General features: G+C 32.6%; 4 protein-coding genes across 4 annotated transcripts; 2 read left to right on the forward strand and 2 right to left on the reverse strand.

Moving 5' to 3' along the window:
- Positions 1-7,534: 7,534 nt before the first annotated feature.
- Positions 7,535-13,093, forward strand: LOC133810258 (zeaxanthin epoxidase, chloroplastic). The gene is made up of 16 exons (XM_062246031.1): positions 7,535-8,272; positions 8,507-8,669; positions 8,849-8,923; positions 9,608-9,708; positions 9,825-9,940; positions 10,145-10,356; positions 10,489-10,580; positions 10,673-10,787; positions 11,160-11,263; positions 11,376-11,421; positions 11,561-11,625; positions 11,744-11,833; positions 11,958-12,012; positions 12,148-12,236; positions 12,349-12,436; positions 12,804-13,093. The coding sequence occupies exons 1-16, from the start codon at positions 7,749-7,751 to the stop codon at positions 12,882-12,884; spliced, it is 2,016 nt and encodes a 671-aa protein (XP_062102015.1). The 5' UTR covers positions 7,535-7,748; the 3' UTR covers positions 12,885-13,093.
- Positions 13,094-27,399: 14,306 nt separating this feature from the next.
- On the forward strand, positions 27,400-28,358 carry LOC133778929 (uncharacterized). The gene is made up of 2 exons (XM_062218942.1): positions 27,400-28,031; positions 28,119-28,358. The coding sequence occupies exons 1-2, from the start codon at positions 27,535-27,537 to the stop codon at positions 28,255-28,257; spliced, it is 636 nt and encodes a 211-aa protein (XP_062074926.1). The 5' UTR covers positions 27,400-27,534; the 3' UTR covers positions 28,258-28,358.
- A 5,889-nt stretch (positions 28,359-34,247) lies between these two features.
- On the reverse strand, positions 34,248-35,875 carry LOC133810263 (uncharacterized). The gene has a single exon (XM_062246035.1). It carries the CDS (start codon positions 35,698-35,700, stop codon positions 34,486-34,488), a length of 1,215 nt encoding a protein of 404 aa, XP_062102019.1. The 5' UTR covers positions 35,701-35,875; the 3' UTR covers positions 34,248-34,485.
- A 7,935-nt stretch (positions 35,876-43,810) lies between these two features.
- On the reverse strand, positions 43,811-48,076 carry LOC133810279 (uncharacterized). Its single transcript, XM_062246039.1, has 13 exons — positions 47,741-48,076; positions 47,274-47,312; positions 47,022-47,170; positions 46,734-46,809; positions 46,290-46,596; positions 46,090-46,199; positions 45,932-45,979; positions 45,629-45,832; positions 45,304-45,408; positions 45,007-45,140; positions 44,644-44,782; positions 44,125-44,256; positions 43,811-44,036 (listed from the first exon to the last, which is right to left on the reverse strand). The coding sequence occupies exons 1-13, from the start codon at positions 47,935-47,937 to the stop codon at positions 44,012-44,014; spliced, it is 1,665 nt and encodes a 554-aa protein (XP_062102023.1). The 5' UTR covers positions 47,938-48,076; the 3' UTR covers positions 43,811-44,011.
- Between the last annotated feature and the right edge of the window lie 24,013 nt (positions 48,077-72,089).

Genomic DNA, 72,089 nt, shown 5'->3' on the forward strand with positions numbered 1-72,089 from the left:
AATAAAATATGTTTTGGTGGTGTATTTTATAATACACTTTCTCTATAATATTTAACTAAAACTCACAAAAATATCTTCCACCAGCTCCTTTATACATATATTTATAATAGCTATGCACAAACTCCAATTAATCCATATCTACATTTACATAACATTTAGATATCCTTTATATAATATTTTAATATTATTATTTTTCTTTATAAGCTTTCTCTCTCCCATTTAGTATATATATTTATTATTTTGTTTTTCTTTTTCAATTATTTTATTTTACTTTAATTAATAAAATATGTTTAAAGATATAATATTTAAATGGTGTAGATAAATATATAGAGAAGCTGATGTATGATATAATGTAAAACTTATATGTAAAATAGAAAAATGTGTGTTTTGGGAAGGTATTTTAAAAAATGGAGTAGAGCATCTATTGTGAGTGCTCTCCCTCCTATATATCTAAGTCATAATTATTTCTCCTTTAGTTATATTTTTGCCCAAATATCACCATTTTTTTTCACCCATGCAGAAGTATAAATATATATATAGGCGAATTCTTCAGTCCCTTACAGGATTCAGTCCTTCAGTGTGGGGTCCAGTTTTTCGCCAATTGTCCAAATTTTATAGGAGTAAGTATTTTTTTCACATTTGTTTTTGACTTGCAATGACCGGTTGTGTGGACCGGTTGGAAAGTTGCTGGTGATGTGGGTATAAAAAGTAGGGGCAAAAAAGTAATTCTTTGTCAAAAAATATATACAGTTGAGGACTTGATCGTAAACTTAATATGAATTTGGGAGATATTTACGATTTTGGTAATGTAAGCATTGTGCTTCCGCCAAGTGATTTATATGTTATGTTGAGTGAGACGCAACAATAACCACGTAAGTAAAATTAATATATATTTTGTAGTTGTTTTATAAGATTTTTTAAAAAAATTTCCTTGGAGAAATTTCATTTATTCAATATTGGGATAAATGAATCACTAACTCAATTAGGTATGGAAAAATGTTATTTAGATGGTTGATTAATTAGGAGAGTCAGTACTTGCTTGCTTACTTGATTGTTGAGGAATAAATGAAACATCTTGATGGACTGTAGGTCAGACTTAAGGAGAGTGTTCTGGATGTTGGACGCATTGTATCTCCTCTCCCATTCGTTCCGCTCGGTGGCCAGCCTGACATTGTCATGCACAATTCGGTTAATGTATTGCATTTGCTCAAGATGATTGTCATCAAACAACGGGAAGTTAATGATGTTATTCATTGGGAAAGGTGTGGAGTCCATTTTAGAGAGAAAAAGAGGATAGACAAGTATACATGTAGGGTGGTGGAGATTGAATTGAGGTCAACACGATCCCTACACACATATATATACATATAGAAAACACAAGCATGGAGGAGTGGATTAAGTAAGTGTAAGGTGAGGTCTTCCAGTAAATGGTGGAGTTGTTAATGCACTGTCACTTATCAAAAATAGGGTTGCACATCAGTCAAAATTACATAAAGTATGCTATTATTATAAACATAAGGAAGCAGTCACGTATTACGTGGGAAGAATTAGAATTTGCGTTTCAGCACGTCATGGTCACGTGAGTTGTGAGTGGTATTACGTGGGAGGACCTTTGGGAGCACGGTACCTGAGAAAAATAAGAATGGAGACGGAATTGACTTCCATTTTGACGTTTTTTTTACATGTATTTTGACTTTCATTTTGACGGAATTGCTATTATAATTTCCTCCAAACAAAAATTCAAACATGAGGTGGTCACCATTATATATGATCGGGCACTGAATACTCGAGTGCATCATTACAAAAAAAATGAAGCCAAACAAAATTTGTTGCCTAAATAGCTAATGCCCAAAACATATTGAGTAAATGTGCTATAAGAACTTACTCGAAGAACTCGACATAAAGATGCAGGGATTTATGCTTTACATCAGAAAAGTGGGCACTTGGTCCTTCAAACTCACGGCAAACAACATCGCATGTAGAATCAAACACCTCCAAACCACGCCGGAAAAAATTATCAAGCTCAATCGAAATCCCCACTACTCTAAACAAAAATATCTACCCCGAATTTATCAGGGAGAAGAATGGACTAGATGGGTGGGAATTTTCCTTCCAAACAGTTATTGTTTAGGTTCGGAGGGACTTTTCCTTTTGAAAGGAGAAGAATGGCCTAAACGGGCGAAAACACGAATAAAAAAAAAATGTGACCGGTTACTAAGGGGTGACTAAGGGCATAACGATACTTTGACACCCAATAAACTCAGCAACTAAATCTGACCATCTATTTTCTAAAACAATAAATCCAAAGGCTCAAAATCAACACAGGACTAAGTCCTTCAAAACAAACTGAGAGATGGAAGAATTCCCCATACATATCTCTTCTATGTAATAAGTGTGTAGATAACGGAAATTCTTGGTTTTAACGGTTTTTTATTTTTTTAATGTTAACTTTAACGGAATATTCTTATATTTAACAGAATATTCTTATATTTAACGGTAGTTTGTAAACACTTAAACTTAAATAAAATAAAATAAAAAAATAAAAAATAAAAATAGGATATTTTTGAGATATTTTACAATGATAATTATTTAAAAATAATAAATAATTAAACAAATTAAAATGGGATATTTTTAAGATATTTTACAATGATAATTATTTAAAAATAATAAATAATTAAACAAATTAAAATACGATATTTTTGAGATATTTTACAATGATAATTATTTAAAATAATAAAATTATACGTTTTATAACTTAAATAAAATTTAATTAAACTTAAACTCACTTATTAGAATAATATCATATTAAACATATAATATAATCTACTATGAATTAGCAACAAATTTTTTTTTAAAATTAGCAAGAAACTTAAATTTAAAATTCATGTATAATATTTAATATTACATTAAACATATAATATATAATCTCTTGTTGTCACTCCCAAATTCAAAATCTATAACAAATATAATTTAATTTAAACTCACTTATTAGAATAATATCATATTAAACATATAATATAATCTACTATGAATTAGCAACAAATTATATATATTTTTTAAATTAGCAAGAAACTTAAATTTAAAATCTACGTATAATATTTAATATTACATTAAACATATAATATATAACAAATATAAACTTAAACAAAAATAAATAAATTATTTAATTAAAATAGGATATTTATTTAAAATTTATATGATATTAATATAAATTTAATAAAAATAATTAATAAATTCTATAAATAAAACTAAACAAACGTACATATATTATATATTGCAGGTTGCTTTTATCTAGTGTATATATATATATGTGTGTGTGGAGAGAAGGAAATAAAAAACACGCACAAAGTCAAAGTCAATGAAAATTTTATTTTCCTAAATTTCTTGTGGAAGGATATATATCTAGGGGTCTAAATAATTTTTGAAAAGACAGTGAGATTCTATTGGACACCATGCTATACTTTATATTTGATTATATTTTATTTTCTCTTAAAAAGAATAAACGTAGCTAACAATAACATTAATATAAAAAAGAATAAATAATATTTTTGTTCCTGAATTTTTGTCACTATCAGATTGTACCCCTTAAAATATACAATATGTTAAAATTTCTTATTGAACTATTGATACTATCAAATTGTGCCCCTGTTACGAATTGCATAAAATAATTAGCATTTTCGCCCCCAAATTTTAACAACCACCAAATTGTGTCCCTTTTAATTATAAAATTTTTAAAACCTATTTTTCTATTAGTTCTTAAAAAAATTAAGAAAAAATATTTAAAAAATTCAATAAAAGACTAAAATTATTTAAAATTCCTTTTAAATACATTTAAGTTTAAAAGTATTTTTTAAAAGAAAAATTAAATTGTTACAAATTAAAAAAAAATCATATTCTCTTTTTCTTTATTAAGGGGCTGATTGGTTCGCGATTGGAAAAATATATTTTCAAAAAGTGTAATCTGAAATAAAAATATGAATTTATAGTCTGAAAATATGTTTTTTCAAATGTGATTGGTTCAGTACCTGAAAATTATTTTTGAGTTTTAAAAAATTGAATATGTGATTGGTAGGGAATCTGAAAATATAAAAAAAAAAAAAAGTGATAGATTTGTAGGATTTTAGGATACTATAATTTGGAATCAGAGAAAACATGATTTTCTTATTTTTAATTTTAGAATACAAAATTAGAATACTGATTTGAATTTTATTTTCAAAACCATCTTACCAATCAGTTTTTCTTATAGGTCCCACTATTTTTAAGTTTTAAAAAAAATAAAATAGATTCAGAAACTATACCAATCAAACCCTAAAATATTATAATGTACTAATTTTAAAAGAAATATATACAACTTAATTAATTAAAAATATTTGGCAAAAATGAAAGAATAGAAAGTAATTAGAAAAATATATTAAGAAATAATAAAGAAGAAAAAGGGAATTATGTTTTTTTTTTCAAGTGTAATAATTTAGTTTTTCTTTTAAAAAATATTTTCAAACTTAAATGTATTTAAAATGAATTTTAAATAATTTTAGTCTTTTATTGAATTTTTTTAATAATTTTTCTTAAACTTTTTAAGATCTAATAGAAAAATAGATTTTTAAATTTTTATAATTAAATGAGCTACAATTTAGTAGTGGTTAAAGTTTGGGGGTAAAAATACTAATTATTTTATGTAAATCGTAATAGGGGGCACGATCTGATAGTACAATAGTTCATGAAGAAATTTTAACTGATCGTATATTTTAAGAGCACAATTTAATAGTGTCAAAAATTTATGAACAAAAATATTATTTATTCGAATAAAAATATCGAATTGATAGAGATTTTATCCAAAGAAAAAAAAAATTGGAAATTGGAAAAGAGAAAACAAAATAAGAAAATATCTATTAGCATTTTGCAGTGATAGGCTGTGGCTTCCTCTGTCTTCAATGGTGTTACGTGGACCTTCCATCAACTCAAAACTTGTTCTAAAAATTGAAATTAAAATAATTATTGACTTTTTCTTTTTTGCATACCATATATTCTGGCAGATGTTATATATATATTTATTCATATATAAATAAATAATTGAGCAAATTATGATTATTTTGTTTTGTATCATTAATGGTTTGAATTCTGTACTTTCTATTATTTGTTTTGTAAAAAAATTAAAAGATACTCGTATATTTGATTTTAATCAAAATTTTATTAATTAAAATCATAAATAATTTATTAAATTAATAATTTAGAATAAAAATATAATTATTTTACTTAATAATCGGATTGTTATATTTAATTTTTTTTTAATCAAAATCAAATTTAATTATTTATTTTTTATAAAATATAAAATTCAAAAAATAATTTATTAAAATATAAAACAAAATACAAAGTCAAAAAGAATAAGTCCGAGTGGAATTATAAAAGTAAGTCTTTTTTTTTAAATTGCTACATAATTTTGTTTAAAATTATTTTCTTAAATTACAAAATATTTAAATATGATTTAATTTTATTTGATTAGGACAATAACAAAATAAGAAATATTTGTTCAACTCTGACGAAAAAATATAAAAGCTAACTTAATTACCAAATTATTGAATAGTCTAGTTATAGATCATAACAGTAGCAAATCTAACTTATAAAACTCCCATAAAAAGATCTAATTCATTAAATGAAAACTTACATTATTAAAATTTGGCAAAAAGATCTAATCAGTTGAGAAAAATAAATGAAAATAAATCTAATATTTTTTTGGACCATCTTTAAGCTCTCTAGATGACTATCCATGCTTCTTACTCTTATTTTCTCTTTCCAAACACGGCCTTAATGTGGGGCCATGACCAGATTTTTATATTCGCATGTCATTTTTGTTTCAATTATTAGTTTTAAATGAAAAAAAAGGATTGGACCAAATAGCTTTGAGTTGGGACAAGCTATCCATAATAGATCCACGTACACCACTAACTGCCACGTGTACAAAACCAATTCACCTGAGTCAATGTGTTGTGGTGTGGTGGTCCAGCCTCATTGGTTGTTCTAATAAAAATACCTTAGTGGAAATCTCCTCCACCACCACCACCACCACCACCACCACCACCACCCACCATCTTATACTGCCGACCTACCTAAATGAGTGCTATTTTGTTTTTATATTTTAATTATTACATAAGGGAAATATATATTGTTTTTAATGAGTTTATATCAGCAAACCTTCTTAAATTTTATGAAAAGCAATAATCAACACTCTATTTTGTATTAATTAAGTCTCCAACTTACTAAATATATATTACATAAGTTATTTATATTAGAAAATAATTTACACAATAAAACAATTTATAAACTAACTAATTACAAAAAAAATTAATTGGTTCATAAATTAATTTTTCCTGGATTATATATTGTTATTTGTTACACTATCTGAAAATTATTTTCTAATATTATATTTGATACACATTTAATAAGTTTGAGAACTTAAAGTGGTACCTAATAAAATCTAAATAATACTTTTCAAAAACATTGAAAAACCTGATATAATATTTTTTTTTTTAATTTTGGGAATTAGCATAATTATGAAGACAATTCTCTAAACCCATTTCCTTAAAATATTGTTTTGTTCCAAGTTGATGATTAGTTACAAAGTGGTCCAAGACAATTTTCTATATTTATGGGTAAAGGCTTCAACCTGATTGGAACAATTATAAATTGAGAGATCACTTGCATTGATTTAGCTTTCAAAAAACCATTTAAGTCAAGTGCGGTTTGGCACTCGAAATGCATCGTATCAAACTATAAAAAATCGTGACTAATAAAATTGTTTCTGGCGGTTGATTTTAAATGGTTCAGCCAGAGTTTCTAACTGTTTAAAACTAATTAAATCGGACGAGAATGGAAATGTTTTTAAAAATAAATATTTAGAAATGAGAGTGCAAGCGTTTGAACCCTTACTCTTAAATTAATACAAAGTCTATCTAAACAATTAAGTCAAGCAATTTAAATGTTTAAAAATATGTTTTTAGTAATGTATAATATATGTACAAATTTTCAAAACTAAAAATTAGAATTGTAAAAATAATGTAAATTTTTTTATTTTTCTCTTCATAAAATGACTTTGAATATTTTGTATGATTTTAAAAGTAAAGTTATTTTTAAATATAATTTTTTAATTAATTAGTTTATAATAAAAAAAAGTTTAAAATTTTAATATTTTAGTTATATGTTTATAATTGAATGATTTTTTATTTTTAATGGTAAAATGCATATTTTGTTTGGAAATTATAAATATGCTTATATTATATATTTAGTCGGAAAAAACAGAGTACACATGAATGAATTTAGAAATTATACCTAAAAAAACAAAATTGAACCAGAACCACAAAAAAGGCCGAAGTTCATTGCAATAGGAGGAGTAGTAGTCTGTCTGTCTTTAAAGATTTGATTTTTATTTTTTTTCCCAAACAAGGAATTTCATTTAGGACGCTGAGAGTTTGCCACATGGCGTAAGAATCTCCATGACTGGTGATTTTCTTTATTCATGGATTGGCTCCTAATCTTTATTACCCCACCATTCCATCTCCCTCTCCCTCTCCCTCTCATCAGCTCATCTCGCTCCTTGTTTCTCCCTCTAAAACTTTCTTTCCGTTGCTCAGAAAGGAAACCCAATTTTTTCTTCTTCTAAAGACACAAACTTTAGACCAAACCAAGTAGTATACAAGCGGCAGTAGCAGTAGTAGTCGTGGTGGAGTTGTTATACTGAGACGAAAAACTTCACCATGGCTTCCACTCTGTGTTCCAACGCCATGAGTCTTTCAACGACCGTTTTCTCAAGAACTCAGTTCCCAAATCTCTTTTCTAAAGACTTCCCACTTGAATTCTCACCTTCTAATCACTCAAACGACCAATTTAAAAGTAGATCAACAATTGGTCAAAAGAAGAGCTTTACTGAGTTGAAGGCTATGGTGGCTCAGGCTCCTCCCGCCGAGCTCGCCCCAGCTGAGACCGACGCGAAACGGAAGCCACCGGAGAAGAAACTTAAGCTACTAATCGCCGGAGGAGGGATCGGCGGATTGGTTCTTGCTTTGGCTGCTAAGAAGAAAGGCTTTGAGGTAATGGTGTTTGAGAGAGATTTGAGTGCTGTTAGGGGTGAGGGACAGTACAGAGGTCCAATTCAGATACAGAGTAATGCTTTGGCTGCTTTGGAAGCCATTGATTTGGATGTTGCTGATGAGGTTATGCGGGTCGGGTGTGTTACTGGTGACCGGATTAACGGGTTGGTTGATGGGGTTTCGGGTACTTGGTAAGCTCAATATATTATGTTCCTTCTAATCTTTTGTTAGGCTTTGAGTTTGAATCATCACTTTAGTTTAGTCCAACAAATAGATGAGAGTCAAATTGGTTGGCAGTTGATAAGAATATATGCATAAAAGTTTCTAATTTAATTGTTTCATTTTCTAAGCTTGTGATTTATATAATTTTACTGAATTTATGATCAAGGGACTAGCGAGATAGATAATGTTTAGTTGATCATCAGGTACGTCAAGTTTGATACATTCACTCCTGCAGCAGAACGAGGACTACCTGTAACTAGAGTTATAAGCCGAATGGCTTTGCAACAAATTCTGGCTCGTGCTGTTGGAGAAGAGATTATTATGAACGATAGTAACGTTGTTGATTTTGAGGACCATGGTGACAAGGTAGGTCTTGCTTTTTGTATCTTGTTTAATAGTAAGTACTATATTTGTAGCATAAGAAGAAAAACTTGTTTTTGGGTTTATGGTGGTTATAACTAGTGTTTTATTACCTGGTTCAATCTCTCATTTGGTTTTGACGTTTCATTCATTTGTGTCCTCTCTTGTCTATTTCACGAGTTTAGGTCACTGTAGTTCTTGAGAATGGACAACGTTTTGAAGGTGATCTTCTGGTTGGAGCTGATGGTATATGGTCAAAGGTATACTTCTGTCCTGAAAAATTTAACTGTTTTTACCTTACAACACTCAGTTATGTTGAGAAGTTGATTTTTTTTTTCTTCAAAATATTTTAGTACAAAGCAATTAATTAGAGAGAAAGACTCTTAGGATCGCCACATCAACCAAGTATGGAATTAGTTGGTGGTTTATAACCACTTGAACACCCTCCTCTCGTAAGCTAGTCTTTTGGAAATGAGTTCTATTCAATTGGTTATAACGAATGATATGAGCGCCAATACCCTTTAATGAGACCCACGTCGTAGAAGGGGTGACCTGGGGAAAGTACAAAGTAGACAGCTGTGGACATCGTCTCTAAGAGTGTATTGTTTGGATCCCACATCGACTAAGTATGGTATAAGTTTTATGACCACTTAGGCCTCTCATAGGTTAGTCTTTTGAGAGTGAGTTCTATCCAAGTGGTTGTAACAAAATTCACCGTATTCGTTTTTCTTTTGTTGTTTTATTTTTTCTGTTTTGTTATATTTAAAGACATCGCAAACACCATCATCACCCATTAGACCATAAGCAGCTATTGAGATCAAAATGGTGGGAGCTCATTTGAAATATTCTGCCACTAGAAACAATCTTGAAGGAGCTAATGGTTATAAATAGTTTCTTTCAAGTACAGTTTCTATTAAAAAACTTCCTTTGTTCCCATGTTGTAGGTCAGGAAGAACTTGTTTGGTCAAACAGAAGCTGTTTATTCAGGTTATACATGTTATACTGGTATTGCTGATTTTGTACCTGCTGACATCGATACTGTAGGGTATGCCTTCTTTCTTTAATCTTTAAACTGCATTTGTTCTTCTTCATTTTCTTATTTGTTCTTAGCTGAAACTTGTGTGGAGACTCAAACAGACGACCATACTTCTCATTGTGAAGGTACCGTGTATTCTTGGGACACAAGCAATACTTTGTTTCGTCGGATGTTGGAGCAGGGAAGATGCAGTGGTATGCTTTTTACGAGGAACCAGCCGGTGGTGTGGATAGCCCCAATGGTAAAAATATGATTGATTAAGAATGCTCCAAGTTTTGGGGTTTCTGCGCTATGAAATCTTAGCTTTCTTAGTTGAGAACTAAGTTGTGTGCACTATGATTTTTCAAGCCCTTAAGTGCTAAGTCTGGCATATTTCTATATGAGTATTTTCCTTAATAGAAGATTACAGACAGAGATTTCTCAACTCCAAAGCACTCTTTGGCAGGTAAAAAGGAAAGACTGCTTAAGATATTCGATGGCTGGTGTGAGAATGTGATAGATCTAATAGTTGCCACAGATGAAGATGTAATTCTTCGACGAGACATATATGATAGAACGCCTACTTTGACATGGGGAAAGGGGCGTGTGACCTTGCTCGGAGACTCTGTTCATGCTATGCAGCCAAATATGGGACAGGGTGGATGCATGGCCATCGAGGTATGTGTAGTTCTCTTGCTGATTTTAAACCCTTTAATCTCCTTAATAAACAATATGGTTTATGTTTTGAGTTGTATCAGATGACCAAGAGTTTGAAAACTTAATCTTTTGCCATTTACTTCATCATTGCAGGACAGTTATCAGCTTGCTTTGGAACTTGATAAAGCATGGGAAGAAAGCCAAAAAACAGGAATTCCTGTAGACGTTGCTTCTTCTCTCAAAAAGTAACGATCCATCTTTCTTATCAATTATGAATCACATATATTGAACAAGTAACTATTTTGGACTCATCACCATTTATTTATTTATTTTCCAGATATGAGAAGGCTAGAAGGTTGAGAGTTGCCATCATCCATGGAATGGCTAGAATGGCTGCATTAATGGCTTCAACATATAAAGCTTACTTGGGCGTAGGACTTGGTCCATTATCGGTACTTACGACGCTTTCTTAGCTGTGTGCTATGATTACAATAACAAAATTAATGAGATTTTACCACAAGCCGTTTGGTGTAGTGGCAGGGATGCCTAGAAAAGGCGTCCCCACTTCATAATAAGTGGGTACAAGTTCTGCACACACTGCAAGGTCTATCCCTATGTGGATAGAAACTCACAATGCAACATTTGAGGGGATCCAGCTCGGGTTCACATAGTTGATTTGTGATACTGGAGATGACCTCCGGGTTCTGCACTAAAGTGATCTCCTTCTTAAGTTAGCCAGAACAAAAAAAAACGAAAAGTAATGAGATTTTCTCTTCTTGTGTGATTGAATTTATATTAACAATAAGTAACTTGTTGTGCTGCAGTTTTTGACAAAGTTTAGGATACCACATCCCGGAAGAGTTGGTGGAAGATTTTTTATTGACATAGCTATGCCATTGATGTTAGATTGGGTTTTAGGTGGTAACAGGTAAAGCGCTAAAGATTCTGTTCTCTACATATTTTTCTTGTTTTATCATATTATTAACAATGTTTCCTATTTCTCTTTATTATTTAACATTATTTTTACTTCTATTTTTCAGCTCAAAACTCGAAGGAAGAGCACAAAGTTGCAGGCTCACAGATAAAGTATCTATCTAGCTACTTTGAGTCCCTAAAAAAAGCTCTTATTTTATTTTGTTTTACGTTACATTTTACTGTCATATTGAATACTAACAACGACATAAGATAAAATCAGTAAAAAATATTACGATTTTTTTTATTGTAGGCAAATGACCAGCTTCGTAAATGGTTTGAAGATGATGATGCATTAGAACGGGCCATGAATGGAGAGTACGTCTTTCATCAGTGCTATCGATTTTATTTTATTTTTTCTTTCTATATTTAACAAAACAAGCTATTTTTTAATTAATTTTTTCTAATGGTCACTTTTTTATTTTTCTTTTTTTAGGTGGTTTCTTTTACCCACCTCTGGAAACAATAGTGCCACATCACAACCAATTTGTTTAAACAGAGATGAGAACAAACACATCGTAATTGGGTACGTGCATGCCCTTCTTTAATCTCTAATTAACAACATAATGCAGCACTTAATATAAATATGTACATAGTTTAATTAGACTGATATATTAAATCATTAATCATCACAATCCAATTCATTTCAGAAACACACCAAGCGACGACGTTTCAGCAACATCCATTACACTTCCTTTAGAGCAGGTAATAATATATGCGTCTAAAATAGATGGATTCTTATGTCATTGTTTTTTTTTTCTTAATAACAAAATGATTAGTTTAATTCTATTTTGTGTTAGTAATTAGTTTGAGATGTATGTTTTTTATTAATTACCTCAGGTTTCAAAAACACATGCACGTATTGATTACAAGAATGGTGCATTTTTATTGACCGATTTGAGAAGCGAACATGGGACATGGGTCTCCGAGTAAGTATTCTAAGTCTTTGTTTATGTTTATTTTATTTGTCAATAAATAATTTCTTGGAATTTTCTGTACAAATATATATATATATATTTATATAATTTTCAAAATTTGCAGTAATGAGGGGAGACGTTACCGGATACCTCCAAATTTTCCAACTCGTATTCGACCGTCTGATGTTATTGAGTTTGGTTCAGACAAGAAGGTAAGTTCTAAGTAGTACATAATCCTATAATAACATCTTCCTCGATATTGTCGTATGATCTAAAACTGCATGTCGTTTGAGATATGTAACTATTTAGATTACATAGGTTTTAATCAATAGATATTTGTTCAATAGTTGCCCTTAGTTTAATTAATTATAAAAATATTTCATATATATGACAACTCAAGAATTCAATACGCAATGAATTTTTTTTTTTATCTAAAATGTAACTCATCTATGTATATTTATATAAATATAAAATTATCTCTGCTTAACCATTTTAACATAAATTAGTCATTTTTTATTAAAAAAACAATGTCTTTTTTTTTAAAAAAAATTTATTAGGCAAAAAAATGTTTATGTGCAGGCTTCATTTCGAGTGAAGGTATTTGGGTCTCCTCCAAAAGATGAACAGAAGAAAGAAAGTGAACTTGTTGAGACAGCTTGAAAAAATTGATTGTTGCAGTGATTCAAAAAATATATATATATTTCGATAGGAAATGAAATTGTACAGCATTAATTTATTCAGGGAAGTGAAGCTGGAACATAAACATACTTTTCATTCTTGAAAAAAAAAAAAAAAAATCCCTCGTATCTGTATGCATATATGTATGTATATGTACATCTCATTATTTCAAAATGTTCCACTTTAATGTTTTTCCTTCCCCTATATATAAATATAAATATATAGTTTTAATTATATTGTTTTTGTTTATATTTTACGTAAATATTGTTATCGATAACAATATTGGGGTTATTGATAACATATTGGAGGTTTTATATATTAGGGTGTGTTTGGAAATAACTGTGTAATACTTGGGTACATATCCGAGTAATTACGTGTTTGAATGTCAAATATTATTTACTTAAGAATTTTTATTGTCATGTTTGGCAAAATAATTAGTAATTACATAAAAAAAAAATTATGTAATAATATTATTTAAAATTGATAGTAATTAGTAATTGTACAGTGTAATTATATTCAATTTTTATGGGGTTATGAGAATTTAAGAGTGTAATAAGTAGAATTGATAATACATATCTGTGAGTGTAATTAAATTTAAGTGTATCTATGTTGCATTATTGACATTTATATTTGATAAGTAAAATAAGAAAATTAAGAAATAAAGTGATAATTCATCAAAGTTGAGTGAGTGACCAACTTCTTCATCCAGCTAAGGAACAAGAATTGAATTAAGAAGCCAGCTACCAAAAGAGTGTCTTGATTTTTGAACAAAAACAAGTGGCAGGTACTAACTACTACTAACTTATACCACTTATATATAATAATAAAACCCTCATTAATTTCAATCATCACCTACAATACAAATATTCATTCTCCTAGTGCTGTCACATTGCATATAATTAAGCTTTATTATTATATCAATAAACCCTTAGAGGAAGAACTTGGGGAGGTAGCTCAAGTAGTAATAAGAGTTCAGAACATTCCTGCTACCAAGCATCAATGGATTTGTATTAGCTATGCTTAAGTTTAGGACATTCCTAGATTATTAATCATAAATGCATACACAAAAGAGAATCATAGAACTAAGAACAAGTGCCTCTTTATTTTACTAGTCCATTTTTTATCACACTAATTATAATATATCTGTCACCTTATTTAAAATTAAAATTTATTAACGTAGAGTTCGAAATTTACAATTAGATTGGGTGAGATAATGAATATTGATAATCTGTAAATTAAAATAGAAAGTAATTGTAAAAATCTTAAGACACCATAGTAGTGTCAACCGAAGGGACTCTGACGATCGAATCAGTAAGTATGTCATTCCCGACACATAACGTTGATAACACTATGTAAATTTCAGTATCTGATAACATGCCTTTCAGTGTTAGTATTAGGGAATGTGCTAGGGCCATGCCATTGTAATTGAGCTTATGTTTGAGTTGATCACTATTCTTTTCAAGTATTGGGCCTAAGCTTAATTTTGGCCCTATACTTAATAAAGTTATGAGAAGTTTTTTTAAATATGGGATTTTAATAACAAATACATAAAAAAAAACATAATTAATATGATCTTTTAAATTGATTAACTTTTCTAACACAACTCAATGTAAGAAACTATGACTTATTTGTTAATTTATATATATATATATAAATAAAAGGAAAGGAGAAAAAAAAACTGTATTTTTGAGTCTATTGTTGCTTAGCAAGACAGCCACAGTAACTTTATCATGTTTGATCCAATTAATATATGTAAAATGACTATATAGCTAAATTATAGCTAAAGAGTTCTAAAAGAGTACCTACAACAATGCTTTATCTTTTAATTTTTTTTACCTTTGTCTAAGTGCATAGCTAGATTTATAATACATTATTCATCACGTAAACTTATTATATTAATTTACATATTTTCTCTCTCTCTCTCTAATTCTTTATATATATAACCATAAAATCATATATCTCTTCGATATAAAATGTGTTTAGATAACCGAAATTCTTGATTTTAATAATTTGTTTTGCTAACTTTAACGGAATATTCTAAATATTTAACGGAATATACTTTTAAAACTTATTAAAATAGATATTCATTAATTATATTAATATAATTCAAATTTAAATGTTGTAAAATATCATTATTATAATAATATATAATACAATTTTTTAAATATATATATAATACTAGATATTTAATAATTATATTAATAAAAATTTAAATGTTACAAAATATTATTATGATAATAATATATAATCCTATTTTTCTACTAATTATATTAATATGAATTCAAATATTATCATTTTAACAATATTTAATACTAGATATTTAATACTTCTATTAATATAAATTTAAATATTATAAAATATCATTATAATAATAAATATAATATATCATCTAAATTTTTATTAAAAAAATTATCATTTATGTTTAAAAATATATATATTTATTTTAAAAAATCATAAAGAATGTTTTGGTTTAATTTTTCATATAATATAGTTATGCTATTCTTTTGTATATAATATTGTTTATTTATTTAAAATTTATATGACAATAATATAAATTTAATAAAAATAATTGATAAATTCTATAAATAAAACTAGGCTTGCACGTTGTTTGTACCTAGAATATATATAGATTTCATCATTTTCTCTCTTTTTATCTTTCACTTTATATATATATATATATATATTAATATAAATAGGACAATTCTTCTATAGGGGCTTCACTTTAAGTCCTATTGGTAGGGCTCTCAGTGTTTCTCGACCCGTGAACAGTTTTCAGCACGACTTTTTTTTTTATGACCGTGTATATTGTAGCTATTTAGAGCATCCTGCAAATTTTCAAAAAATTTCGAATAGTTTACAGTACCGAAAAATAGGTTCAAACATGTTGTTTTCCACGCACATAAAAAAAAATTAGTCACGAGTGCAACAACATGATTGAAACTAGTTTTCGGTACTGTAAACTATTCGGAATTTTCTGAAAATTTGCAGAATGCTCTAAAAGCTACAATATACACTGTCATAAAAAAAAATAGCGCTGAAAACTGTTCACAGGTTGTAAACACTGAGAGTCCTACCAGTAGGGCTTAAAGTGAAGCCCCTATAAGAGAATTCTCATTTATATATATATAGTAGAAGAGTTTTATTTATATTTTATAATATTATCTATTTAATTTTTTAATAAGTTTTTATTTTTATTTTAGCACAATATTACATATACTTAATATAAAATATGACATACTTGTAAGTTGATTATATTTTTTATAATATTAATAATTAGAATAAAAAAATGTAGTTTGTCATTGGAAAATAAATAGACTGGTATTTTAAAGGATATTTTAGAGTATATAATGAGAGTGCTCTTAAGAGATTGTCCAATAAGTAGATTTATTTTGTACTGACCCCATTTATAAATGTATCTTCATATGCATATTTTAGTTGCAAAATAATGAATCACTACGATCGACTTTTTTTTTTTACAGAAGCCAAGGACCACATTGTTTTGAGTCGCAAATTTAATTTCAAGGCAAGACTAACTATGATTATTCAACCAAATACCAAATCCAATGTAATGATCGAATTATTGTATGCAAACCATAACATTAATGAATAATCAAAGCGTAATTATTTCACTTTTATGATCAAAACAATGCCATTTTAATTATTACAAACTTGATAGCTAATATTTTATGAGGGACCATTTGACTTATTGATCCTAATAAGGAAGAGTGGTTAGCCTCTTTAAACATATATAATTTAGGTGACTTTTGTTACTGCAACTAATTTCTTTGGTGGGGGACCCCAACTCATTCTAATTTTCTTCACTCTTTGATTGTTACACAACAATCAAGACTAGAGGATCATTATAATTCAAACATATATATTTATATACACATATATATATGTATGGCATGTTTTATTTAAGATAAAAGAAATAAATTCATTTTTTCCTACATTGTTAATTAATAGGGTCATTTACTTACAAAATTATATCTTTGTTAATGTCCAAAAATATAAAACAAATTATGATTTATGTCATCAAAAGATCTTTGTGGGTACTGATCTCCTTAATTGTTGGTGAGTTGCAAGTTAATTATTAAAATGACCACTAAACCCTAGCTTTTTACTAACCATCTTTCTCTTCATTACTTTATTTATTTTTCCTATAAAAAATGACTTCTTTCGGTGGGGTCATATTATATAGGATAGTTTTATTAGAGAGACTAGACTGTTAAGACACTCCTAAAACAAGAGGGGACCCAATATTGGAAACACATAAATATATTTAGCTTTCTCAACAGTGCTTATATATCACTTCAATTTTCTTGTCACCTTTTGTACTTCCAATCATATTTTTTTGATTTGGTTATATAACAAGAACCAAGATAAAGAAAATGAGCTATAATTAATGCATCTAACTTTCTCAACATTTTTCAGTTTGGAGAGCGTTTTTATTTTATTTTTTCCTTTCGGTGGTCAGGGTGTGTCAAAATGCATAGGTTTTAGATTAGAAGTAGCAAAGCAAGAGGGAGGGACCCAATGGTAATGACAAATGAGGATAGTTCCAAACAGTGACTCAAGACCCTTAGTTAGGTGTATGTACATGTCAATATCTCTGTTTTAAGACATATTATAACTATGCATGCATGTTAATAGTATATGTTTGGCTAAATATTACATCACAATAACTGTGCATTCTATATATACCTCATAGAATGATTGGTGAATATAACAAAATATATATATATACATATAAATATTTCGGTATGTAAAATAATATTATTTTGATAATTTTTTACAAAATATTCTGTCTTATAAACAAAGCATCGAGTGTGAGAATATTTTGTAAGAAATCATAAATATTTCTTTTATATAAAAAGTGTATATTTAATTATTTTTATAGTAATTTTATTATTTTTTTAACTTTAACATAATATTACAAATATTTAATGAAATATACTTTTAAAATTATTAAAAAATATGGTAGAATAAGTATATTTATATAAATTCAAATATTAATAATATTTCATACAAAACTAAAAATGTAATAATTATATTACTAAAAATTCAAATATAATAAAATATGATCATTATATATAATAAAAAATGAAATATTTAATAATTATATCAATATAAATTCAAATATTATAAAATATTATTGCTATAATAATATATAATACATAATATTCTAATTTTTATATAATTCCAATCAAATAAATATTTAGTAATTATATTAATATTAATTCAAATATTATAAAATATCATTATTATTATAATATTTAATGCATTATATATCCTATTTTTTATATAAAAAAATTATCATTTATATTTGAAAAAAAAATGTTATTTTTTTTATTACTTGATCTAACTTATATATATTCATATCAAATAATAACAATATTATAAATACATTATATATGTGTGTCGTGTATGTACAAAGAATATAATTGTATAACTACAAGAAATTAGAATAACATTTCTATTCTATCAAGACTAAACAAGTTTTTTCTACAATTATTGATGTATGCTTTGAATAATATCATGTATATTTTGTACATTGAATAAGGTAGTTTGTGATGTAAAATATTTTTTTTTTATATTTGTATCATTGATGTTCTTTTATAGAGTAATAATCATAAAATATAATAAAAATAATTAATAATTTTTTTAAATAAAATTAATCAAACGAGCATTTGCACGTTGGTTGCACCTATATATATATATAAATTAAAGTGGCAATGAAAGGAAAATATTGCCAACAACCCATACTTCATCATATAAGTGATGAACACAAATAAAGAGTTATTGATTAGAATTGAACATATGATTATCCAAGTATGTTGTAAAAATAATATTACTAATATATATATATATATATTTATATATGAAACTAGTGGGATATGATATTTCAAAAGAAAATTTTTATTTTAATAAAATAAAAAATAGGTATAATAAATCAATTAAAATTATATTAATTTATTAAACCAAGAGTTAAAATATCCTATTACAAAAATAATCTGACCACAATCAGATATTTATAAAGTTAATTTTTGTAACTTTTATCAAAAAAATGAATTATTATTATTCAATTTTTTAGAACAAATTACAAAGTCCAACGCCATCTCTAATTCTTGAGTTAATTAATATATAGAGTACAACATAAAAAATAGAGTAGAAATTATCTTCAACCCAACTCTAAAACTTCACGTCATTTTGGTGTGATCTAATGTATTGCACCAAATTTAGTGTAACTGTAGATTTAAGAGTTTTACACATATGTTCCCTTTATAACTTTTTCTATTTTTATTTTAACCTTACATTATTTTATTTGAAATAATATATCTTTTCAAGTTTAGAAATGATAAATATTTTTGGCGCTAAGGTTGGAGATGAACATTTAAATGGCCTAATATTTACACTATTTTAATATGAAAATAATACTCTAAGAATCTTAGACCTATAGGTTAGATATATATGAGTTAGTTTACTAAAACACATATAATTAATGGGATATGATATTATTGCTTTTTCAAAATAGTGCTCATTCAAGCCATAGACTTTTCGATGAGACTTATTGAGACTAAAGTTTTTCATGCAATAGTCAAATTAGCAACACTAGCTAGCTACTCGCACCAATTTTATCACAACCATGCATTATAATAAGATCATATATGAGTTTTTTTTTTTTTTTTTTTAAAAAAAAGGGGTCCATTCTCATGAAAACACAATCGCCATAAAAGGGTTTTAATTTAAACATCTAGCTGTTATTTAATCCATATAATAGGAATGTAGAGAAATTATTTTTGGAAGGAAGACAGAGATTAGGGTTGAGGGGCCATTTGGTCGAGTATCCAACGGTAACTCACTATTTGTCTAGACTTGTTTACAAATGATTTTGAATACACATGGCTTGAAGACCAAACAATGAGACCATCCACACATGCCAACTTTGAATATATTGCAACAATGTGACCCTACAAAACTCCAATAATGTGCCAAACATGAACCTGCCTAGAGCCTACAACACCCACATTGCCTTAATAGTCCATATACACACACTCTTCCATCTCAACTTAATTCAACCTTACATTTTCTCTCTTAATCTCTTCTGACATTGCCAAAAAACTCTTCAATCATCATTAATTATACCCATTTATATATATATATATTTTTACGATATTAAATCATCCACATTTATTAAAATTTGGAAATAGGTAGCATGCCATATATATATATATGTATATATCTTAACATTATTCTTTAAAAAAATCCAGCATAAAAATTAAAACCCCTTTGTTTCAAAATCTATGATAAGTGACCCTACAATTTAAGTGCACTAGCACCACAAATCCACAGGGCTCCTCTAAACTCAAACATCTTTGGTTATTTTTGTTTTTTTGTTCTTCTATTTGGGCTTTTTTTTTATCTTTTTTTTCCAAGTGACACATGTCATTAATCAAGGTCTTACTTTTGGTAGTTGTGTCACAAGATCTTCAGACACCAAAACAGAGTACACTCTCTCGGCCCATACCCCTTTATTAAAAAAAAATCAATATGGCCCATTATTATCTATATATGTATGTAGGACACCGCCACAAAGACAATATTACATAGTAAATATTTATCTCTTTATTTATTTATTTTTCATTTTTTGAATGGAGATAATTGTATGCATGTGAAAGAGGAAGAGGAAGAGGCGGCATGTGAAGGCGGTGAATTAGCACGTGACTGACCAACGGTCGGTTCAGATAGTCGTGGCACTAACCGTTGGAGCATTAAATTTTCTCAACTCTTATATCTCTTTTTATTTTTTATTTTTTCCTTTTGAACTTTATTAGAAGAAGAAAGAAGCTTCACGGTAGTTTTCCATAGCACCCTCAAAAAAGGACACAACGGTCCACTCTTCTCCATTTTTTTTGGCTTATGGTCATGTATATATATATATATATATATATGAGTTATTTAGATAATTATGTAAATTTTTCATAAATTCTGAATAATTTATTGGGTCAAAATTAATATTTAAATAAATCATTTTTCACACGCATAAAAAATACAGTCACGCATGTGGAATTTCTTAAAAATTTATAAATGCTTTAAATAATTATAGTATATACGGGCATAAAAAATTTGCGCAAAAAACTAGAGACGGGTACAACCAGAAACGGAGCCACTTTAGGCTAAGAATGGGCTTAAGCCCTTGCTGATATTTAAAATAAAAAACACTTACATTATATATGTGTTAATTTTTCTTTTTCTTCTTACTTAACATATATGATTTTCTTTTCCCTGACTTAAAATTTAAGCCTACTTACACTTTTGTAAGTAAGAATTTATTTGTATGTTCTTATATGTGTATGTATACATCTTTGAAGGAATGTCAGATTAGTTAAATATTTTAGCTTAATATGAATAACTAAATATGATAAAACATACATTTAGTTATTATATAATGAAAAGATATAAATTTGTCAAACAATAATTTTTACCCAATATATGATATAAATTTATCATTCAATTTTAATCATATTACTAATATTTATTTAAAGTTCAAACATTTACTAAGTTAAGATTTTGGCTCCCTCATTGGGTACAACGATGTGCCACTAGTTGGAGTGCACGCGAGATTTTGTCAAAGCTTTATATATGCAACTACTATATATTTAGTTTATTTTGTGAATATTTTTTTATTCATTTGTTATTTTGGTTGGCTTTTCTTTCATCATATTAATTATAGTTTCCCACTTTGGAAAAATAATAATAACAATAATTTCTCTCAAAATTAATATTAATAAATATAATTCCATGCTTTGTCAAAACTCAAAAGTACTATAATAATTGCTTGTATTTATTGTTATTATTATTTATCTTTATATATGATCTTGGCATCCAAAAGTCACTACAACTAATTAAATTGCTTCTTCCACAATATACATATAACAAAGATAAGAATAGGGTTACTTCATTTTATAGATAGTCCTAGTACTGTATTATTCTAGTATAATAATATGGAATTTTAATAATAATATATATTATCATGTAACGTCGTATAATTAACATGCATAATTAAACTACGTAGAAAAGAGATACCACGTACTATACTTCGATTGTTATTTTTTGCTTTTAAAGGCATGACTGTATGATTTGATATATATATATATATATATATATATCCTAGAGAAAAATAGTATTATGTATAATCTTTATTATGATTATGATTACAATAAATTAGTGGGCAATCAATCGCTGTTTCGTATAGATTAGAATAATCATTTTAAATTCATGGAACGTAATTAATAAGATTGTCTTGTCAATTCTTCACATCTAAGTATTGCTACAGTAATTTAACAAAAAACAAACTACTTAAAAGGCTTGCCCCTACCTTTTTTTCAATATAATATATATTTTTAAATAAATATGTGTATTAATTAAATTAAAAAAAAAACTACAAATTTATATATCTTGTACATATTATTATAATCTTTATTTAAAAATCAATACATTTTTTTTTTCTTGTCTCGTTCACATCACACATAGTCAAATGTCATAAATTTATACTGTTGAGTTAGCACCATTTTTTAATACTTGTACTTGCGAGTTATGAAGAAAATGAATGTTAATAATTGGTGCGCATATATAACCATAAATTTGAAAAATCATGTGATTTTTATATAAAATACATACAACTCACTTATTTTTTAAATTCCTTTTTAAAAAAATTGTTTTTAAAATAATAAATTAAGAAATCACTTGCAATAACAACACAAATATATAACCAAATGAATATATCCAAAACTCAACAAAGAAAATGAATTCAATTTATATATATATATATAAAAATATTACCTTATAAAATTAAACGTGATTGTTAATTTAGTACCTCTCCAAATTGACAATAATTTTTATTTTCTTTTGTAAAATTTAATGAAGATTTTACCAAAACTAATAAAACTAGTCCACTACACTATATTATAAGTTCTAATTAGTGATACAAAATAATTAAAAACAGAAAAATTTCAAGCAAAAAGAAAGAAAAAAAAAACTCAAATTTGTTCTACAAATGTCCGTACAGTGCGTTCGATGCTTCCCCTAATGTGAACAGAAAAAATAAAAATGGCATTAAGTACTCTTCTTTTTCTCTTTATCGCATTTTTAAAAATAAAATTAAAAAAGGTAGTTGTGATGTGAAGGAAGGCCCTTCTTCACTTTTTGCACCTTCTCTCCTCATCTCATGTGTACGTACGGACCCAAATAACTGGGCCCCAAATCACGTGGTCCCTATTCCCAAACTACCCTCCCATTTTTTCAGAAACTACAATTCAATTTTTCAAAATGGGAAATTTGATAAATCATGCTTACATTAGCTTAATAATTAAAATTTGAACTAAAGTTAACCACCATATGATACAAATGCTCATCTTTCATTTAATACCAAAAATACCCCTCTCATAACAAAATCTCATACATTTCCTCTCTAAAATCTTGCAAGAAAGATACACATGGGTAAGTGATTTTCTTTGATTCTTGCTGTTGTTGGTTGTTTTTATGATTTAGATTGCTGTTTAGATGTTGGATCTGTAGTTTGTTGGTATTTTTTGCTGTTTTTTGGGTGAAAATCGTGGTCTGTGAAAATCTGCGTTTTTTTGGGTTCCTTGAATTTTTTTCTAAATGCCCGATAGTGTCCGATATAGGCCCGATGCAGGGACGATAGTTGTTGAGTTTCAAGGTTAGTGATGAGGTCCGATGGCCACCCGATGCTTGCCCGATATGTTTTGGTTACCCGATGGTCATTAAGGTTCGATGGCTACCCGATGGTTGCCCGATATTTATTTTCATTCTACAAACCCTTTAAGTACGATAATGGATCGATACTAGTCCGATGCATGCCCGATAGTTGTTATTAAGTTAATGCAGACCTATTAGTACGATTGTACACGATGGTACCCGATAAGTGCCCGATGCTTGCCCGATAGTACGATGGTACACGATTGTACCCGATGGTAGACGATAGTGATAAAAAAAACTTAATAAAAACAGTTCCTTTCGGCTTTTCCCCTGCCCATTTCCCGTTCCCTCCCAAATCCCAACTCTTCACTCCCACAAAACCATCGAGCAACATAAGTACTCACACCCGACGCTTCTCTCTCCCTCACCCACCATCACCCGACGCTGCTCTCTCCCTCACCCGACGGTCGGAAAAACCCCCACCGGAGACGTAGAAAAACCAAGCCCCAACCCCCACTGGAGACGAAGAAAAACCAAGCCCTAACCCCCACCGGAGACGAAGAAAAACCAAGCTCCAACCCCTCACCGGAGAAGAAAAACCGACACCCCATTGCGCAAAAATGTCTAGGGTATGTGTTTTTTTTAATCTCTTCTCCATTGAAAAATGTTATAGTATGTATTGTTGAATTTGACTGTGTTAAATCTGACTGTGTGAAATCTGATAAACCGTAAAATTTTGAAAAAAAATTCTGGGTTTTTTAGAGGTACGATAGGGTACGATAGTGGGTCGATATGGGTACGATAGTATTTGTGTTTCTCATAACTTCAGGTTGAAGATGAGTGTACGATAGGGGTACGATAGTGGTTCGACGGTGGTACGATAGGTTGTGTTTTCTGATAACTTGAGGTTGAAGATGGAGGTACGATAGGGTACGATGTTGGGTACGATGTGTGCCCGATAGTGGGAACAAATTGTTGTGTATGTTATAATACGATGGTGTACGATGTGAGGTACGATTGTGCACGATAATGTTATAGTTCCAGTTTTCCATTGGTGTCCGATATGGTGCGATAGATTCCGATAGTTGCTCGATAGTATATTGCAGAATATAAAATTTTATGTTTTTTTTTGTTATTCTATTTAATTGGGTATTTATTTGTTTTATGCAGAACTTAAGACCTCCACAACTGATAGTTCCAGTAGAGGAACATTTTACGGGACGTATCACTTGGCGCGGCAGTTGGTACTTTCCAAAGATTAAAGCAAAATTTATACAGTGTGGTTTATTGGATAGGGTGAAGGAATCCCCTTTCAAACAGTTCTTCATGGCGGAACCATTAAATTTTTCTGGTGCCTTAGTCCATCAGTTGTTGTTGCACAAATTCAGAGGGGAGAAGACTGACGAAGTCCAGTTTTATATTGGGAAAAAAAGATATAGATTTAGCCAATTGGAGTTCGCTTTAGTTACTAGTTTAAATTTTGAGGCCGGACCGTCTGAAGCTGACATTAAAGCGAAGACCACTTCGGATCGGTTGATTCTTGAGTACTTCAATGGTCATTCCCCAGTGAGCATAGGGCAACTGTGCAGAACTTTTGAGAGTTGTCAAATAGTTGATGATGTGTACAAGATGGGTTTGTGCTTATTAGTTGAGGGTGTTTTGAAAGGTCGTGAGGAGACGTTGATGGTTTGGACTGACATGCTGAAGATGGTAGACGACGTTGACTTCTTTTTCCAGTACCCGTGGGGGAAGATATCATACCAGAAGTTGTTACAAACTTGTCAAAAAGACTTTGTTGAAATGAAGAAGCATTTACAGAAGAAGATTGAGAAAGGAAAGACTCAGAAGGAGGCCAAGTACTCTATTTATGGGTATGCTGCAGCATTGCAGTATTGGGCTTTTGAGTCCATCATTGAGTTGGGTCAGGATCATGCTGTGAGATTGGGCCAAGGCATACCAGGAATGATCAACTGGCAGAGCAAGGAGAAAGTAGAGATACACAAAGAGCAACTTATTAAGTTGTTTGCCAAAAAGGTGAGCTTTTACTTTACTTTTGAATGTTCTATATTTTTTTCTAGATATGCAATTTTATGGGTACTGCACGATAGGAATACGATAGGGTACGATTTGAGTACGATTATGGGGTTATTTTGTGGTTTTTTGTCAACTGTTTGAAAACTGACTAAGTGGTACGATGATGGTCCGATGGGGGTACGATATGTATTCTTTGTTAATGTAGTAGTAGAGGTACGATATTGGTACGATGTTGTACGATGATGGTACGATAGTTAGCAAGTAATTCTCACTTACGGGTACGATATTGTTATGTTATGGGTACGATATGGGTACGATAATTGCATGATATGGGTACGATAGGGTACGATTGGGGTACGATAGTTTACCATTTTTCACAGATGACAATTACTTATTTTTTATATTGTTTTACTTTCCAATCTAAATATGCATTGTTTTTTGTGGCAGTTGACAGTATACCCCTACCTGTGTGCCCGACCTGCTGAAGAACAGTATGTGAGGACCCTTACAGACAATGAAGCCCCATTGTATGTGGACATGGGGTTAGAGGAACTAGAGGTGGGTCCCGATGGACAGCCTACACAGGAAGCCTTACAGAGCCAGGCTGAAAAGCTTGCTGAAAAGTTAGCTGAGCAAGCAGAAGCAGCAAATATTTTTAAGGAGGTTCCACCAGCTCAACCTGAGGCACCTGAGGTTCCCCCATCAACACCTCATGCCAGCACCTCCTCCCAAGCTGAGCAACCAGGCTACTCTATGATTTTGGCCAGGTTGGAAAAGGTTGAAGGGCAACAAAGTGCCCTTATTAAAGGTCAGTTCGAGATCTTGGGTCAATTGCAGAAGCTGATGACAATGATGGAAGATCTTAGTAGGCCAGTTCCAGATCCACACCCTCAGTCCACTAAAGAAGGCCCTCAGTCTCCTGTAGATGAAGACATTCTCCCTAACGATTACAGACCTGATGATGTAGATGATCACATTTTTCGCACACCAGAGGATATGCAAATTACTGTAATCGGAGATACTGAAGATTCTGAAGTACAATTCTTAAACATAGCTCCACCAGCACCGGAGAAGAGGAGAGAAAGAAAGAGGCCTAGGTGGTTCGATGAGTACACTGCAATGAGGAAAAGGAATAAGAAATCGAAGACAGCAGTGAATGTGGATCCATTGAGGGTTGTTGATGGTAAATTACTTATGACCTTTCACAAGTGGTTGCTTGGCACCATTGGGAATAAATATCCGAGGGAATGCTTCTCAGGGACACACGATGCTGCTTGGTTCCTGAAACTGCATACTCCGAGGACATGGCTTTCTGACTCTGTAAGTTTTCTATAACTTCATAATTAAATAATGTTGAAAATTTATCTAAATGTTTCTATATGTAGTGGTACGATATGGGTACGATAGGGTACGATGGTAGTACGATAATTATAAGTGTCAAATTATAAACTGTTTATATGTCAATGGTACGATGGTGGTACGACATTAGCACGATAGTGGTACGATATAATTTGTTAAGTAGTTACTATTACCATCGTAATTTTAGAATTTGTAGTGGGACGATTTAGGTACGATGGTAGTACGATAATGTACGATGATGGTACGACAGTGGGACGCTAGTGGGTACGATGGTGTATAATACTAGTTTTTGCCATAAAGGTACGATGATGGTACGACATTAACACGATATGGGTACGATAGAAGGTTTTATTGTTACTATATTCATGTACGATTGGGGTACGATTATGGTACGATTGGGGTACGATAGTTACTATATTCATGTCTGATAGTTTTTTGTTTATTTATTTTGGTACGATAATGTGGTTACTGACTTAATTTTCCTTTAATGTAGCATTTAGATGCAGCATTCCATCTCATGAGGAGGCGTCTAGAATTTTATCCTAACGTGTACCCTCAGAAATGTGTTGTTATGCCTACAATTTTTCCCGAATCATTGAAGGGTCGGTGGGACGCTTTTCCAGGTTCTGACTACTCTAGATTTAGTTGGGATGACAGTATATTGGACCTAGTTAGGGGTGATGCAGTCCAGTTCTTACCGAGTTGGCAGAACAAGGAGTTCATTTATTTTGCCCTCTTCTTGAAAGACCAAATGCATTGGGTAGCTGTAGAGGCAGACCTGAATGGGTGGATGCTCAACATCTTTGACTCCAGTATTGGATCAATTTCCGAAAACGATTTGATCAGCTTGATGGTTGACTGGTGTAACATTTTCCCGTCGGTCTTGCGACAGTCCGGTTTATTTGAGAACCATGACGTTATACTCGCGCCTCAGTTGACAGCATCAGAGAGCCAGGTCAGACCCTTCGATTGGAAACTCACTCCACGTGAATTCGTACCGCAAACAAAATCCAGGTGAACTTTATTAAATATCACATATTTATTAATTATTATTTCTTAATTACAAAACTTTATTAAATTATTGTTTATTTTCTAATGCAGTGGCGATTGCGGATGTTACGTAATTGAGCATATTGAACATAAGCTTCTACAACTACCATTTGATAATGTAACTGACAATAATATGAAACTTTTTAGGCAAAGGTGGAGTGTAGACTTATTCTACCAAAACTTATGTTGAACGGTCTTAATTTTTTTGAATTGTATAATTTTTTTGATTGCTCTTTTTGTAATTACTACATTTTAATGTGCTTAATCTTTGCATCGTACTATCGTCGATCACTATCGTACTCTATCGTACCCTCACATGCCGCACAAATTTCACGAACTGTATTGAAACCAATACCATCGTACCATTATCGGACCAATATCGTACATTATCGTACCCTAATGTCGTACATTAACTATCGTACTACATCGAGCAACGTCGTACCATATTGTAAGATACATTTAAATAATCATACAACAAACAATATCGTGCATTATCGTACCGGCATCGTGCACTATCGAACCAACACTGGATTATTACATATTTAAGAGTTTCATAATGGAGAAAAAAACAGAAAAAAACCTGCAAAATCCAGCACATAACAAATATTACTAGTTCAAGCAGAAATAAAACATAATAGGTCAACTAGAATACAAACAAAACAATTTAACCTCGGTACTTGCAAGACGCTTTGTTGTGCCCTTTACCACCACACTTGCTACAACATCGTTGTATCACAACCTTGTCTCCATTAGAAGGATATCGATTTTTCCTAATTCGTCCGACCTTTTGCTTCTTCGGTCGGCCTACAGGTTTCTTCTCAATCGGTACTCCAACTTGGATGTTCTTAATGCCTTCAGGCAATTCCCAATCATCCTCATCACCAACTGGCATAATTGTCCCCTCATATGTGCTCTTCCAAATCTTTCTTGTGTAATATTGAGAGCACAATGCGTACATGCTAATATTTCGTTCTTGAGCAGCAGCACATGCATGTGGACAAGGAATCTTCATGATTTGGAATAGGCCGCAACTGCAGTGTCGTGCCTCCAAATCAACTATACCACCGGTCTGAACTGTTCCTCCGGGGTGGACATTAAATGTATAAGGTCCAGCTCTGTCGACGCTTAAGAACCGAGATTTCTCAAATTGACATGACAAGTCCCCCTCCATAACCGGTGATAGAGTCGTGCTACACTTTTCAGCGTTTTCCTTTCGAGTAGCAAACCATGTTTGAATAGTAAACCTGATGAATTCAACAAAAGCAGTGATCGGGAAGGCTCTTGCGTCCTTAGTTTTGCTGTTGAAACTTTCAGCCCAATTACTTGTCATTACATTGTAACGGTCCCCTGGAAAGTACGCACGAACCCATCTTTCAAATCCAATGCCCTCAAGATATAGTGCAACTCGAACATCCATTGCTTTTATCTTCTCAAATTCTCTTTCAAAATCTGTCTTCTTATATGAGTATGCACAACTGTAAATATGATCCGTGAAGCAATCAGTTTTGAACTTGCTAGCCACGTTCATAATAATGTGGTGGTAGCATGCGCCATGGGGTGCATCAGGGAAGACAAGTTCCAAAGCATGAACAATGCTTTGATGCCTATCCGATACGAATGCTAAGTTCTTAACATCACCAATTGCTTGTTTCAACTTCCTCATGAAATAGGTCCAAGAGTCGTGGTTCTCACTGTCAACTATTGCGAAAGCAATCGGAAATATGTGGCTGTCTGAATCCAATGCCACGGCACACAACATTTGGCCACCATACCTAGTTTTCAAGAAGGACCCATCAATACATATAACAGGTCGACAAAACTTGAATCCCCGCCTACAAGCACCCAGAGAAAAAAAGCAATACTTGAAGCGACCCTCGTCTACCTTGAAATCAGTAATGGTATCGGGATTGTTCAACTGCAGCATGTGCAAGTACCCAGGTAACTTCGAATATGAAGCTTCAGGCGTACCCCTAACTATGTGGAGTGCTTTCTCTCTGCATCTCCAAGCCTTCTCATAACTCATTTCGATCCCGAAAGAATTCTTCATATCTTCTCTTATTTTGGAGGCTAAATAATCTGAACCGTTAACTGAGAATTTATCCTTGATCAGTTCGGCAACTACCAAAGGTGATGCTTGACGGTTGTCTTTTTTTCGAACATCGAGGGAACATGTGTGTACATTTTCAAATGCTGTCACCTCGAACATGTTAGAAAGTTGCTTCTTCTTCCCTCTTAACCTCCACCCACAATCAGGATCCTTGCATGTAATGTACCAAACATCAGTACCAGACTTCTTAACTATAAAGTCGAATCCCTTCTTCATTGCAAACAAGCCAGCAACCTTCTTTAAATGTTCCTTATCTCTGAAAAACTTTCCTAAATGAATCTCCCCGCCCGATGTGCCACCCATAGATATATAGTGACTATTATCCTCAATGTCTTCTCTTGTAAACATCTGAGATTTGAATTTACTATAATATGTCGAAGAAGAGAGTGGATCACTAAATTCTCTAGCATCATTTGTTCCGTTTGGACGACTACTACTAGTACCAGGTGTTTGGCGATCTTCTCTACGGGGTCTACTTCTACATGTTGTTTGCCTTGGTATTTGGTACGACAGTGGACTCAGGCTCAAAGCTTGAGAACGGACCTCTGTTTCTTGGTTGTCTCTTACATCTTCATTGCAATCAAAATCAGCATCAGGTTCAGGATAATCAAGAAAATCGTCATTGCCCTCAAAATCATTTTCAGGGTCAGGACAATCAGGAAAATCATCATGAAATGGCATCTGTGCTACATGATCAACTGTCGGTATAAAAGGGTTTGATTCAGGTACAGCAGTGGCTACCAGCACCTCCGGATTTGTTTCTGGAACATAAGTCCCAACCTCACTACGAGTATCCTTAACAGTACTTGGTGGAGGATTACGATCAACAATGATATTCTTCTCCACCAAAGTCACAAAAAGGGGAACAAATTCATCTGGCTTCTTCAAAAGCATTGACAAATATAAGCTTACACCCTTGTCATTCCTTATAAGTTCAGGCCGATACATTAACCCTTTCATGTACTTATAATTCACTTCTAATTTCAGGTCATACTGCACTTTGTCAACCTCCAGCTCTGAGTACAAAAGTTCAACAAGTCGTGAGTAAGTTATGTCTTTCTCCAACTCGAACGTTAAATTTTCGGCTCCATTAAAAACCCAATCTCTACCTTCACGCTCCCAAACACCATTATACATTAAGTACGCGAACAAAGTTGACCCTATCATGTACAAAGAAATTTTTTTTTTCAGTAAATGGCAACAAAATGTCGAAATTTAGTTCAAATGTTTTGGCATCGTATCAGTATCGGGCCATATCGGGCGATATCGGGCAAAATTTTATTTATGTTTTTGATCGGGCAAGTATCGGGTAACATCGTGTACCATCGTACTATTAGGGCATTGATAAGTGAATTTTAGATTCACTTATTAGTGTCATTTTATATCTAATTTGTAGGTGTTTAGGGTGTTTTTGTTTGGTTTTATGCTTGTGTTTTGTTTGTGTAGGGTCCAAGGAAAAGTGGCGAGAAATTGGTACAAAACGGGAGTGAAACGAAGAAAAATGCAAAATTCGTGAATTAGGGCCGCAGCCCCATATTCAGGGGCTGCATCGCTATTTCCAGGCTGAATTAGGGCTGCAGCGCCATCCTTAAGGGCTGCAGCGCCTGACTGAAACAGAGGCTCGTTTTTGGCACAGTTGAAGCGCAGCAGCGCCTGTTTATGGGGCTGCAGCGCCGGGAGCCGTACGGAAATCGTAAATTGAGATTTTTGAAGGGCAAAAGAGGGCTTTTTGCAAGGGATATATAAGGAAAAGTTTAATTAGGGTCTAAGGACGGTTTTTGGAAGAGATTAGACAGAGATTAGAGGCTCGGAGAAGAAGAGGAGGATAGACATCATCAAGATCATCACCATTGCATAGAGTTTATTTCTTCTTCCTTTCATTTTAGTTTTTAAATTATGAACAAATACATTATTATTATGTTTATGTTTATAATGGAGAACTAAACTCTTTTTGTGCTAGAGTATTAGATGAATCTATTTTGATTATTGAATTGTGGTTTCTATTATTATTTCTATGAAATTCTTCTCGTTTGTTCATATCTTCTTGATTTAATTTTATCATATTAATGTTTGGCCATCATTATTGTGAATTGAAATCTAGGGTTTATGCTTGAGAAAGATAAACATAGATTGGACATAAGAAGATTTGACATAGAGTGATTGTGAGATTGAGAGATTCCTTGAACTCTATGAATTTGGTTTAGAATAAATATTGCTTAATGACGTCTTGATTAATTAATAGCGAATAGAGATATCATATTGATTAATTGAGATTAATTGCATATATGCTTGAGAAAGATAAATGCATTATATTATAATTCTAGAAATTACAAATGAGGAGAATTGATTAGAATAATAAAGAAACTATGTTCATAATTGAATAGTGAAATCATTACTCTAGTACATTTATCTTCTATTTAATCACTTTTCAAGAGCATAAGATTTGGTTATTTTGTTATTTCATATTCTTTAGTTAATTGTTAATTTATTTATTGGCTTTTCTAATTAAAATTATAGACTTAACAGTAGTAGTAATTAGTGAATTTAATATTTAATCCCTGTGGGTTCGACATCTTTTAATTTAAAACTATATTGCAATACACCGTACGCTTGCGGTAGAAAAATATGTATCAGGCATCGGGTAACCAAACTATCGGGCAACCATCGGGTTGACATCGGACCTTCATCCCTAACCTTGAAACTCAACAACTATCGTGCATGTATCGGGCCTCTATCGGACACTATCGGGCATTTAGAAAAAACTCAGGGAACCCAAGAAAACGCAGATTTTCACATAACACGATTTTCACCCAAAAAAACAGCAAAAAATACCAACAAACTACAGATCCAACATCTAAACAGCATTATGAATCATAAAAGCAACCAACAACAACAAAAATCAAAGAAAATCACTTACCCATTTAATCTCTTCACTATGAGCAAAAATAACACAAAGTTTGGTGTTTCTCCTCAAACAATCCACAATGTCCGAATGTGTATCTTTCTTGCAAGATTTTAGTATAAAAATCTTGTGTGTAAAACGTATGGTGAAGAGAGAGTGAGAGAGAATGTATGGTGAAGAGAGGTATGGTGAAGAGAGGTAGAGAGGAAGAGGGAGAATAGAGAGGAAAGGTGTTATGAGAGGGGTATTTTTGGTATTAAATGAAAGATGAGCATTGATATCATATGGTGGTTAACTTTGGTTCAAATTTTAATTATTAAGCTAATATAAGCATGATTTATCAAATTTCCCTTCAAAATTAAGATTTATGTATCATCCTCGTGTATGTAACGTATGTACTCGTATCCAAATCCAAAAACACTCTTTTCCTTTTCCCTTGTTTTCAAAAAGACAACCAAATTAGAATCAAGATAGCGAAAACACGCTCTCATAACACCTCGCCTCGTAGTTTTGTCTCTCAAAACCTCAAAAACGTTTTTTTTTTCTCTTCTTCTGTCAGGTGAAAATATATAATTTATATTTATTTATTTTTCCCAGTAGGAAATTGGAACCCGTTATCTCTTTTCCCAAACTCCAAGAAAAATTAAATAGTAAGAATAATAATAATATCCCTTTATCTATTTCTGTCTATCTACACCTTAAATAGTTATTTTTCTTAAAAGGAGAGATTTTTTTTCTCAGTCCACTCCACACCACCTATCTTTCTAATTCACTTGGCAGTACACCACTCTTGTATAAATATATAATAATAATAATAATTTTATTTTAAATTTTCTTAAACGGCATCGTTTTAACAATGGGAATATGAATATAACGATGTGCTGTCCCACACCAACTCAACAGAAGCATCTTCTGATTGGTGCTCACCTTCCCAAACACGGGTCCCACAAACGGACTCTTTGTTAAAAAAACAGCCCACACGTGCGCCTGGTGATGGGCAATTTCGGAATTTGAGCTAGACCAAATACTAAACTAAGGAACTAAACCCCATAAATTTTTTTAAAATAAAAGTGTATTATTGTACATGTATAATGAGTTGTAAACACTTAATTAATATTAATAAGAATAAAAGAAAAACATAATTACGTGAACGAAAAATAAAAGGGACGAATAGTAGTAAATTTTACTTTTATTGATTATTTATATATTAATTATATTACTTGTAATTTGAACTTTTGGTCGTTTTTCTTTTTTCTTTTTTAAATTAATATTACATTTTTGTTTCTTAGTACAACCCATTCCCCCATGTATTCGGATTTTTTTTTTCAAACCTTAGGGGAAAAAAGAAGCAAAACCCAAGGTCTTTGTAAAATTAAAATTAAAAAAAAAAAAATCTGATACCGGTGGTATTATGACCGAGAGACCGACTCAGCCAGTTTCCCGATTCGCTCCACGAGTTCTGGCGAGAGTTTCTTAACCTGTTTCTTTTCCTTTTCCGGTCGAAAATCAAAACCGAGAGCGTCCGAAACCTCTTCGGAGCTCCAACCCGCTTTACGAAGAGAATCCGAGAACCGATCCGTTTTCAAGAGTAGAGCGTCCAGTACGGCTTGATTATCAACCAAAACCATCTCTCCTTCGAAGAACCCAGAAGCCGAAACCTCCATTATTTCCGTTATATCCGATTCGTTCCACCCGCCTTGCCTCAAGACGGATCCTATTTGCTCCACGTATTCGTCGACCCATTTCGGGATTACGGACCTGGGCATGTCGAAGAATCTCTCCGGCGACGATGAAGAAGACGACGACGAGTTTCTCCGGCGACGATCGACTGCTGCATCACTCCAAAACTCGACCCACCTCGGCGTTCTCGCCCCTGAAGATAGCCCTGTGTCTAAGCTCCTCCGTGAGAAATTCGAAGACGACCCGGCTGATTTCTCGCTCACCGATCTTTGCTTCTTGAGGACCCGAGGATCCGACAATTCAGAGCTCCGAAAAAGAGACTCGCGTTCGAAGAAATCTGAGAGATCCAGACCACAACAAAAGATACGATTCTCATCGACGAAGAAGATCGGGTTACCTGCCAGGGAAGGGTTGCAAGGAATGTAACAATGATTGAAGATTGGTATCAGAAGCGGTGCTCTCTTCAAAGCGTTTCTCGCAACCCGTAAAGCCTTTTCCGGGTCGGCTGGTCTCGGACCCCACGACTTAGACCAGAGGGTATTCCGAGCTATCTGGAAAGAAATCGCCGCGATGGGCAGGTCAAGCGAAGCCCGAAGATGGAGCCGGGCACCAGGCGCTCGCCAGTCTGGAAAGCCCGGTCCGACGGGCAACCCGGCGGAGAGGACAGCTCGGAGATCAGGAGGGAAAGCGAAGCCAAACTCAGCCTCGGCACGAGCGAACTCGGCGTCGGAGAGACCAGGTTGAACCTGAACACCTGAATTCCGGAGATGGATTATGACATTCTCGGCTAATGAAGAGAATGAGAGGAGGCCATTTCGTACTGGAAGCGAGGCTGTGGCGGTTGTACTCGTTGTTGGGGCGGCTGCGGCTCGGGCAGATAAGCGACGGAGTCCGGCCACGTGAGCCGGGTTTAGACCGGTCATTCTCCGGTCCACGTCGACCATTGTGTAGAAGTAGAGATGATTCAGAAGGTAAAGATATCAACTTCAAACTCTTTTCTTTGTCCAATTGCTTGAAACTCAAAAGGGTCTGTCTGTCTCAGACTTAGTGAAGTGAAAATGGCCAGAAAAGAGAGAAAGAAAGAGTGAGAGTGAGAAAGAGAGAAAGACAGAGCTTTTTAGAGAGGAAGAGAGAGACTTTGTTGCGTAAACAAAGGTTTCAAATTTATAGCTGAGAACTAGTGGGGTCTATTCTAAATTTTTTAGTTGTTTATCTTTATATATCACTAAATTACTCTTTTATTTTATATTATTATATGAAAAAAACAACCCTGTAATTTTAATGAAAATGACTAATTAATTAATTAAATTAGTAAAATATAGATTTTTTAATATTTTGTCAAAATGATATCTTTTGACATGACTATTTTACAACAACAAAAAAAAGTATATATTTTACCAACATCCCTTAATTATGTTAATTATTTATTAATGTTATGATCATTTTTTACTGTTTTTGTTTAGAGTTAGATCAATCAATCAACGGTTCTTTTTTCCATGTATAGTAAATAAAAGTGTTTAAAGAAGTGATTATGTTGGGAGGCTGTCCTCTCTTTTCTTAACGGTATTTTGGGACCAAAGTGATCTTAATTTTTAATTTTATATATATAATTTTAATAATCAATATAGATGGAGCGTTAAGAAATTTTCACTGTAATAAATTCACCTTTTTTAGCTAAAATCTTCTAATTAATTTAATTAAATAAATAAAACCAAATTTGTGGCCCATTAACAATGATGTATTTTGTTAGACAGCAAGGATAAAGGTGAAGCATGTATAATCATCAGTCCACATTGTTCTACACACTAACTTCCATTAAATAAATCTTACTTTGTGTTTTATTTTTATTTTATTTTTTTGTAAGAAGAGAGACATAAATGCAATTTTAATAATAATTAGAAAGTAGGGTTTTTCATTCATTTATATATATATATATAAATGTAATAAGCTAATCATTTGGTCACAATAAGCTTAAGACTAAGTTATGAGAAGATGTCCCTCAAGATGAGAGCATTCCATTTGTACCTTTTTTCCTGTAAATTCCATATCTTCTTTATCAAATTTACCACTCAATTTCACCATTTAACTTCCCAAAATAATAATTATCTCAAAAATAAATAAATAAATAAAGTAAAACAGTAAAAGGAAAGAAAATCACTATGCATAACATAGCATATGGATATCTTTTATGCTATGCAAGTACTTCAAAGTCTCTTTTAAAATTATTATTTGAAGGGCTACTCTTAACAACCTTAAATTGATAAAACTGAAAAAAAAAAAAAAAAGTATACTTCTTTTTAGAATTGTAGCATAAAAATAAAAATAAAAATAAATAAAACTAATTGGTAGAACTTTTAAAAGGGTATATATATATATAAATATATAAATAAGATTATATTGATGATGCATGAGAGAGAGGGGTGAGGGTGTAGTGAAATGGGTTTTCAAAGTGTGTAAAAGGTACAACAATGAGCAGAGAATCAAAATAAAGCCACAGAGAATCAATCTAATCGGAGCAAGACACAAGGAACAGAGAATAATAAATCATATACTTATGTTTGCATAGATCGATATAGTTTCCCATAATGTGCTTATACATACAAAAAAGCTGGCTATGGCCGGCTCTTAAAACTTTAACAAAACTCTCCTTTTTCACTTTCTTTAATTATAATATTTTTGTGCAACTACATACCATGCCTCGCATTTCTATCCACTCATCTATGTATATATATATATATACACATTTATTTATGTATATAAGTGCCTTAGATTTTGTCCCCGTGAGACATTTTATTATATCCAAAATCGTTTTTGATTAATTAGTGATTGTATTGACTGGAAGATTATTAATCCAAAATACAAGAGGAAACAGACAAAACAAATAGGGCTCTCAACTTATAGGGTTAATAAATTACTTTTATCGATGAGGCTATATATGAAAATGGGAGACATAATACCTAATTGATAACAAATTTCAACTACATATCTCAATCAAATAATTCACTTTAACTTAAAAATAAAACCAATAATAATAACATATATGAGACTCCCATTACTACTAGTTTTACAAAAGAATATATATAGAAAATGAAATTGCTTGTTATACACTCGTAAACAGATTATATGTAATTATTAGTACCAAAGAGTAGTACTATATATATGCATGTATATAGAATTGCTTTGGAGAATGTTGCTTGGATTAGCTTTGTCTTCTTAAGTAAATAAGGGACCAAACTTAAATCAATTTTACATAAAATATTAAATAAAACTTAATATATATATATATATATTGTAGATCAAGCACATGCACTCCACCAAAATTTTTTTTAATTTTTTTGCAAGGAAACTTCTCCATATTTGAGTTTAATTAGTTATTAATTAGGATATATAATAATAACGGCTACTTTCTCAGGTTGAGCACGTGGTAGAAGCAATGAAATAATTTCCAAAGAAATTAAATCGAAATTTCGTTTAAAATGTTTATGAAAATTATATTGATCAGTTTCAGAACTTGAGGCAGGATCAAGAAGTTTGTACACGACTTCTTAATTAGATTATATATAATTGACTTTAGAGAATCTAATTAACATGTGAGAATGACCTAGAATATCGTTCTTTGATCAAGAAATATACTATTCTAATTTTTAAGAGAGGTTAATTGTTATAATCATTCGGTCGGTAAAGATTTAATTTGGTCAACTGTTTATCATCTTAAACAGTTATACATAGCTGCTATAACACTATATTATAATACCTACTATTGTTGACAACGCCATATATATTCATATATACATGCATTATATTTATATATATAAAACCCTAATCCAAATTAATTACCAATATAAGCAAGTTTATATATATATATATATATATATCCACTTTGTTACTTCTAGTTGGAAGTTACTTCATTGCCACTCATACCAAACCTTACGAGAGACTGACTATTAATATAAATCTTAGTTAAATGTCGTACTCTTTTTCTTGAGATTTGCATGGCCCATAAAGAATATAGAGACACGCTTAAGCAATGTGCTACATTGCCCTTTTCAAAGGAAAAACTAAAGTGAACACAAAAAATCCTTGAAATATAAACAAGGGTTTTCTTCTTTTTTTTTTCTTTTCTTTTCTTTTTTTGGCTTATGATAGGTTGATTTGTGAGATCTTATTATTAATTTGGATCTTGTTTTAGATTAACGAGTATATATGGTCTCTCAATTAGAGACACGTTTAAGCAATATGCTATTGCCCTTTTGAAAAGAAAAAGGAAAATATAATAAAATAAAAGAGAACACAAAAATACTTGAGAAAAACTAGGGTTTTTTTTGGATGGTAGGTAGATTTGTGGGGCTTTAATTTGGATGGAGTTTTAGAGCAAGGATCATGGTCTCTTAAGTAGAGGCAAGATATAGAAAGGGTTGGATTAGATTTGTATGGCGTCCAAGGTGTTAAAAATGGACAAAATAGGATGGAAGATACGTGGGTAGGAATAGAAGCTTAACAAAAATCCATGAAAGGTCATCGACGGTTGTGTGAATACGAAACAAATTGTAACCTCTTTGAATGTTATATTGGAGGGTTGTCATTGTCTTGTGTATCAAGTGAGGGTCCATATTGGACAATAAAAATGTTTAGTCAAATACTTATATTTGTATGGAACTAGTGGGCATTGCAATATACTTCTCACTTGTCTTCTTCTTCTTCACTTCTAACTACTAATAATTAGATTTACGAACGACCCATAATCAATGTATAATTACAATAAATTAGTCAATATATAGCTTACCTATATATTCTTCTTCCTTTGGAATTATGTCTAGGAAGAGAAATGAATTGAGGTGTCCACATATGTTTGTCATGAAATGGGATTTTTTTTTTTAAATAAAAAAATTAATACGTGTGTTTATTATACTTAATGAATAATGAAGCAGAAAAGTTGTGTACTTTCTGATGAGATGCTTTGAAAAACTTTTTTTTAAGGATTAATATGCGTATGTTATAAATTATAATATTTCTCACAATATTTAGTAAAATAAATGTTTTAAAGTTATCGTTCAAAATTAGTTGATTTTAGATGCAAGTCGAGAAATGAGCAATAATGAGATACATAGGTAAAGCTTTTTCTTCTTTAAGCATTAAAATTATGGCTAAATTCTTAGTATTATTTTCCTCTCCACAGTGAATTATTTTTCAATTATAGTAAGTTTGACTTTAGTATATACCCTAATATTAGAAGAAGTCCTATAATACTTCAAGTTGGGTTAGTTACCTGTCTTGTAACACACACAATAACTTATAAGTGAAACTATATTCAATTATTATTATTACTATTTGCTTTTTGTACTATTCTGAGAATGAGACCACCAAATGTATAAAAATCCAGATATTATAGAGTAGTAAATAGTGATGTCACTGTGATGTTAGACCATAGGTCGTACTATTATTTTTTATTTTTTACCCAAAGAAAATTCAATTTATCTAATAATGTAATCCAAGTTGGAGCTATAGCCTCAAACAATATATAGACTAGGAACAAAAAGAGAGATAAGACATTTTAATGGATTGTCGTTTATGATAAAAATAATAATTATAATTATACAATATCAATGTGATTATAAGATGGGAGTGCATGCTTAGAAGAATAAAATCATTTTGTAGGGTAGGATATACTTAAACCTACAAAATAATCACAATTAATTTATACACTCTCAGGTTACAATTAAACAATTATTTAATAAACTTCACCATGTGCTTCCACTAACCTCACAAACATATTTTATAACTTAATTTGCAACAATTATAGGTATAGTTTGGTTAATCAAAGCCTAATACAGGTGGGAATTTCTTTTCTTAAAATACACAAAACGAGATATTTTTTCATCATTGTATATATACAAAGTGTTAAAGGCCAAAACAATAAACAAATCATTTTAAACTAACAAAGCTAAAAGAGACGATCAAATCAATTCATGAAGGTTCTTTTATATAAATATATATGTGTATATATATATACTATTAGGAGGGATAGCAGTACTTTTTAGATTAGTGAGAATAGAGCAATATATTGATGCTTTCATATATATATGTATACAGATATTTGTAGCATCTCTTTCGGCCAAAGTGAAAAATATATAGTTAAAATATAGTGGCCCCTCGTGTGAAGAGTGGTCTCAACTCAAAAACTTGTTAAATATATCTTTTTTTTTTCTCTGTGAAACCTTTTCTCTTACTCTCAAAATCAAGTAGGTTCGATTAAAGGTGTGGAAATAAGGTAAAAGCTGAAGGTGGGCATCTTTTAATTTCATTAAAAAAATGAGATTCGGGCGTGTGATAAGGATTGGAATAAAGTTGAAGATGATCAAGATGAGGTGAGTTCTAAACAATATATAGCTAAGCTGCTAGGTCTTTTAATTGCATTATTTCTTAGCCTTTTTTATCAAGAAGAAGTTGGAAGAGTTCCCGTGTTGGTCACGAGATGAACAAAAAAGAGAAAACAAAAAAGATTAATAGAGAGGCCCCAGCATATATATATTTGTATCTATAGGGGCAACTTGGCTTTCATCCACCACTTTGCTTCCTTTTGGGTTTTCATATAATAAAATCTCTTTTCATTCATGGATTTCATCAATTACTCTTCATGAGTATCCATACATAGGAGGGAAGGAATCTATTACTAAATTCAACCTTTGATTGGTGGTTGGTGGAAAAGTAGTTTGGATCATTAATATATGTATATGTACAAATATAGTTATGTTTAGGCTGATTATATTCCTATGAAACTCAGAACTGTTTCTTACTTGCTTCTAAACTAAACAAGAGTTTGAAAAGTTTTCTTTTCTCCTTTTTCATATATATTTCATTTGGTGGGCCAAAGCTTGGAGTAGGCTATCTGTTGGGCACAAAGAATTCATCATTACCTAGGCCCATTGTCTTATAGATATGGAAAGCAAAAGCCCACTAAAAGTCTCAACTTGGGATTAAACTTAAGTTTCAATTCAAAACTTTGTGCAAATTTAAGATCGTCAACATGTGTTTCTCGGAAGGAATTGGTACTATGTTTGTCTTTTTTTTTTTTTTAATTTTAAAACAAACTTTAGACTTTACAAGTGTGTTGAAACGATCCCATGTGATCATATTTGTATTAAACTCTCAACTCCCAAGCTTTTCACCCCCAAAATAACAAAGTGGTGTACTCTTGAATGATTAGATAGCCCCAATTGATAAAGATATTATATTAGTGATCGTTTGGTACGAGGATTTGACAATTTTCATATTACTGGAAAAGTTGAAGAGAGTAGGTAATCTGATAGTCTAGAAACTTGCATAATTGTATTTTGTTGTGCATTGAAATCTAATCTACCTGAGTATAATTAATAGTGTTTGGTTGTGCATAAGAATCTGTCAAATTTTCATATTTTTATAAAATTAATATAATAATTTATTTCGTCAAAATAATAAATAATACAATTATAAATAGCAAATAACATTTTAAAAAATTACCAAATTTTTCATTAGATTATAATTTATAAACAATTTTACTTGTGAAATGTTTTTTAAATGGATTATAAAATACAGTTATTAAATACTAGATCTAGTATTATTTTTAAAAATACAAAAATATCCTTATTTTATTTTTTTAAATATTTCATTTGTTGTTTTAAAGTAAAGTAATGATATAAAAGCTTTACATATCAATTTATTTAAATAAACAAATATTATTTATCATTTTATAGTTTGATATATGTATAATCGTTTTTACATTATAAGCTTCAAAAATAAAATAAGTTATTAACTAAAAAATTATTGGTTTAAGATTTTTTTAAAATAATAATTTTGAAGTGTTTCACATTCATGGTATCTGAAAACCATTCACTGAGTCTACAATCAAGAAAAGTAAAAACCCTTAGGGGTTGTTTGGTATGGATGTTTAATTTGGTGGGGATAAGAATGTCAAATTTAACCAATGTTTGGTATATTTATTTTTAATGACTCAGGGATTTGTGTTTCCAAATGAGTCTCATTTTTTAGCTTGATTTGAGAGTAAATTTAATATCTTTAAACACTTGAGTTTCATATTTCCTTAATCTAAACTCCCTCTAACTCTACTCCCACAAACTCAAACCTCAAACCAAACACTCCCCTACAGTACAGTTTCTTGGGTTAGAAAAATTTAAACACAATACCAAATATGAAAAAGTATTCAAATTCTCATTCTCATCTCCAAATTCATGCATATCAAATAAGCTCTTATTTCATTGTCTATATAAAGTAGGATTGAATTAGATAAGAATAGATTAGGGAAAAATAAGCTAAATATATATATGTATATATATAAATTAAGTTGATTATTTATTTAGATATAAAATTATAATTTTTTTTATTACGAAAATATCTCAATTTTTTTAACGAAAATAATTATAATTACAAGTTAAATTTGTCAATAACTTCTTTAGTTTCATAACAAAGTTAGATATTTTTTCCTAACCCAAACATAGGGTAACCCATTACAATTTTACAACCACTGCTTCTGAAATTGTCTGGATTCTCAGAAAACTTATTACTTGTGTCAAATCAATCTCAAGGTCTAGAAGAGCCATGAAGTAGCACTTCATCTTCTGGGAAGAGATAAGATACTCATCCAACTTGTCCTTGACAACTGACATGTAAGTCTCCACTAACTTCAAAGTTGGCATTGGACCAGATTTTATCTTCTTCCATATCATCATGCATCTACACTATTTAGTACTAATACCTTTTTCTCCATTTTATTAAGATGGCCTCTTTGAATTAATGGGTTACATAATAATGTAAAATCTCAATCAAATCCCATAAAGAAAATACTTATCAGGGGCTTGCCGACCTTCGTCAACAAATATGCCATTGGTGGGGACAGCTTTCTCTTGACATGATTGTATTTACCCCAAAATACAAAGATCCTTTCCTTTGAACTAGTAAAGAGCTCTAAGGAAAGTGGAACTAGAGACAATTTTATTAGTGGGTTTTGAGTTTAGTTTTTGGCTAATATTAATAATGATTTACTCTACCTCGGATACTTGGTAATCCAAAAAAAGATGCAGAATAGTCATTTCTTCTACGAAACCATATACAAAGCAGAACCTGATTCAGGTAAAGATAATAAGGAGAGAATTCGGAAGAAAGCTAATTTATCTGATAAATAAAAGACTACTGTCTCAGCCATATGCTGATCAGATCACTCCACATACAAAATAACTATGTAAAACTCGCATGGGAATACCATTAGTATCTTGAACGGCTTCGTACCCTGTAAAACCACCTTTTCTAAATTAGTTCTCCATGTGAAAACGAATACATGTAGCCAAATATCAAAGTACCAGCAAAACTATGTTCACCTTGGTGAGCGAGAGTGAGACTGAGAACGAGTTCGAGTACGAGAGCGAGAGCGAGAAGGAGAAGAGGAACGAGAGCTATATCTTCGGGAACCCCTGCTGCTTCTACTGGGGCTTCTACTTCGTCTGTACCTTCTACAATAAGCACATTACTCGTACATAAGTGTACTTGCATACTAATGTTAATCAACTGAAATAAAAACAATGTGATACTTCATTGCTAGAAAAAGCACTTTACAGAATTAACTACCCACCAAACATTTAACTTTAGATTAAAGATTATTAAAAAAAAAACTTTAGACTAAAGAAAAAAGAAAACTCAGTAGCTCACGTATCAAAAAGATATAATACAATTCTACATTCAAAAAACTTTTGAACATGTTTATGAGTTACTTTAGCTTTGATGCATCAACAGCTGCATAAAGAAATATTAGGCATCCAGAAACATTAAGCCTACCCTGATATCCTATAAACACCCAGGGAACTAACACCTCAAGTCATAGACAAAGCAAAATGACAAACCTTGGAGGGGAACGGCTGTAGCTCCTGCTACGATCGCGGCGCCTACTTCGACTTAATCGGTTTGTTTCAGCTAGTTTTTCCAACCTCTGACGCTCCTGCTCTCGTTTTTTAGCCATTTCAGCAGCTGTATCTTTCTTGACTGTAAATGGAAGAAGTTATACAATGATTCAAATTAGTGAAACCCACTACATTGATCAGTCAACCCACTACAAGAAAAAGAAATGGTGAAAAAACCAGTATAACATGAGAAGGAAAAAAGAAAACATACAATTTTGCTCAAAACAAAAGCAATGAAAAAATTATAAAGAAAAATACTCAACATACTGCTACCATGTAAAAGATGCATTAAGCTACAAGACATACTTTGTTTATTAAGCTGCCTGCTCATAATTCTTTTCAGCCGTTCTTGAGGAGTTTCTTTTTTCTCCCCCTCCTGCTGTTTTAACAGACCCCCGGAAGCACTTCCCTTGGTTAACTTTGCTATTGCTGAAGATGCACTGTAAACGGAAAGAAATGAAATTCAGGTAACTGTTACCTAACCACGCTTATAAATGCACTAAATGATCAAGATAGCCTCCATATGTGCACAAATACGGCCTTATTCTGGTCAAGATTGAAACAACAAAGAAGGCTAACTACTCTACAAACAATAAGGCATACCTTACTGGTGATACTTTCACCACTTTAGTCCCTTTGTCCTTATTTACAGATACACCAGAAGCAGGGTCAACATGCAGTGCTTCAAGTATTGGACCAGATGATGACCTGCATGAAAGAGAAGCATTAGAGACACCCTTTCAATGGTTCGAGTAAGTCGAATTCTTTCTACAAAGTCCCTCTTCCTCTTGGCAGTTATGATGATAACCTAGACCTGATCTATTCTAAACCACAAAGTTTTCCTTGGGTAACAAAATGTGTTAAAGCTGCAGCAGAGTAAACATTGTCCAATCTATCTTTGCAAGAATTAAAGGTCGAGTGCTCCGACCGGTTTAACACATCAGCATGAGAAGGAGGAGAAGATGGTGGAGAAAATCCTTCATGCTTTGTTTCATTCCCATCGACAGAGCCACCAAATTCAGTAATATATTCTATTTTGGGAGTCACTTGTTTGCTGCGGTGAACGTCATCAGAATGTCGTCCACGAGGATATCTTCTTGAATGTGAGGGTGAGTACGATCGTGATCTTGATCTGTACACACAAAAGCAAGTTAAAAACTTCTGCAGATTTACCAAGCTCCTTTGAAAGAAACAAAATAATATATGCAACAATGATGTAGAACAAATTTACCTTCTTGAACGTGAATACGCTTCATATGTTGGACTTCGTCTTGTTTCACTATATAAAATAAAGGGGGAATCAAATTATCACGAACATGAGTAATATGTTCAGTACTAACAATTAAAAAAGAAATGAATCTTTGACTAGTCAAAAATAAAAAAAATTACCGGTAGGGATCATGATGGAGAACACGAGTTCCTGTACTCCGGGCAGCTTCCCTTTCTCTCTCTCTTTCTACCTGAGAAACCTTTCTTCTCTCCTTGCGAGTAAGCTTCCTCTACAAAAAAATATATATTATATTACAAATTTAACACTAACCAACACTTAAGACAGACAATATTTAAAAACCTAAACTAGTGAAACTTACTATAGCAGGATCGCCTTTGATCACTTCTTTTTGCCTTTTCTCTTCCTCCTTAGCTTTCTTGTCCATGTAAACAAGCCAACCGAACCTTTTAACTCCAAAATCCTTTGCTATTTTATCCATTCCTTCATCATTGCTATCGTCACTGTTGAAATCATCATCATCTTCTTCATCATTGTCATCATCATCTTCCTCATCATCATTATCATCAACATCTGAGAACTGAGCTTCCTCTTTTCCATCACCTTCGTATGAAAATCCAACCTGTGAATAAGAACCCTTAGTTGCAGAAGGCTGTGCCGCCTGTGATCTGCCAGATATGGGGAAAAAAATGTTGAGAAAAACTTGGTCCTGGAAATCTCAAAAATGCACATATGAAAAATCTTGTACAAATTTGTATTCTGGAAGCCAGATAAAGAAAGATAGAAACTATTAAACTCAACAGACCTTTGAGGAGCAAATGAAGCAGTAATCTTAGCTTCCATCTCTTGTTCCACATGTTGTAGACCATCCTCATCAGTAACTGTTGACAAGCAACTTAGCTTGTAAACCATAATACAACTAAATGGACCTCTAAACAAGCAATGAATGATCACCATGCTACTAAATATAAATTTTAAAACATGAATGGTGCATAGCTATTTCATATATACAAGATGAATAAGTTCAATCATTTTTTAAATGTTTAACAATATAATGTATGTGACAGCAAAATTTTTTTAAAAAAGTACCGACATCCTCTACGTCGATGCTTAATTAAATCCCGGTAACGCTCAAAATTAACAAACTCTTCTAATTCTTCCTCTTCTTCAGTCTTTTCTTGAACCCGAAAATGTCGAGACCCAGGTTCGCGAATTAAATCAAGAAGGGCACGCCCATCAAATCTGCTTACACAAAGAAAATTTCAACCCACGTCAAAAAAGTATGATCAACCCACGTGACCACAACACCAGGCTACATCACACTTCAAAAGAAAAAAAATCATACCTGTCAATTAAAATATCTTGTTTCCCATTCCAAGGTATCCTGCAATGGAAGTTAAAACCAACACTAAGTCTAAGAAATACATATAAATATCGAAAAATTTAGCAAAAAAAACGAAATATAAATATTTTTACTTGCCTAACTAGATTCAGGTTAAATGTAAACATTAAGGGCATCCGGACTAGTATAATTCTAACAGTCTAAACAGGTAGAATTGAACAAATTACGTGCCCAACTCAACATTAGACAGTAGATATTAAAAAAACTTAGATACTCAAAGTCTCAAATGCAAAAGTCCAATGAAAAAAACAGTAATGAGGCTTTCTCAAACAAACAAATTTGAGTACTAAAATCAATTATTTACTCAAAACAAAATCAGTGTTCGGTAGTAATTTTATCAAAATTACGAATTGAAGTAAAGTGAGCATGATTAACTTGATGAAATAACTAATAGGCAAGAGAAAACATACAGGCCTTGCTGATCCTGAGTGGCCTGGTAGAGACCATCGTCGCGGTACATACGGCAACGAGTTCCGACGATTTGAATCGATTGCTGTGGATCGCCACGGCGTTTGGCCAAGAACACGGCTCGTCTCTGGGCCCGCTTTCGAGCTGCGTCCATCAAATCATGGACCTTCTTCTCCGACCTTCTAGCCTCATGCCACATCTTCTTCACAAATCAACACAACCGATTGGTCTGGCTGGATCAGAATTCTGCAGATTGGATAGAGAAGAAGGAATGGAAACCCTAAAATCCTAATATTTTTCAGCTATCAAGATGGCGAAAGCGAACAATCGATTCGACACTGTCTTGAGATTCGAGTTCGAGATGCTCTCATTCTCGGTTCGGGTTTAGCTACCCAACAAACTCGGGTTTGTGGGTCGGATCCGAAAATCGTGCTCCTTCACTTCCTTGGGTCGTTGTGATATATTGTCGTCTGTTAATTTTCATGTCGTTTTTAAAAAACAATGCATAAATAAAACTGTTACTTCTTGCTTGTCATTTATCGAGTGATTTAGTCGCTTTTAGGAAACTGAAGTCATCTTTTGATAAATTAATTTGACTTGTTACGATTCTTGTCGTTTTTTTAGAAGGTATTATTATTAAATTGTTGATTGGTAGCCTATACTCTTTCAAAAAAGGAGTCATTCTCGTACTTATTGATAGAGGCGTTCATTGGTCGGTTTGGGTGGGTTGGGTAGATTTTTTATAAACTCAAATTTATAATCGGTTTGGTACTTTTAAACCCATAACCTACCTAATTAAAAAAAATTGAAGTTCAACCCGACCATTGGTTTGGGCAGGTACCCACCCAAATCGCCGAAACTTTTTTTTTTTCTAAAAAAAATAATTTTTCACTAATTGTTTTTATTATTTTTTCTATTTTTTAGTTTGTATTTTTGTAACTAAAATAATTGTTACTTTAAAATATAGGATTTTTTATAACAAATAATAATTTGAATTATTTTTAAATATGTACAATTAATAAATAAATTAAGAAAAGTAGACAAATTATTAATTGGGCGGGTCGGGTTACATTGGGCGGGTTGCCAAAAATTTCAACCCGCCCAATATAGTAATTGGGCGGTTTGAAATGAAGGACGGGTTTTTCGGGTTGCATTTTTTATCATTTTTTTCGAATTGGTTTGGGAGGGTTATTCAGATTGGGCAGGTTACAAATTTTTTTGCACAATCCTAGTTATTGTGCGTAATATGTTACCACTTTCCCTTTCTTTTCTTTATTTTTTAATTGATAGTTATTATCGTTAATCTAAGATTTGTTGTCATTTCTCATGATGTTAAAGTAATCGTTGTAGCTTTCTTTGTTGATTTAAAAAATAAATATATGTCATTTTGTTTATGTTTTGAAATATATTGCACCTTCGAGGGTTGGGAGACAGCATTATTAAAAGGAAATTTGTTCATATTTATGAGACATATTTTTGTTTCGGTTGTCGTTTAAGGGCGTTGCTATAATTGTGGCTTTTCTTGTAAGTTGGAAACTTTGTAGTTATCAAAACGCATTGTCGTTTTCAAATACTCTTCTCATTTTAGAGAGTTGGTTTTTGCCAATATTGTCCTTTACAAACAAGTTTCACTAATGGTGTCATTTTAGGATAAATATTGTCATGTAATAGTGTTTTTTTTAGGATGTCGTTTATATTGTATTTGAGTGGGTACTTTCAGGATTTTAAAAGTAAGGACAAACACATCCTTTGATTATTTAAATTATAGAAATAAACTAGCGTTCAATAAGTGAAACATAAATTACCAAAACTAAGACTGACTAGTCTATAAGCCCATTTTTTTTCTCCCTTCTGGTGAGATGTTGGAGATCGAACAGATAGCTTACAATAAGCTATAACTGTGTGGTTTGATTGTTTCTTTGAGGTGATGGACATTGCTTTATTGAGGCTTTACTTGTTACAATTCTTTGTGTTGTCAGTTACTGTTTTATTGTGTCTTCTCTTAATGCGTGGTGGGTGAGGTGTTTTAGTTTTCATAAAATTCAGCATTTCGTGACCTGGTGGAAGGTTTCTTTTTGGCTCTCATTAAATCCATTTGGTTCCCTGAGGGTGTCGTTGGGGGGGGGGGGGTTGGTTGTGGGAAAAAGTCAGCACTAACTGCAACAAGGAAACTGAAGAGGTTGTTATGGAAAATGCAGACACTGCATTTATGGTAAACGAGCTTACGGAAGAGGAGCAACAAATAGAGGGCCTTATAAAAAGGTTTATTGAAGACCTATTATTGGAATTGGAAACAGACATTGAAATAAATGTTGAAGTAGTCAAAACAAGGGTATTAGCCTGAATGTTTGGGAAACAAATCCTGTCAAAGATGTGGAACTTAAAGGGAGGATGGAGAATGAAGACGATGCAAGAAGGGCTTTGGGATATTTTCTTCAACTTCGAGGAAGATTGCAAAGAAATACTAAGGCAAAGGCCATGGAGTATTAAAGGGAAACTTCTCAACATTAGAGAATGGCCTGGGGATGGAAGATGGCAGGATGTGGACATGGCAAAGGCGACTTTCTGGGTTCACGTACATGGTTTACCAATATCGTACCTAACTTGGGAGAATGGCCCTACCATTGCTATTAAACTAGGTGATTACCTGGGCACGACAATGGGAACAGAAGAGAGACGGCTAGAAGGGGCTATCTAAAGATTAAGGTGGATGTCTTGATAACTCACCAACTACCGGTTGGGTTCTTCCTAAGCATCGATAGGGATAGGAAGGAATGGATCCAATTTTAGTATTGTAAACTTCCTATGATCTGTTATAATTGCGGATACCTTGCCCATTCGATCACTAAATGTAACAGAGCAAAGGTGTTTGTTTACCCTCCTATTGGAAAAGCAATCCCTATGTTTGGAGCATGGATGAAAGCGGAGGTGTCAATAAGGAGTTGCTTCGACACTAAGAACATGGTCGTTAGGAGAATCGCAACAAATCGGTTGAAGGTTTGAAAGATACCAGAAAAATTCAAATAATTCAAACAATGTTACTGGAGACAATGCAGCGATTTCAGTGGAGGGCTCAGAAAGGACAGACAAATCATTGGCTCTTCAAAAGGGAATGAACATGGGGAGTAGGCAAAACTAGGTCCTATGCCTCAGAAGGAAGAAGCCACTTTTGGCAACCACAACCCTATTCAAGTTGAATCTACATACCGGAGGTCCAAACTACACCCCATTTCCCAAATAGGTTAGAACCTAAATGATAAAGGAGTCATTAAGAGACTTATGCCTTTCAAAAGTGTTTCATTTAAGCAAATGGTTGAGATACCCCACGTTAAACTCTGCAAATCCAGAACACCCCACAACTACCCGAAAGCCACAATGTTGTCATGGCCCAAGGAGACAGAAATGGGTCCATTTATTGAGAAGTTGATGGGCCTTATGGAGATTGACAAATGTTTAACGCCCAAAATGTGACTACCACTAAGCGGTAGTTGTAGTAAAATCGGGCAGTCGATCCACAAGGAGGTAACTTAAAACCAAAATATTAGTAGAAAATAACCAAAAAAATTAGTAACAAGAAGTAAATAAAAATGGAAATGAAAAGAGATTTGAGATTTTGGTGTTGTCTTTTTGATGAAATCATAAAATGAGATAAGTGAAATAAAAGTAAGGTGCAATCAAGAATTTGAGAAATGGAAAGGTTTCAAGAATCATCCATATGCTTGTTTAGCTACTTAGTTACTTGATTTACCAAAATACACTAGTAAATAGTTCATATCCCAACATTTACTTGGAAAATCTAACATTAAAGTCCATATTCTTTTTTAACAAAAGTCAATTTGAGTTATAAAGTTCTTTACTTTAAAAGCACAATGTCAATCTTATGAAAAATCTAAAAATAACAAAATATCCAAGGGCAATAATGCAATAGAAGATTAGACATAAAATTATGTATCAATATTACTTTTGCTAATTAGAAGCACATGGAAAGAGCATGACTAATCATATATACTATTAGCACAAGTAAATAAATATAACAAAATAGAGTTGAGGATGAAAGAACATAAATAACTCAAATACATTATATTAGGAACATAGTAAAATCAAAGTAACAAAATAACATCACTAGCATATGGAATCATTCCTAACCTTCCTAGGAATATTAGGTCATTATGCTCATGATTCTCACAAATTTTTAAGAAGAAAATATGAGAAGAAAGTTAATATAAATTTTCCTATAGTTTCTTTACTCTAAAAATTACATGCCAAACATGAAAGAAGAATCTCTATTTATAGAAGGAGAAAATGACTAAAAAGAAATTAAATTACAAATGAGGTCTACAAAATAAATTTGAAATCTTAATAATAAAATATGATTTTGAAAAATTAAATCTTATTATTAATATTAACCTAGCTATTTTAGTGAATAGTCATTTTGTCATTTTTCTAAAACACCACAAAACATGAGCTTACGAGCTCAAAATGGAAAGGTGCAAGACCCAAAACCCACAAAAATTTGGTTGAAAGGTGGCTGAAAGTGTTGACCAAGTGCAGTCAATAGAGGCGCACCACATGTCCAGGTGGTGGCAAGCTTGGGCTTGTGTAATGACCCAACTACTCTAGACTTTTAGACCATTAACGAAAACTAAACATACTAATCCTTAATAAAACTTACATTGTGAAAATACCATAACTTTATTAGGAAACTTGTAAAAATAAGAGTTACTTACATAAAATGTCAAGTAGGATATGGGATCCCATTGTTTAAAATCAAAACATAATTTAAAATAAAAAGGAGTTACATAGCAAGTGCGGAAAAATACATGTAAAACCATAAAACAAGACTACATCCTCGAAAATCGAACTCTCGACTCTTTGAATCCATTCATCACCGATACACATTCCCCAAGCATCCACGAATCTTACCGTCACTATAGCTATTTTCCTGCACATATAAACAAAAAGGAATGAGCCTAATGCCCAGCAAGGAAAATCTACCACATAGTTCATATACATAAATTTCATAAGAAACATAAAAACATAACATTACACTTATTTCATATACATACTATAATGGCCATTATTACTTGGGGTCCCATAGACTAAACAAGTCATATGCCCACGAGATTAGATGGGTCCTACTAGCTAAGCAGGTCATATGCCCATAATCTATTTGGGGTCTTGCTAGTCATATGGGTCATATGCCCAAGCCTACAAACATACATATCGTAACACTTGTCATAACATAAGAAACATAAGATAACATATAAAACATATAACATATGAATTTCTATCCTATTTTCCTTACCAAAATACCGGGATAAGAGGACAGCGGTGGGACTTTGGAACACTCCTAAGAACCATTATGAAAGGGTGAGTTTAATGAAGAAAAGGAAATGAAAGGAATGGAAGGACTAAACCATTGAGAAACATACTTACCAAAAACTTATGTGCAAGTTCTTAGATTTCCTAACCAAAATAAAGATTAAGGTCAAAGGCTGAGTAGAAGACTATGAGAACTTAAAATAAAATAATACCAAAGAACTAAGGTGTAGAAATACCTTGAAGACTTGTAGACCAATCTAAACCTCGAACCGAAATACTATAGAACCTTACTTCCCAAGTGTTTGATAAGCTTATGATTTCCCCACCCAAGTGTTTACACTCTCACACTCACCTAGCCACTTGCAGCCTCTGAACTTAGAGTAAAAGGTGAATAATGGCTGGGTACTAGGTCCTATTTATAGAGTTTAGGAATGAAAGGATCTTAATTTCACTTGAATAAAAATAATGGCTTTTTAGGTGAAAATAATTTGAATAATCGTTCAGCAGAGGCTGAAGACTCGTTCAAAAAGGTGCTGGACTTATCAAGAGGTTGAATGGCTGAATGGAAAAAGAATTCAAAAACTTTCAAAATAAGCTGAGAGGGGCGATATATCGCCCCCTGTAGGCGATATATCGCCTGGGCCAGTATGCCCGAGGCAGTCGTGCATCGTTTCGTGTTTTCCGTATCTACGTGCTGCAATATATCGCCCCCTATAGCTGCGATATATCGGCACACGCTGATTATTTAAACACGAAATTACACATTTTTAGCTAAGTTTGAATGGAGTAAAAAGCCTTGACTAAGCCCTTAAACGTATTCAAAGCTGCTGACTGACCTTAGAGCATTCAAACTTTACCCTTATTAAATTTAATCCTCAAAATACTTAATCCTTAATCACCCATTCATAACATGTGCTTAAAATCCTATTGGTCCTTATCTAAACCTTATAGTATAATAAATATTATCCTTAATATTAGTCATATTAATCAAACCTTAGGTTAAAATTAATATTTTTAAACTATAGGTTAAACTTAGAAAATCTACAAGTACTACTATGAGTGTCCAAATAATTCCCAGTCTGAACAAAAAATCCACAGTCATAAAGATAATACTATAAATACTGTAATACTACTATCTAACTAGCTAAGTAAAGTTCTTGGACTCTACAGCTTGGGCTCATTTTGGGCCTAATTCCCTTAAAAAATGCCACTTTTTCAACACTTTTTTTCACTTTTGATTTTTTTTTTCTTATTTCTTTTTCTTTATACCAAAGTGCAACTTTAATTCCTACAAAATAACAATAAATTAAATCATAATCAAATATTTTCATTTATAAAATAAATTATATTGATTCCATGAAAATATTAATTAAAATTAATTTATTTTGACAATTAAAATCAATAAATATGCATTTTTCACCACTAATCAACAAATTTGAGGCCCAAAATATCATTTTCCAAGATCCATTGGACTTTTCCAATAGGAACCACATGATAGCGGGCTCAAGGAAAAGAAAGGCAACTCTATGTATCACTCCTATAATTCAATCGGGGCCTTGAAAACCCTCAATTAAATAAAACCCCAAAAGGGTTGCCCGACTTTCAACCGCCTACAACAAGGACACCATTTAAACAGAGCAAAGGCGATCTAAGCTCATCATCCAGAAACCTTAGTAAGAGGCCGAAAGGGGGGTCAAGTTCGAAAAGCAGGACAGAAAAGAGAAGCTATGGGCACTCTGCACCTATTCCATTTAAGGTTGATAAAAATGAACTGTTGGGGTTTTATGCTCTAATTAAAACCCAAATTCTTTGTAATCTCATTTTATTATCAATAAAAGAATAAGAAATCATTTTTGGACTTGGTCAATCACTTTGCTCACATGTTTTATTTTCATGATTATTTGTTTAACATAAACTTCTATTAAATCCCAAGCATATAGCTAATCGTATTTATAGTGACGTAATCACAGTGGAATATAAATATGATTATATGTTCAAAATAAGTTAGTCCTAAGATTAGTCAGTGCATAGGATTTACAATGACTTGCCAATCTATGATATGATCTACTTACACATTGTGGTGTTATGTTATTTCCAGAACATTAGCAAAGTAGATAAGATCGGATGTATTTGTTACATCGAACAAGACCGATATTGACAGTTAATAAGATAAGTAAACATACCGTTATTATTATTCTAGTCATATCATATAGTTGACCATATGTCAATTCAATCTCAATTCTGAGTGGTTAGTATTCTAACTAATTGTATTATTTGAGTTCTTTGACTTGTTCGTTACCAGCTTACCCTACGAACTAGCACATACTTACATCTTGGGAACTCGGTAGTATAATTGAGTGGGAGTGTTAATCATAGATATGAACATCTATAGCTTCTGATGAAGAAGTGAAACGATGGTTTCCTTTTAGTTTGGCTCAATGTGTTAAATGATAGAGATCTCATTTCAGTAATTAAATTAGTTTACTGAAATATCATTTACAAGGAACTAAGTGTTTTAAGGATAAAATATAATGAGGGGTAAAACAATATTTTAGTCATATCTCATTGTAGACCATCTATAGAGGATTGAGTGACAATTGTAGTTGTAACAATAAATAATTAATAGCGTATCTATATTTTTTATAGAACATTCTATGAATTCATGAGTGCAATTCTGAGTCTATAATGGAGTCACGAGGAATTAATAAGTTAGTAAATTTATTTGTTAGATTTACGGTAACTTATTGGAGCTTGATTTCATAGGCCCATGGTCCCCATTGTACCTTGGATAAAATCATCTAGGTAGTCTCAATTAATTGATATAATCATCAATTAGAATTATCAAAGTTGACCAGGTCAATTTTGGATAGTTTCACAGAGTTATGTAATTTTGAGAAGAAAAGAGAAATTATGACAAATTTATTAATTAAGATAAATTGGTATCTAAATTAATAAATAAGTTTAAATAAAGGTTCAAATTATAAATAATTAATTTGATAAAGGATTTAAATAATTATTTAATTAATTAAATCAATAGAAAATAATACATGTCTTGATTTTAAGTCTAGTTTAAGTCCAATGGGCTTATAATCAAATGAGAAATTTCACGGCCCTAAAGCCCATGATAATTTCGACCTAGGGCTTCATATTGACTATTATTTTATTGATTTTTTAATTAAATTAAATAACCTAATTGAGTCTATAAAAGGAGTGCTTAGAGAGAAGTCAAAACACAAGTTTGACAAGTCACAAGTCAGATTTTCTGATAGGTTTTAGATTCTCTCTAAACACAAGTCACTTTCTAAGCCTCTTTGTTATTTTCTCTTATTCTCACTGTATTTATCTCATGTGTTGAGAATTGTCCACTCTAGTTTAGGTGATTCTAAGGATACTTTGGCAGACTGTGAAGAAAATAGAAGATCGGTTTAGTTTCTTGATAATACTGTGCGACAAAAAGGATGCAAGGGTTAGAGAAACTGAAGGAATGACTTATTCATTCCGCTGCGAATACTGTAAGTATTCTTATCTTTGTTTATCTTCGAATTCAATTTTAGAAACATGTTCTAGGCTATCTCATATTAATTTGTTTAATATTAGATCTACATGCAAATAAATAAAGATCATATATAAGTTTCTCAACAACTGGCCTCAGAGCCTTTGGTAATCTTTATTTTCATGCATGAACATGTTTAAAATTAGATTATTTGATGTGTTTAAATAATTGGACGAATTTTCATGTTTTTATGAAGCATGTTGATTTTATGTGATTATTGGCAATTTTTAGGTTATTTTGTTGTGTTTTCTATGCTATTAATTTTTATATATGCTTTATTTTGTGTAAAACATGGTAAAAATTAATTAGAAGATAGTTTTGGTTTGAAAAATCACACAAAAAAAAAATTTCCAAATTTTTTTTCTTATGGCTGCCATCGTGTGCACACACGTGCGCGTACACCGCACACACCAGCGCGCCACCTGCGCGCACCCCAGCCACCAGCGTAATTTTTTTTTTTTTTAAGAAATAAAAATTGTGAAAATAAATTATTTATAATCAAATACCAAAAATATCAAATTTGTTTTTGCATTTAAAATTATTTTTTTAAATAAGATATTTTTGTTAGTTGAGATTTAAATGATTAGATATTTTCTACAAAGATTCAAATTCAAATTTAAAAATAAACTAACAACTTAATTTTAAATATTTTAATATATTAAAATATTAGAACTAAGATGTCAGATATTTAAAATATTTTCTTTTAAATTTTTTAAATTTTTATTAAATCTTTATTTGAAAATATAAATATTTTTTTATTCTATAGTTTTTTTATATTTAAATTATTTGAAATTTGAATATTGTTAGTTAGATATTTTTATGGATATTTGAATTTGATTAATTGTTTTGAGATATTTTAGGATTGTTATAACTATTAATATTTTATTTTTTAATGGTTAAATTATTAGCTATAGTTGTAACAACACAAGATATTTTTGAAAAACAGTTAAGATATTGATTTTAAAATTGGTTAAATTTTGAAAAATATCATTTTTTTCAACCAATTAATAAAATATATTTTTTTAATAAATGAGATTTAAATTAACTTTGGTTAATTGTTGATAAATCCTATTTAAATTAAATTAATATTTTTTTCCAAATTAACCTAAAACCAAGTTGATTGTTGATAAATGAAATTTAAATTAACTATTGTTAATTGTTGATAAATTTCATTTAAATTGACTTATTTTTTGTAAAAATTTAATTAATTTGAATTTTTTGATAAATTCTAGATAATTAATTGTAGTATTTTTGCAAATAAAATAAATTGTGGTATTTTTGCATAAATTCATAAAATTGCTCATATAGTAACATGATTAGGCCCATCCAATTATAACATGTCTGTTTGTACTATATGTGGTATTTTTGTAACTGAGCTTAGATGCATATAGTGGCCCATATGTTTGTTAGATATATGGATTTTGCCAAATAAAATATTCATAAAATGATAGGTTTTATTTGGGCCCATTAGAAAATGTAAAGTTTAAATTCCTCTCTTGTGGGTGATTCTACTTGTGAAGACTCATTTGCTTTGCATGACTATAGTGGGCATACTCAATTAAAAACAATTAATAAAACGAATATTTAAATTCTTGTCTTTTTGACCTTGTATGGAAGATTGAGGGCCTTTGTAGTGGGAACGACATACTGGACTCAACCCTCCTCCATACAAGACCAATTGTTAAGACTCATTTACCTGAGTTGGACTTAATTGTATAGGTTCATTATATTAGTTAAAAATTAATTCTAAATTAATTGAATTTGTTTCAATGTGACACTTTATAATTAATAGGAAATTATAGGACTTTGGTTTTAAAAAATTTAATATGTTTAATTTTTTTTTGGAAAACCATAGTCATTAATTTTCTAAAATAAATAATAAAAATACTATTTTTAATTTAATAATGAGCTTATTTTAAGATTTTTATTCAATCTCCACCGTTGGTTTAACATAGTCAATAGCTTAATGGGGCCTCAAGGCGCTTTGATTCGTCCCCCTACGGAAGGTGTTCATTAGTTATTTTGACAAAGTTAAATTTTGAGAGATAGATAATTATAGGTCAAATTCTACTAGACTGTAATGACCCAACTACTCTAGACTTTGGACCATTAACGAAAACTATACATAGACACTAATCTTTAACAAAACTTACAAGTGAAAAGATCATAACTTTATTAAAACTTGTAAAAACAAATGTTAGACTTACATAAAATCTCAAGTGGGATATGGGATCCCATTGTTTTAAAAACAAAACATAACATAATGGTAATTAAAAGAGATTACATAAATAGGTGCGGAAAAATACACATAAACCATAAATAAAGACTTCATCCTCGAAACTGAAACTCTCGACTCCTTGAATCCATTCCGCCTCAATACACATTCCCCAAGCTTCCAAGAACCTTTCCCGCCACTAGAACTATTTTCCTGCACATATAAACAAAAAGGAGTGAGCCTAATGCCCAACAAGGAAAATCTAACATATAGCCATATACATAAAAATTCATAATGCAACATAAAAACATACCATAACACTTATGTCACATACATACTATAATGGCCATTATTACTTGGGGTCCCATAAACCAAGCAAGTCATATGCCCATTAGATTAGTGAGGTCTTGCTAGCTAAGCAAGTCATATGCCCATAATCTATTTGGGGCTTGTTAGTTGTATAGGTCATATGCCCAAGTCTACAAGCATACTTAACATATCATTTTACATAACACATATTCATAATATAACATATAAGATCATATAACACATAAATCCTATCCTATTTTCCTTACCAAAATAACCAGGATATGAGAACTGATTTGGGACCTTGGAACACTCCTAAAAACCATTTGAAATATGGTGAGTATATTGAAGAAAAGGGATGAAAGTGAAGAAGGATCTATGCTATATACTTACCAAAAACCTTGTGCTTAAGAACTTGGATTTCCTAACCAAGAATAAGAATAAGGTTAGAATGAGTAGAAGACTATGAGAATTTTAAAGAACATAATACAGAAATGGACTAGAGTTTGGGATACCTTGAGTACTTCTATAATCAATCTAAACCTTGAACCGAAATGTGAATAAACCTTACTTCCCCAAGTGTTTACACTCTCACACTCACCTAGCAACTTGCAGCCTCTGAACTTAGAGTAATAGATGAATAAATGGCTGGGTACTAGGTCCTATTTATAGAGTGTAGGAAAGAAAAGATCTCATTTAACTTCAATAAAAATAATGGCTTTTTAAGTGAAAATAATTTGAATTATCGTTCAGCAGAGGCTGAAGACTCGTTCAGAAAGGTGCTGGACTTATCAAGAGGTTGAAGGTTTGAATGGAGAACGTTTTTGAAAACTTTCAAAATATGCTGAGAGGGGCGATATATCGCCTGGGCCAGTATGCCCGAGGCAATCGTGCAACGTTTCGTGTTTTTCGTATCTTCGTGCTGCGATATATCACCCCCTATAGCTGCGATATATCGGCATACGCTGATTATTTAAACACGAAATTACACATTTTTAGCTTAATTTGAATTGAGTAAATAGCCTTGACTAAGCCCTTTAACGTTTTCAAAGCTGCTGACTGACCTTAAAGTATTCAAATTTTAACCTTAATAAATTAAATCCTCAAAATATTTAATCATTAATAAACCCATACATAACATGTGCTATTATCTAATTGGTTCTTATCTAAACCTTATAATATAATAAATATTATCCTCAATATCAGTCATATTAATCAAACCTTAGGTTAAAATTAATATTCTTAAACTATAGGTTAAACTTAGAAAATCTACAAGTACTACTATGAGTGTCCAAATAAATCCCGGTCTGAACCAAAAATCCACAGTCATAAAGATAATACTATTATTACTATTATACTACTATCTATCTTAGCTAAGTAAAGTTCTTGGACTCTACATAGACTCACCCCTACGGTGACTACTAGGACTAAATCTATGATTATCGAAACCGTGGGTCTAGCTCATAAAATAAGAGAATTTGTTTTCTTATTTTGATCGAATAATAAGTTGTTAATAGTGGTGTCCATTATTAAATGAGTTTAAAAGTCTATTTAACTAGTGATATTTTTTACTCTCGCCAACCGGGACAATGATATCATAGATTAGTTAAAAACCCAAAGAAATAGAGATATGATTGTTTTTGGTATTTTTTTTCTTATACCTTACATATTTTTGTTATATTTTGTGTTATTTCTTGAAATTTTGTGAATAAAAGTTTAATTGAGCATATGTGATTGATTTATTTTTTATTGGTAATTTGTAGTTTTAAGATAAGTAGTGTCTGTGTCTACTCTCATCCTTACTCAACTTTTGATGGAGAAATTCACTGGAGAAAAATTCCTTAATTGGAAGAAGAATATCAACATAGAGTTGATTGGTGACAACTCTGAATTCATCATGATTGAGGAATCCCCAGAACAAGCATGTCCGCACGTTAGTGATGAAGCCGTCAATGCTCGTGATGACACCATAAATGCTTGGATAACACTGTCTCCGCACGTACGTGATGGCACCGTCAATGCTCGGATGGCACCGTGTCTGCACGTTCGTGATCAACTCAACTATGGTCTGACGCAGCTCATGAACGAGCTTCAGACTTTTGAGTCTCTCATGGGTGAACCTAGTAAAGGAGGAGAAAATAAGACTACTATTGTTGCTGCTGATCCAGCAAAGGCTGAAGCTAACCAAGCTTCATCTTCGAAAGTTGGAAACAAGAGGAAAGGTGGAAAAAACAACAACCCCAAGCCTACAAAGGTTGCAAAGATGAGTGCACAACCAAATGCACAGACGCCTAAGGGGAAGAACAAGAAAAACAAGAAAGGTAAAGATAAGTGTTTTCACTGCAAAGAGAAGGGGCATTGGAAGTGAGATTGCCCCAAGTTTCTAGCAGCTAAAAACAAAGGTAATGATTATAATTCATTTACCCTAGAAACATGTGTTATAGAGAATGATAAATCTGTTTGGATTATTGATTCTGGATCAGCCAACCATGTTTGCAACTCTTTACAGATTCTTGAATCGTGGGAGGAAGTGAACGAAGGCAACTTAAAGCTTAGATTTGGGAACAGAGCGTTTCGTTGAGAACCAAGCTAGAGGAAGAGCTCGTCTGAAGTTCGGAAATAAATTTTTAATTTTAAATGATGTATTTTTTATCCCGAATTTTAGTAGAAATTTAATTTCAGTTTCCATGTTGCAATTAGAATGATTTGTTATGACTTTCACAAGTTCTAATATATTTATTTCTTTCAATGGATCACAATTGTGTATTGCATGTTTGGAAAATAGGCTTTATATTATGCGACCAAACGAACCCCTCACTCTTAACAATGATTTATTCAAAGTAGCTAAACCTAGGACCAATAAACGTCAAAAGACCGATAACGATAATATGACGTATTTATGGCACTTGAGACTAGGTCACATTGGGTATGATAGGATTCAAAGACTTACAAAGGACGAGCCTTTGAGGGAACTCACCTTAGGTGAATTACTTGTCTGTGAATCTTGTCTAGAAGGCAAACTGACCAAGCGTCCATTCTCTACAAAGGGTGATAGGGCCAAAGAACCACTTCGACTTGTTCATTCAGATGTTTGTGGATCTTTGAATGTACAAGCCAAGGGTGGTTTTGAGTATTTCTTCACTTTCATTGATGATTACTCTAGATACTCATGTCTTTACCTAATGCGTAGGAAATCATAAACATTTTCAAAGTTTTAGGAATTCCTAGCAATGGCTCAGAACCAATTAGGTAAAACGTTAAAGATCTTGCGATCAGATAGGGGTGGAGAATATTTGGATATGCAGTTCCAAGATCATTTAACTGAACTTGAGATTTTATCACAACTTACTGCCCTAGGTACTCTGCAACAAAATGGTGTAGCGGAACGCCGGAACATAACTTTATTGGAAATGGTTAGATGCATGCTTAGTTACTCAACTTGTAACGACCCACTAATCTAGACTCTTGGACCATTATCGAACTATACATACATATTCTTACTAAAACATATATTTGCGAAAATACCACAATTTATTATAAACTTGTAGAAACAAAGGTTACTTTCATAAATAATAAGTAGGATATGGGTACCCATTGTCTTTAAAACAAAAATAACTTAAAAACTAAAAAGAGTTACATAGAAAATGCGGAAAATACATTTAAAACCATAAAAGCATAAACAAGACTACATCCTCGAATCGAATAACGCTCGGCCCCTTGACTCCATTCACCATCGATACACATCCTCCAAGCGTCACGAATCTTACCGCCTCTAAAGCTTATTTTCCTGCACATAAACAGAAAGGAATGAGCCTAATGCCCAGCAAGGAAAATCTAACACATAGTCATAAACATAAACATAATTTCATAATAGCGTAAAGACATATCATAACACATAATTCACTTATTATAATGGCCATTATACTTGGGGTCCCATAGACTAAACAAGCTTATGCCCATGAGATTAGTGGGGTCCTACCAGCTAAATAGGCTTATGCCCACAATCTTTTTGGGGTCTTGTTAGTCAAATAGGGCATATGCCCAAGCCTACAACATACACATGCACAACATATTCATAACATACCCATATCATATCATAACACATAAGATAACATAAACATAAACATATAGATTCTAGCCTATTTTCCTTACCAAAGTTACCGGGATTATGGACTGAGTTGGGACTTTTGGAACACTCCTAAAACCATAAGAAAGAGTGAGTCTAAAGAAAGGAGATGAAATGAAAGAGATGGAAAGACTAAACCATAAAAACATACTTACCAACTTATATGCTTAAGAGCTTGGATTCCCTAACCAAAATAAGAATAAGGTTAGGGGACTGAGTAGAAGGTTTTGAGAAAAGAAATAACATAAAATACAGAAAGGAACTAGAGTTTTGGGTTTACCTCAAAGACTGCAAGATCACTCTAACCTTCACCGAAATACTATAGAACTCACTTCCCAAAGTGTTTGATAAGCTTATGATGTTTAAGCTTATAGTTTTTTCCCCAACCAAGTGTTTACACTCTCACACTCACTTAACACTAGCAGCTTCTGAACTTAGAGCAAATGGTGAATAATGGCTGGGTACTAGGTCCTATTTATAGAGTTTGGGAATGAAAATATCTTGATTTTACTTGAATAAAAATAATGGCTTTTTAGGTGAAAATCATTTGAATAATCGTTCAGCAGAGGTTGAAGACTCGTTCACAAGATGCTGGACTGTTGAAGGAGTTTGAATGGCTGAAAGGAAAAGAATTCAAAAGTATTTGAAAACATGCTGGTGGAGGCGATATATCGCCCCCTATAGGCGATATATCTCCTGGACCTTTGTTCCCGAGGCGACCGTGCATCGATTCGTGTTTTCCGTATCTACGTGCTGCGATATATCGCCCCCTATAGCTGCGATATATCGGCATACGCTGAATATTTAAACACGAATTTACACATTTTTAGCTAAGTTTGAATGGAGTAAACAGCCTTGACTAAGCCCTCAACGTACTCAAAGCTGCTGACTGACCCTATAACATTCAAACTTTACCCTTATTTAATTTAATCCTCAAAAATACTTAATCCTTAATTACCATTCAAAACATGTGCTTAAAATCCTATTGGTTGATGTCTAAACCTTATAATATAATAATATAATCCTTAATATCAGTCACATTAATCAAACCTTAGGTTATACTTAATATTCTTAAACTATAGGTTAAACTTAGAAAATCTATAAGTACTACTATGAGTGTCCAAATAACTCCCGGTCTGAACCAAAAATCCAAAGTAACAAAGATAATGCTATAAATACTATCATACTACTATCTATCTTAGCTAAGTAAAGTTCTTGGACTCTACACAACTCTACCAACTTTGTTATGGGGACATGCAATTGAAACCGCGAACGACATTCTCAATGTCGTGCCGTCAAAATCAATCCCCAAAATACCTTTAGAACTCAGGAATGGTCGTGAACCTAGTTTATGCCATTATAGAATCTGGGGGTGTCTCGCCCATGTCCTAAGGAAAAAGGAGGGAAAGTTAGAACCGCTGTAACGCCCTGGCTACCCCAGAACAGTTACGGTGAACAGTGAACCGAAAATTTGACCCACTACCCGAGTCCTTTGGTTAAAAACGTGATCTAAGTGTTATTATCAGGTTAAGGTGAAAAACCAGTAAAAAGGAAAGGATACATTTCATTACAAACTGCTCTGCAGAGCTAATCAAAACATTTACAAGTTGCTTTCAGTACAAAATGGTCATTACTGTATAAAATTTACAATCCCGCCGACCTAAGCGGCAAAAATAGGGTAAACCCCCTAGTTCCTCTGAGAACTCCTTGGCCGTGGTGGTCAAGCGGCCGCATATGTACACATCACCACCTAAGCTCTCCACTCAAGGCTAGGTGAGCTTTTCTTTCCCTTTACCTGCACCACATAGCACCCATGAGCCAAAGCCCAGCAAGAAAACATAACACTATACGTAAGCATCATCAAATGATTATCATTATAATCACACTGAGCATAAAGATTTCAAACAAATGAGTGAACGTCACATGAGGTCCTGATAAACCATGCTGAGTGACTGACAAGCAAGTCACTAATTCAAATGGAAGAGTGGCTGCTAGGTAAGCCACTAGCCTTCAACAGGTTCTGGTAAACCATACTGAGTGACTGACAAACATGTCACTGTTTCAACTGGGAGAGTGGCTGCTAGGTAAGCCACTAGCCTCCAAGCGCTTATTTCATTCATCGACCCTCGGGGTCGGTCTGGCATTAATGCTCTTTGAGTCATTCAATGCTGACAGTCGATTAGATCTAATCTTTGTTGGCTTGCGTTAACTCGCTAAGGCCGTTCTGACTAATAAGTCAGTGCAACGTGACCAGTGCCCAGTACCACTGCCGAACCTGACTAATAAGTCACAGCTTCACAGTTGATACTAGCACCTTTGCCAAATCTGACTAATAAGTCAGTACCATGCACAAGTGAGCAACATATGCTAAGTATTCCATCAATAAAATGAATAATAAAAGGTTCCCAACCAAAACCTAACCTCCGGGACATCAAACACTACTCAACCGGGTAGTAGGTTCAACCTTGAGGCCACGCCCCACATCGCTTTGGCTGATTTCTGGAATGACGACTGGCCCTACAAACCAAGACAAGTCTTTCCAGCATGCTTTGTCCTTACTCGCACACTTCCTGGGAAAACTTCCCAAGAGGTCACCCATCCCTAGATTACTCCAGGCCAAGCACACTTAACCATGGAGTTCTCAAGTGATGGGCTACCGAAAAGAAGATGCACCTTCCTGATATAGGTAGTACCCATCAATCCATTTAAGCCATCTTCAACTGTGTAGTCCCATACCTACACAGTCTTAGAATCATCACACTTGACCTTCCCCAGGCGGTGTGGGATTGCACAGCTTACCCGGTCTTTCCCCTTACGGATCACAGGATTTTGACTGTCACAATCACCCCCCCTTACGGGCCCGACGTCCCTGTCGGCCACACTTCCGGCTGGGTCAAGGCTCTGATACCATTATATGACGCCCCACATCACTATGGTTGCTTTTTGGAATGAAGACTTGTAATGACCCACTACTCTAGACTTTTGGACCATTAACGAAACTATACATATAAATCCTTAATAAAACTTACATTTGCGAAAATACCATAACTTTATTAGAAACTTGTAGAAATAAGAGTTACTTACAAAAATATCAAGAAGGATATGGGATCCCATTGTCTTAAAAACAAAACATAATTTAAAGTGAAAAGGAATTACATAGAAAGTGCGGAAAAATCCATGTAAAACCATAAAAAAGGTAAAACAAGACTACATCCTCGAAAATCGAACTCTCGACTCCTTGACTCCATTCACCACCGATACACATTCCCCAAGCATCCACGAATCTTACCGCCACTATAGCTATTTTCCTGCACATATAAACAAAAAGGAATGAGCCTAATGCCCAGCAAGGAAAAATCTAACACATAGTTCATATACATAAATTTCATAAGAAACATAAAAACTTAACATAACACTTATATCATGCACATACTATAATGGCCATTATTACTTGGGGTCCCATAGACTAAACAAGTCATATGCCCATTAGATTAGTGGGGTCCTACTAGCTAAGTAGGTCATATGCCCATAATCTATTTGGGGTCTTGTTAGTCATATGGGTCATATGCCCAAGCCTACAAACATACATATTCATAACATATTTTATAACATATTTCATAACATAAAGCATATGGATTCTATCCTATTTTCCTTACCAAAGTTACCGGGATAAGAGGACAGCGTTGGGACTTTGGAACACTCCTATTAACCATTATGAAAAGGTGATTCTATAGAAGAAAAAGCCAAATGAAAGGAATGGAAGGACTAAACCTTGAGAAACATACTTACCAAAAACTTATGTGCAAGTTCTTAGATTTCCTAACCAAAATAAGAATAAGGTTAGAAGACTGAGTAGAAGACTATGAGAAAGAAAATAACATAATACCAATGAACTAGGGTATAGAAATACCTTGAAGACTTGTAGGCCAATCTAAACCTCGAACCGAAATACTATGAAACCTTACTTCCCCAAGTGTTTGGTAAGCTTATGATTTCCCCACCCAAGTGTTTAACTCTCACACTCTCCTAGCACTTGCAACCTCTGAACTTAGAGTAAAAGGTGAATAATGGCTGGGTACTAGGTCCTATTTATAGAGTTTAGGAATGAAAGGATCTTAATTTTACTTGAATAAAAATAATAGCTTTTTAGGTGAAATTAATTTGAATAATCGTTCAGCAGAGGCTGAAGACTCGTTCAAAAAGGTGTTGGACTTATCAAGAGGTTGAATGGTTGAAAGGAAAAAGAATTAAAAAACTTTTGAAATATACTGAAGGAGGCGATATATCGCCTGGGCCAGTATGCCCGAGGCAGTCGTGCATCGTCTCGTGTTTTCCGTATCTACGTGCTGCGATATATCACCCCCTATAGCTACGATATATCGGCACACGCTGATTAATTAAACACGAAATTACACATTTTTAGCTAAGTTTGAATGGAGTAAACAACCTTGACTAAGCCCTCAACGTATTCAAAGTTGCTGACTGACCTTATAGCATTCAAACTTTTACCCTTATTAAATTTAATCCTCAAAATACTTAATCCTTAATCATCCATACATAACATATGCTTAAAATCCTATTGGTCCTTATCTAAACCTTATAGTATAATAAATATTATCCTTAATATCAGTCATATAATCAAACCTTAGGTTAACATTAATATTCTTAAACTATAGGTTAAACTTAGAAAATCTACAAGTACTACTATCAGTGTCCAAATAATTCCCGATCTGAACCAAAAATCCACAGTTACAAGGATAATGCTATAAATACTATAATACTACTATCTAACTAGCTAAGTAAAGTTCTTAGACTCTACACGACTGGCCCTACAAACCAAGACAAGTCTTTCCAGCGTGCTTTGTCCTCACTCGCACACTTCCTGGGAAAACTTCCCAGGAGGTCACCATCCCTAGATTACTCCAGGCCAAGCATGCTTAACCATGGAGTTCTCAAGTGATGGGCTACCAAAAAGAAGATGCACCTTCCTGATATAGGTAGTACCCATCAATCCATTTAAGCCCTCTTCAACTATGTAGTCCCATACCTACACAGTCTTAGAATCATCACACTTGACCTTCCCCAGGCGGTGTAGGATTGCACAGCTTACCCGGTCTTTCCCCTTACGGATCACAGGATTTTGATTGTCACAATCACCCCCCCTTACGGGCCTGACGTCCCTGTCGGCCACACTTCCGGCTGGGTCAAGGCTCTGATACCATTATATGACGCCCCACATCACTATGGCTGCTTTTTGGAATGACGACTGGCCCTACAAACCAAGACAAGTCTTTCCAGCGTGCTTTTTCCTCACTCGCACACTTCCTGGGAAAACTTCCCAGGAGGTTACCCATCCCTAGATTACTCCAGGCCAAGCACGCTTAACCATGGAGTTCTCAAGTGATGGGCTACCGAAAAGAAGATGCACCTTCCTGATATAGGTAGTACCCATCAATCCATTTAAGCCCTCTTCAACTGTGTAGTCCCATACCTACACAGTCTTAGAATCATCACACTTGACCTTCCCCAGGCGTTGTGGGATTGCACAGCTTACCCGGTCTTTCCCCTTACGGATCACAAGATTTTGACTGTTACAACCGCGAACTGAAGTTTGCATGTTTTTTGGATATCCTAAAGTACTCGGGGTGGACTTTTCTATAGTCATTCAGAAAAGAAAGTGTTTACTTCTACGAATGCTACTTTTCTGGAAAATGACTATGTCTAAAACTTCAAACCTCGCAGCAAAGTAGTTTTAGAGGAGATGGTTAAAGATTTGACTCCAACCAATGTACCATCGTCATCAACGCGAGTTGATGATGAAATTTCCACTCTTCATGTCTAACAGACGCAGGTCAATTTAAATGAAGAAAGTACCATTGTTCCTGAGCAAACAGTCACAGAACCTCGTCGTAGTGGGAGGGTTTCTAGGAACCCGGTTCGCTATGGTTTGGATGGTGAAACCAATATGGTTGTTGGTGACACTAGTGATGATGATATGTTGTCTTTCAAATAGGCAATGGCTAGCCTTGAAAAGGAACTATGGCTCGAAGCCATGAAACAGGAAATGGAGTCCATGTACTCAAATTCTGTTTGGGATCTTATGGAAGCACCTAGTGACTTTAGGGCCATTGGGTGCAAGTGGATCTACAAGAAGAAATGAGGTGTTGATGGAAATATCAAGACTTATAATGCTCGATTAGTGGGAAAGGGTTATACCCAAAGAGAAGGCGTGGACTATGAGGAAACTTTTAGTCCGGTATCCATGCTCAAGTCCATTCGCGTCCTCTTATCCATAACAGCCGCTCTCGACTATGAGATCTGGCAAATGGACATCAAGAAAGCTTTTCTTAATGGAAAGCTTGATGAAGTCATTTATATGGATCAACCAGAAGGATTTAAAGTAGTTGGACAAGAAGGAAAAGTTTGCAAGTTGAATAGGTCCATCTATGGACTTAAGCAAGCTTCTCGTTCCTGGAATCTTAGGTTTGATGAAATAATCAAAACCTATGGCTTTGAACAAAATGTCCTGTGTTTACCAACTAAAGGCAAAACAAATAGTGGTATTCCTGGTTCTTTATGTAGATTATATCTTACTCATTGGAAACAATGTTAAGAAATTATCAGATGTGAAGAATTGGTTGAGCACTCAATTCCAGATGAAGGATTTGGGTGAAGCAAGTTATGTTTTAGGTATCCAAATCATCAGAGATAGAAAGAACAAACTTTTAGCTCTATCTCAAGCAACTTACATAGATAAAGTGCTTGAACGTTTCTCAATGAAAAATTCCAAGAAAGGGCGTCTACCGTCCCGCCATGGAATTCATCTTTCAAAGAAGCAGTCTCCCCAGACTCCTGAAGAGGAAGATGCAATGAGAAAAGTTCCTTACGCATCTGCAGTTGGAAGTCTGATGTATGCCATGTTGTGTACTAGACCAGATATCTGCTATGCAGTGGGAGTATTGAATAGGTATCAGTCAAACCCAGGACCGGAACATTGGATAACAGTTAAGCATATCCTGAAGTATTTAAGGCAGACTAGAGATTATATGTTAGTCTACAAGGGTGGTATTCTGAACCCTTTAGGCTATACTGATTCAGATTTTCAGACTGATGTCGATGACAGGAAGTCTACTTCTGGAATGGTATTTACTATTGGGGGTGGAGCTGTGATTTGGAGAAGCGTAAAGCAGTCTGCAATCTCAGATTCCACCATAGAGGTTGAGTACATAGTCGCATCAGAAGTAGCTAAGCAAATAGTCTGGCAAAAGAAGTTCTATTCGGATCTTGGTGTTATTCCAGAAATGGATAAACCACTTGTGTTGTTTTGTGACAATACAAGAGCGATAGCCAACTCGAAAGAACCTCGTAGTCACAAGAGGAGTAAGCATATTGAAAGGAAGTATCACATTATTCGAGAATATGTGGCCAAGGGAGATATGAAGGTTGTGAAGATTGCAACTGAAGACAATCTTACGGATTCGTTTACAAAGACACTACCAGAAGCTACATTTGATAAGCATATCAAGGAAATAGGATTAGTATAATTAAGGCATTAGTTTCAATTAGTGCAAATGGGAGTTTGTTGGGGGTTTATGCCCTAATTAAAACTCAAATTCTTTGCAATCTCATTTTATTATCAATAAAAGAATAAGAAATCATTTTTTGACTTGGTCAATCATTTTGCTCACATATTTTATTTTCATGATTATTTGTTTAATATAAACTTCTATTAAATCCTGAGCATATAGCTAATCGTATTTATAGTGACGTAATCACAGTGGAATATAAATATGATTATATGTTTAAAATAAGTTAGTCCTAAGATTAGTCAGTGCACAGGATTTACATTGACTTGCCAATTTATGATATGATCTACTTACACATTGTGGTGTTATATTATTTCTAGAACATTAGCAAAGTAGATAAGATTTGATGTATTTGTTACATCGGACATGACCGATATTGACAGTTGATAAGATAAGTAAACATACAATTATTATCTAGTCATATCATATAGTTGACCATAGGTCAATTCAATCTCAATTATGAGTGGTTAGTATTCTAAGTGATTGTATTATTTGAGTTCTTTGACTTGTTCGTTACCAGCCTACGGACTAGCCCATACTTACATCTTGGGAACTCGGTAGTATAATTGAGAGGGAGTGTTAATCATAGATATGAACATCTATAGCTTCTGATGAAGAAGTGAAACGATGGTTTCCTTTTAGTTTGGTTCAAAGTGTTAAATGATAGAGATCTCATTTCAGTAATTAAATTAGTTTACTGAAATATCATTTACAAGGAATTAAGTGTTTTAAGGATAAAATACAATGAGGAGTAAAATTGTATTTTAGTCCTATCTCATTGTAGACCATCTATAGATGATTGAGTGACAATTGTTGTTGTAACAATGGATAATTAATAGCGTATCTATATTTGTTATAGAGAGTTCTATGAATTCAAGAGTGCAATTCCGAGTCTATAGTGAAGTCACAAGGAATTAATAAGTTAGTAAATTTATTTGTTAGATTTACGATAACTTTTTGGAGCTTGATTTCATAGGCCCATGACCCCCATTGTATTAGAAAAGCTTATACAAGATCTTAATTTATTTTAATGTATATCTAATATTAAACAAATTAATACGAGATAGCTTAAAACATGTTTCTAAAATTGAATTCAAAGAGAAACAAAGAATAGAATACTTACAGGATATGCAGCGGAATGAAAGAGTCTTTCCTTCAGTTTCTCTAACTCTTGTATCCTCTCTGTCACAGAGTATTATCAAGAAACTGAACCGATCTTCTATTTTCTTCACAATCTTCCAAT

This window comes from Humulus lupulus, chromosome 1, assembly GCF_963169125.1.
Source record: "Humulus lupulus chromosome 1, drHumLupu1.1, whole genome shotgun sequence".
Classification (NCBI taxonomy): Eukaryota; Viridiplantae; Streptophyta; class Magnoliopsida; order Rosales; family Cannabaceae; genus Humulus; species Humulus lupulus.

Coding starts and splice junctions, on each gene's coding strand:
- LOC133810258 (XM_062246031.1), top strand. CDS start 7,749: ATGGCTTCCACTCTGTGTTCCAACGCCATGAGTCTTTCAACGACCGTT. Junction 8,924..9,607: donor CTGATGGTATATGGTCAAAG/GTATACTTCTGT, acceptor CCCATGTTGTAG/GTCAGGAAGAACTTGTTTGG. Junction 10,581..10,672: donor GTTGCTTCTTCTCTCAAAAA/GTAACGATCCAT, acceptor TTTATTTTCCAG/ATATGAGAAGGCTAGAAGGT.
- LOC133778929 (XM_062218942.1), top strand. CDS start 27,535: ATGAGGAGGCGTCTAGAATTTTATCCTAACGTGTACCCTCAGAAATGT. Junction 28,032..28,118: donor GTACCGCAAACAAAATCCAG/GTGAACTTTATT, acceptor TTTCTAATGCAG/TGGCGATTGCGGATGTTACG.
- LOC133810263 (XM_062246035.1), bottom strand. CDS start 35,700: ATGGTCGACGTGGACCGGAGAATGACCGGTCTAAACCCGGCTCACGTG.
- LOC133810279 (XM_062246039.1), bottom strand. CDS start 47,937: ATGTGGCATGAGGCTAGAAGGTCGGAGAAGAAGGTCCATGATTTGATG. Junction 45,409..45,628: donor CATGCTGATGTGTTAAACCG/GTCGGAGCACTC, acceptor TCTTTCATGCAG/GTCATCATCTGGTCCAATAC. Junction 44,257..44,643: donor TACAGCCGTTCCCCTCCAAG/GTTTGTCATTTT, acceptor TGCTTATTGTAG/AAGGTACAGACGAAGTAGAA.